This window comes from Chelon labrosus, assembly GCF_963514085.1.
Source record: "Chelon labrosus genome assembly, chromosome: 11".
Taxonomy (NCBI): Eukaryota; Metazoa; Chordata; class Actinopteri; order Mugiliformes; family Mugilidae; genus Chelon; species Chelon labrosus.
The window spans coordinates 15381780-15453363 of NC_140344.1; the positions used below are offsets into that span (position 1 = coordinate 15381780).

At 42.1% G+C, this 71584-nt stretch overlaps 4 protein-coding genes across 6 annotated transcripts; 2 read left to right on the plus strand and 2 right to left on the minus strand.

The window, feature by feature from the left end:
- Positions 1 to 13066: 13066 nt before the first annotated feature.
- Positions 13067 to 14653, plus strand: ankrd34c (ankyrin repeat domain 34C; the record flags this gene model as incomplete). Its single annotated transcript, XM_084554662.1, has 1 exon — positions 13067 to 14653. One exon carries the CDS (start codon positions 13067 to 13069, stop codon positions 14651 to 14653), a length of 1587 nt encoding a protein of 528 aa, XP_084410788.1.
- Positions 14654 to 15047: 394 nt separating this feature from the next.
- LOC311495820 (retinol dehydrogenase 13-like) lies at positions 15048 to 19645 on the minus strand. 2 transcript variants are annotated; one of them, XM_084555433.1, is made up of 7 exons: positions 19264 to 19645; positions 18240 to 18380; positions 17975 to 18166; positions 17700 to 17861; positions 17479 to 17595; positions 17188 to 17392; positions 15048 to 15944 (listed from the first exon to the last, which is right to left on the minus strand). In XM_084555433.1, exons 1-7 carry the CDS (start codon positions 19334 to 19336, stop codon positions 15848 to 15850), a joined length of 987 nt encoding a protein of 328 aa, XP_084411559.1. In that variant the 5' UTR covers positions 19337 to 19645; the 3' UTR covers positions 15048 to 15847. The 2 variants fall into 2 exon arrangements, with proteins under 2 accessions (XP_084411559.1, XP_084411560.1); XM_084555434.1 differs by lacking the exon at positions 17479 to 17595.
- A 794-nt stretch (positions 19646 to 20439) lies between these two features.
- Positions 20440 to 35197, plus strand: idh2 (isocitrate dehydrogenase (NADP(+)) 2). 2 transcript variants are annotated; one of them, XM_084555592.1, is made up of 11 exons: positions 20440 to 20780; positions 29265 to 29356; positions 29794 to 29959; positions 30847 to 31007; positions 31131 to 31274; positions 31962 to 32098; positions 32307 to 32458; positions 32583 to 32695; positions 32961 to 33058; positions 33139 to 33231; positions 34785 to 35197. In XM_084555592.1, exons 2-11 carry the CDS (start codon positions 29306 to 29308, stop codon positions 34870 to 34872), a joined length of 1203 nt encoding a protein of 400 aa, XP_084411718.1. In that variant the 5' UTR covers positions 20440 to 20780; positions 29265 to 29305; the 3' UTR covers positions 34873 to 35197. The 2 variants fall into 2 exon arrangements, with proteins under 2 accessions (XP_084411718.1, XP_084411717.1); XM_084555591.1 differs by lacking the exon at positions 20440 to 20780 and adding an exon at positions 24065 to 24292.
- A 99-nt stretch (positions 35198 to 35296) lies between these two features.
- Positions 35297 to 42316, minus strand: znf710a (zinc finger protein 710a). The gene is made up of 5 exons (XM_084555590.1): positions 42276 to 42316; positions 38714 to 40234; positions 37784 to 37975; positions 37513 to 37687; positions 35297 to 37074 (listed from the first exon to the last, which is right to left on the minus strand). The coding sequence occupies exons 2-5, from the start codon at positions 40193 to 40195 to the stop codon at positions 36905 to 36907; spliced, it is 2019 nt and encodes a 672-aa protein (XP_084411716.1). The 5' UTR covers positions 40196 to 40234; positions 42276 to 42316; the 3' UTR covers positions 35297 to 36904.
- Between the last annotated feature and the right edge of the window lie 29268 nt (positions 42317 to 71584).

A 71584-nucleotide genomic window follows, 5' to 3' on the forward strand; every position in this document is an offset into this window, starting at 1 on the left:
CCCTGTGCCTCACTGAGCTTCTCCACACACCTGGCTGTGCATGGCTGATCACATTGATCAACCAAACCTTTACTAACAACGAGCACTCAACAACAGCAGCAGCATGCCTTGAACGCTTCAAATCCAAGGTCTTATTTTCTTTTATATATATATATATATATATATATATATATATATATGTTCACACACCAGATGTCAATCATAGCTGTCAAAAATGTCACTGGCACATTTCTCTGATGTGGCACTAAAGCTGCAGTAGACATCGTTAAATCCTTTATTTTGCACGAGACATTATCACAAAAACATCAATACTTTTTTTTGCAAAGCGAACATTAACATGCACAGACACCAATTTAAAGCTATAGTATCCACATTTACATAATAAATAAACGTTTGTAGCTCACGTGGTGCTGACTAAGCTAATCGGCGCCAGGTAAATCTGTGTGTGCTTCACAGGAAATCTGGTGTCTGTGGTGACATTCCCATGCTGGAGCACGGATAGCGGTGCACTTTACGTCAGCCAGCAACGTTTGCCAGACCTGAAGAGAGAAGGAGCAACCATGGCAACAGAGATGAAGTAGCTTACAGCGACTGGGAACATGGCGGAGTCTCTACAATGCGTCCAAGAAAGGTGTCTGATGGTCCAGATTAGAATGTGTTCAGAGAAAATAACTAAAAAAAAAAAAAAAAAAGAGTCGCAGCAATTAGATTTTGATTATTGCCTTGCAACTGCAGAAGCTTCCACTGTTTTTATCTATGCATACAAGGCAGATACTTTCTGGAGTTTGTAGAGTAGCGTTACAGAGCTGGCTGGCCTGGTTCGTTTTCAGAAAATAGATATGTGTCGTGTCTCTCTGATTATTCAAATATCCTGATTAAGATGGTCATGTCAACAAAGTGGACGTACAGTAACACATGTTTTTTGCTCTCGCTGACTTAGGTCCAAGGTGGGTACGTTTAGCTCTCATCCCAGGACAGTCCACGAGGAAACGCGATCCTGGTGTCACACCGTGTTCCGTGACCCACTTAAAGCGAGTTCACCTGTAAACACAGGTAAGGCCCACACTAACATGTCAGTTTTGAGAAGCAGAATAGATGAAGATCTTTACTGGACATGATCTCCCCAGAGAACACGTCATTTTTCATCAACCTACAGAGACAGTGTGGTGACTTTTTCACCATTTATTATTTTGGACACAAAGTCAAGGGATGGGTCCATATATAAATAAGCTTCACTGTACAATGTGAAATTTGTAGTACATGGTTACTAAAATACGCAGAACTATAACCCAAATCTGAAGCTTCACAGGGATTTATGGGAAGTCTGAGCTTATCTGTTCGTCAAGCAATTTCATTTTAACTTAACGTTTGGCAGTTTTCTTTTTTGCCAAACAACTGCACACAACCTGCTCAGGACCAAAACGGATACAGAGAAAATGTTCTCAGGAGGTGGTGGAGGCCAAAAATAGAGCTAAAAGAAAGTTCATATCAACTTTTATACAAAATACTGATACATTCATTCATTTATTCATTTTCTGTAACCGCTTGTCCTCTGGAGGGTCCAGCAGCAGGGTGATATTGATACAGTGCGACCCAAAAAAAGACTTTAAACAAAAAGAAAGGATGCCATTGTGCCGCATTAATTACTCATACTCAATTTGTAATTAAATCCTCACCTTTAAATAACATGAAACACAGAAAAGGGATAAACATGCAATACAGGATGTACAGAAACCCTCTGGTGTGTCTGCATATTCACCACCGCCTTTTTTTTTTTTCTTTTAGATGACCCCATTCGGTTCCATCCACGTTCCCTTATGGATAGTGCTCTCTAGTCGGCTGTCCTGGATTGGGACTCCCATTAATCATCCCTAAAAATACACAGCGACATTACTCTAGTTACTCCTGCTGGTGTGAAAAGTTCATTTTGTGTTCAGCATAAATACACCCACCTTTGCGGACTTAAGTTTGACACTGCAAGATGGAATGCAAAATGATAACATTGGTTTTCTTCTCATACGCGTACCCTTGTGAATTTCATTCCCATTTTCTGTTCATTGCACGCTTTAGAAATTCTTATCTCCAGCCGTCAGAACAGTCGCTGCGTGCAGGAGGGACGGGTTGGGAATGCGAATCAGATCAGAGAGAGAACAGCTCACCGCTCGCATCAGGACCCTCTTTTGCTGACTAGTTTACACTGGGAATGTTTCAGTCGAGGCATTTGGGGGTTTGAATGAGCAATTAGATCAATAGCATCAGTGGAAGCAGCAGGAGGACCAGGAACTCAGCATGGCTACTTACATATTTATTTAGGGCACATCCCTTCCATCTGTGCCTGCATCAGCAGTGACACTGTAAAACCCAGAAGCAGCCTCATCTCCATGATTGTGGAGGTGCTTGCGTTAAGGACATTTAGCTGACACATGGAAAGACCCGCAACCAGTGACGCTTTAAATCTTTAATTGGTATTTTCCAATCTTGCCAAACGTCTGGTGTGCGGGTGTAATAGTCCAAATCACAGCAGGTGAAGATAGACGCAACTGGTTCTGTATTAACAGAAGCTCTGTAGAGCATGTAAGCGTCGGATAAATCGCAGGTTTGGATTGTTGTTGTTGCAGTGCAACTGCAGAGCGGGTAATTGATTTCACAGTGATGACCCCAAATTTTCCTCTCCGATATCTACTTACCAATTTGGGTGCAAAAACAACCGCAGCTGGCTGTGAGCTCAAGTCTTCATCCTTTTGAAAGATAATCGTTCAAATGCAACAAAACAAGATGCTAATACACCCATCAGGCATAACATTATGACCACCTTCCTAATATTGTGTAGGTCTCCCTTGTGTGGACCTATGGGTTGAGGGGAGGGGCCTCTGTGGATCATCCCGCAGGTACTTGATCAGTTTGGGATTTAGTGAATTTGGAGGCCAGGTCAACACCTTGTGCTGGCTGCTGCCATCAAGGAATGTCATTGCTATGGGGTGGGGGTCTCTGGTCTGGTCTAGGTGGGTGGTACATGTCTAAGTAACATCCACATGAATGCCAGGTCCAAACATTTCCCAGCAGAATGTTTAATTGTCACAAGATGATCAATGTTGTTAACTTTACCTGTCAGTGGTTTTAATGTTGTGGCACGTGTATGCTTTTGCAGACATTTCAAATCAATGGGAATAAAAGAATATCTAAGGTCTAAATAAATGACAGAGCTTATCTTCTGTGTTTAAATAATGTCTAAACTGCTGCATCATTTCTTATGAAACGCAACCCGCTGTCCTCTCACACGGATCAAATCTGTCGCCGCGATATCACAGCTGCTCTCAGATTATGCTTTGTGACCATTATGTCCATGCACACTCGGACAATGAAATGCACTGTGAACCCTTTGATCAGCGCTAATGAAATCAGGTTCCCACTCCATTCAGCATTCATCAAGTCCCACTGAATGGAGAACAAATTTTGCAGGCTGAGTCAGAGCACAGCACACAGCAAACAGTCAAAAGATTATGAGACTTTACATAAATTATGTAGATATTGGTATATTACATAAGACTTCACTGTATGGTCTATTTTGATCAAGATCCATATTTCGTTGAAGACGGTGTTTATCATAAACACAGACACCGATATTGACATACACAGACATAATTTTGGCGACATTCATCAAACCTCACATGAGGAGGAGGCACAACAGGAGAGGAGATGATAAACATGAGTCACCACATTGTGATACTGACACAGTCGTGCCATGGAAGACATCCCAGAAGCCTTCTGGGTGTCTCCAGCTCGACGGGACGTGTGCCATCAGAAATGTGGCTTAAAAGAAAAAGAGAGGATCAGGAGTCCTCGGAAATAGGAGCCGAACAATTATTCTAATGTTTAAAATTAGAATTTAATGAATCATCGGGAAGGTGGCGGGGAAATAAATAAAACCCGAAACTTATAATATCACGGAGGATTGCTGCTAGGAAAAATGTCCGTCCACTTTTTTTTGCCAGACGGGTCAAAGCAGAGATGAGGTTGATCCGACGCTTCTCCTGCGTGACCCCCGCAGAATGAAGCGGTGCCCTGGCTTAGCCCTATACCGAGCGCACTGTGAGTCTGTATGCAATCATCAAGATATTGTTCCTTAAAATGTGCCAACTGGAGGGCTTTCTGTGAGTTCAGTGCCAAGCCGTATTTGACAAACGCTGGGAGAACCCTGTGTAATAAAAAGAGCTTACACCGGTCCATCCTCCGTCTGCTCATAGGCTGAGTCATTAAAAAACACGTTTAGGAAAGTGAATAATTAATTTTTTTATGGTTGTAATTGACTTGCAGTTGTTCAGGGGGAGCTGTGTGCAAAAATTAATTGTGTTGTTTACACGGAAGAAGAAGAGATTTCAATAAGACACTCTTGGTTTGATAATGGACATACTGTATACTCACACACGTCAGCCAAACTAGCAATGTGCTGCCAGGATTACACCAAGCAGAATAGCATGAAAGAAAGAATATGACATCCATGGCTTAGCTGTATTGATTTTAAGATTTTATTTAACTGTCCCTAATGAGTCTGGGGACGTTAAAGCGGTGGCATGCTCTTTTGATGTCATTTATTATACGTAATTGAAGGTGCTTACACTGTGAATGAGAATCTAAATGAGCACAAGATACTGCAATAGGTTTTCTTTACATCAAGAAGGTTCTTTTGCTGCATGCTTCAGTGCCTCGTTTCTTTTGTGCACCGTCTGATCTGCTCAACAAAGGCTCCAAACCCCTGACTGATAAAAAGCTACATCTATTTTATAACTGTATATTACCTGCACGTCGTTTGGTCTTTATTCAAAAACTGTGATTACCAGCGGTTGCATATCATCCCATTTTATGATGCGTCTAAAGTGACTGTAGATGGAAGTTAGACAGACAGAGAGTAAATGGTACTATTCTGGTTTCACTGAATCCCAGGCTGCTGTGTCTACTTAGAGAGGTGATCTCCCTCTGGGATGTGAAGTGCTGTGAGGCAAAGATAACTGGTTCTTATCTCGATCTGCTCAGTCAGGTATGAGAGCTCCTGGCTCAGGGGAACAACGGGCCTCACGAGCACAGTGTGAACCAGAATGTAGATGAATTTTCCTTCCCTTTAACTAAGCTCCGTGTGTTTTAATTACGTCGATGATCTCCCCTTTCGAGGCATTTTGGCCGGCGGACTAGCGGCCAGATCGCAGTGGCGGTGCGTTATAGCCATGCCTGTCTTGAATTGAAATCAGACAGGAAAAAGGGATTACAAAGCGGCGGAGTTGTGATTCAAGCTGAGAGAGCCTCGCTCACTCTGCCTCCTGTTGGAAACTCTGATACAAGTCCTGCCTAGTCTGTGTGTGCAAACAGCAGGACACAAACACAGGCGGCTCAGCCAAGTGTGTCAGCTAAATCACTCCGATTTAGAGAGCGAGCGATACACAGGTGATACTACGCTTTCAGCACGGCGATGCTTATTTATTGCTTTTCGAGACTTCTCGTTTGCGGGTGCATGCCGTCCTTTGACATAAAAAAAAAATCCATCTTGACAAACATCAAGATGAAGCAGCCTTCCTGTAGGGTGATCAGTCCTGTGCCTGCTCACTGATGTGGCTATGATTGGCTCAGTGGTGATGTCAGAGCATCAGTGTGGACATTTGCGATTAGCGTATGGTTGAAATTTTGTGTGAACTCCCATTAGCTGCAGTTTTTCCTAAATATTAGTACTCACATGAACATCAGCTACTAAACATCGGCAAAGGCATGCAAGTATTTTAATAGCGTGCGAAAAAGGATTTAAATGTGAACATTTTTGCAAATGTTTGCAAAAGCATGTGACTTCCCAACACTGAGCTGCTAGCATGGCGGAGCACGCTTGAGTGTCTCATTTAAAGGCCTTTCTCAAACAGAAACTGTGCGTAAGAGCGTCTCTGAGGAGCTGGAAAGCATTCAGTCTGACAGTTTTCATTGTCTCACAGCCCCTTTCTCATAGCACCCAACCATAATTACTGACTTGTGTTTGTCCTCTGATACACGCCAGCTCTTCCCACCTCCTAGCACAGCCGATAGACCCAGCTGCAACGCACTCGTGGCGTCTTACACTCAACATTTAAGGCATCAATCACCGGCCGGGTGGTGTGATATATAGTACGGAGAGATGAAAGAATGCGCCCGCTATAGGTTAAGGCATTTGGTTCTGTTGCTCAGTGATTAATTATGGATGAACCCAGGGAAGATTCAGTCTTTGAACAAAAGGTGGAAGGTGTACCGTCTTACAGTCACGTTTATGATGCTTCAGATCTATTGTTAGCTCTGTCACCTAGAGAGGACATGTTTAGCAGAGGCCAGGCCGATCCAGTTTGGTCCTGTCACGTCTGATTCCACTCATCTGCAGACATGCACAAGGACGGACAGGGGATGATTTGACGTCACCGCCAACAACGTACACAGAAAAAGCTCTTTCCTCACCTTGTGCTGCAGAGGAGGTGTATTTTGGTCAGAGTGCCTCATGGTGTCAAAGACGTCACAGTCACAGGGGTGTGAACCGCAAGTCGAGTGAAGTTCTCTAGCTCACTGTCAGAACATCCACTCATCCACACCGATGTACCCACATGCTCTGACAGACCCGAACTTCTGACAAATACAGCTCTGAGACAGTCTGTGATGAATTCACAGTGCAAAACACTGTTCACGCTGAAATTTATTAAAAGCCTCATCAACAATTTATTTTATTTTTTTTTACCTTATTCTACAAGCAAATTACATTGTAACTGAGTTTTAAATCAGGAACTGCCTTCCCGGTAATGCGCCGAAAGGTGTAAGTGAACTTATATTGATGGCCGTGCATTTTCCCCGTAGTGTTTCATTAGATAACTTATTTGACAGCAGGGAGAGATTCTGCACCCCCGCTCGATGGGGCGCGGACACATTGGTAGGCTTTTGATTTGGTGGTGTGAAGAGAAGTGTGACAGATCCCACCAAAACATCAATTTTGCCGCTAATTACTTCTGTAGTTATTGAGGCGGCAGTATCTAAAACTCTGCCTGCAACTAAACCCGATAAATCGCGGAAACACTTGGCAATTTAGAGGGCAGGAGGAAACCCGAGCCGTGAAACGTGAACGAAAATGGGACTATGCGTGCGCTTAACTTGGATATTGATGGTGAAGTTCTTAACGATGCTAACAATACTGTCATCTGTGGATATATATCGTGAACGCTTGATTACTGACAGTTCCATTAAGGTGCCTCCTACTCCAGTATCCAATTAAAGGCTTCACAACAACTCCTAATAAGTGGGGTGTAGTTGATAAGCAACCAATTCTGAAGCTTCAAGCCCTCTGCTTCATTAGGAGGATGTTGAGCTAAAACAGAAAATTCACCACGGTGGACATCAAAGTGCCCACTCTACAAAATGAGTAACAAACTCCTTATTAGATATGCACCAATCTCCTAGGATACAGCCGACATACACAATGATCACCCCGCAAAACTGTTGCCTGTATAATGCTCTTGAATAATGCTCAGCTCAATTACTGCTCGCCAGAAGGACAGGTGTCGGTTTGCGGCGTGAGATGTGAAAGAACAGAAGGAGCGATGGGGGAGAAGGAGAACTTGAACCATTTCAGGATTCCTAGTATGAGAAAGAAGCACTTTTCAATATGAAAAGATCAAAGGGTCGCAAATTGTGTTATACTTCACGGAGCATAATCAGGAACGAAAAAAAAATCACTTGCAGCATATGTGAGGGGTGGCAGGTTTTTAAGCTGCACTGGAGGCATTTTCCTAAATCTGCCGAGGTAGGAGGGAGGCAGGGAGCAGTCCGGTGCAAAGCTGCAGCAGGGTTCGTGCCAGTTTATTGCTGTCGCAGCCCACACATTCGCTTGATACAATCGCAGAGACACCAAATGCCATGAGAATGTCAAACTCAGTCTTTAAAGAGACAACCACCACAGAGAGAGAGAAGCACAACAACAGCAAGCACAACAACAGCAAGCACAACAACAGGCGACGTGTGCATTGGGGGAAACCGTGCCCCAATGCAAATGGGGTTATCAAGGAGGAGAGGGTGGGCAGAATATGAAAAGAGCCCTCTTAATTAGATCAAGTTTAATAGAAAACGTCTTATTTGGAAACGTGTGTGTTCAGACAGTCAGACATCCTTCTAATCATCTTGCATCATGGAAAACTTTCACCTCTGTGTCGTTCACCTTCTCGCTGAGTGTTAACTCTCCTGTCTGTGGGCTAAACACAAAGCTACTGACAGCACCCGGCTAACCGAGCTTCACACACACACACAAAAAAATAACTGAAAGCAGGGTAAAACTGCTACAGAAAGTGTAAAAACAACATATCAACAATTTTTGGTGGTGGTGTAATGTGTCAGAATATTTCTTGGCTCGGAGCAGTTTCCCAGCAACCGGTTATTCCAGGAGGTTTTTGTTCCCAACCAAGTATCCCCCATTAAACAGAAAGTTGTCGTATTTACCTTTAGGTCTTTGTGTGCGTTAAAGAAATTGGACGATCAGGTTGGTGAATTTTATTAACTTTAGACTGAGCTAGGCAAGTTGTTCCCCTTGTTTTAAGTTTTTTATGGTCATTTAGGTGGCTGTTTATGGCGGTCCAAGCACCATATGAAGTACAGAAGGAGAACAATATGGGTTAAAGGGGAATTGCCATTTTTTACAACCTGGACCTTATTTCTGGCATAAAATACGATCGTTTACTCACCCATATAACTTTGGTGTCATTTGGAGTCGTTCGGAAGATATTTAGATCCAGCGGATCGCCGCGTATATCCATATAGTGGGAGTGACTGGGGCACCGAAACGCAGCCTCTAAATAACGCATTATCTGCCGCGAAACTCGTTCATTTCACCAATATTTTGTCATGATATGCTAGTGCTATTCCCCATTGAGTCTGGAGTTACCTGTTATCATCATCCGGGGTCTGTAGATTGACCTACTAACCTCTGACCTGGATGATGTCATCTCTGAGCTCCGCACACACCTCTCACGGCCTGTTTACCTGTAATTTGCTACTGCTAGTTTTTTGCAACATGGCTAAATATTTTTCCGATTCTGAGGTTGTGGACGACGACTTTGTTTATGATGGATGTCCTTACCGTTTTGAGCCAGAGTATAAGGATGAGGAGCTCGTTGAAAGGAGGATGCAGAGGCAGAGAGAGGAACAGCTGGCCAAAGAACAACAAACCGCTGCACGTCCACGAATAGACAACAGGTAACTCTGGACTCAAAGGGGAATAGCACTAGCGTATCATAACAAAATATTGGTGAATTGAACGAGTTTCGCGGTAGATAATGCGTTATTTAGAGGCTGCGTTTCGGTGCCCCAGTCACTCCCACTATATGGATATACACGGCGCTCCACTGGAGCTAAATATCTTCCGAACGACTCCAAATGACACCAAAGTTATATGGGTGAGTAAACGATCGTATTTTATGCCAGAAATAAATGAGTAAATGTAACTTTTACTGCACGTTTAATATTTGTTTGTTTCGTGAAGCTACTCTGACCCTTTAGCTTCTGGCTAATTCTGATTATTTAGATTACTATCATGCAAAGATCTGTCATACCGTCTCACTTTTGCACTTTCACAACTCTAAATTTCTTGTTTCAATGTTTCCTGTGTTTCATATCTTTACCGTTATGCTGAAAAAGAAAGTATTCGTGTATTTAAATAAGATTTGCGAGTCAAGTGCATGCAAATACCTTGAATCTGTGAGCTTTAAAATACGGAGTGTGACTTATCGACACGTTTTTTTTTTCCTTTTCATCTGTGCTGAGATCGTTGTCAAATTCCCACCATCCTCTGATTCAGTGAAGCTAGACATTTAATCGACGTTTTAAAAATAGACGCGGTAGTCTGGAGAGAGAATAATCAGTTCCCATTTGTATGTTCATTACAGGCTTATTTCCATTTTCATTTTATTCAAATCTCCTTTGATTTTTTGATTTTTTTTTGTTGTTCTTGTTGTAGATTAGGGCCAGACATTGTGTTTTCTGTTACTTCAAGAGAAACTGTGATCAGGCTCTTACATTTAAAAACAGTTGATAACTTTCCCATGTACGTACTTTGTCAGGATGTATAAATAGTCTCAGAGCTACTGTAGTCTGATGAGTAAAAATCACACAATGCAGACAGAAGAAAAGGTTATATTTAGAACGGAGGGGAGGAAGAGCAGCAGCTGCGATGTAAGATATCTGAAAATGGAAAGCGCTCCCAGGGGTGACAGCGCTTATTCTCTCCACTTTAATTATTTATTTCCCCCTTTAATATACCGCAGACGACAGCATCGTCGGGGCAGAGATCACTCTCTGTGAGGACCACTGACGTCCCTGTGGCTCCCAGTGCTAATGAACGTGTCTAAGCCAGTGAGCTTTGGCCTTGATCTGATCCCTCGTCCACCGTGTCTCTCTGGACTGCAGGTCTGTAATACAGGTTGTTTCCAATCAAGAGCACAAAAATGTGAAAGTTACCTTTGAAATAGGTGTGACACTCAGAGTTTTCAATGACGAAAAGCATTCTGGTCTCAGTTTGGCACTCTTCTAGATATAAAACAGCATCTTTTACAGGTCTTTATTCATTTATGGTGACCAAATTGTGACATCTGAACCGATTTTTGCATAGGTATTCCTATCATGATGCCTCTTTTATGGGAAATGGTTCGTTCTTTGGGCACTGGGCCACTTTATGAAACCACCCTCTCGATGTGACTGGTAAACAACATGTCCTCTGGGACTGAGAAGGCAATCACAGATGAGAAATCACTGCCAGCATTGACAACTTGAGTCCTGAGACGTCAAGTGTTTGGATGGGTAATAAAGTGATTAGTCCCAGTCTCCGAGGAAAAGAGCAAGGGTCAAAGGACTAATGATCGAACGTGGTGGTGGTGATGGCGGCTTAGTCGTGAGCGGGAAAGAAAATATACGCCACCATCAAAAAAATATTTGTGCAAATGCGATAAAAGCCTCCCCCGTCCATGGTGGAATGCTACGTGTCTGATTTACCTGTTCCTTGCAGGGCTGAGAACATCACTGTTCTCATTAGAAACTGCTTCTGTGCTGTCTCATAGCAACCTAAAAATAGAAATGTCCCTATTAGGCTGTATAGCTGTGATGGCTGCTACAAGTTTTGGCCCCTTTAATTGTACTGTAAATACATATAGGGTGCAACATATTCAGCCTCTTCAGTCAGACACAGAATTCAGCATAAATAGCCTGAACTCACATTGCTAATTGGTGTTGTGTGTGTGACAGTCACTGTTTATAAAATATGATTTATGGTTTTAATGAATAAGAATGGGTGTAGCATATTGCATAGTTTCTTGTTTAGCAGCAGTGTGATGGTGATCCAGAGCAGATTCCTTTGTCATATTTTACAGCTGAATTGTCTTCACGGTGCCCTTTAATACATGGCAGACAGCAGAGCGCCTGCCTTTATTCTAACACTGATGTTCCACTGCACAGAGATGAAATCTTATTTATAGCACAGACTTACTATGTGGGGCATGGATTCACATATTTAGAAATAATAAAAGGGGAAAAAAAGCAGCATTAACCAGTAGCCCATGCAGAACTGCTGCAACTCCCTCATTTCCACCATGTGCATGTAGGCTATGTAACCGCTTTCATTTACAAATTGTCCTTTTGAAATGACTGAAACGCACACGCAGAACATTTGCATGTCTTTAGGAGGCAGCGCTGGTTTTGTTTGCGTCCTGCAGATATAAAGATCAGGACAGAGGTTTTCATCAGACGCAATTTATTTTGGTCGATTCTGACGTCAAGAGACTACACGTTTCATTCAACAAGAGAGAAAGTAAGTTATTTATAACCCGCAGCATCTCCAGGTTGTGATCCATGAGTGCGCAGTGAAAGGAATACTCCCCATTGGACTGATGTAGTGCGCCTCCATAACAAAAGCCACACGGCTCATGTGCTATGGTGCCAGAGAGGTACGGCGCGCTGTAACGCAAACTAGGACGCGTCGATGGGAACGGCCACGGCTGGAAAAGAAACAGAGGCATCGCGAAGACCTGCAACAAAACTTTCTGTTTTGATATTATTTCCCACGATATCTTCCGTCTCAGATGACAAAGCACTGGATACTGAAAATGGCAAATCTCTTTTCTGAGCAGGTAAGCAGACACTAAGTTGTTCTGCGAAATGTATACTTACATACATCACAAAATCACTGAATGCGAAGGTTAATTAATTCAACTTTGTGTCGTTGTCTTGCGTCTCTGCTAGAGGAGGCTTGCAAACTGGATTAACCTCTCCATAACATCAGATGTATGTCCAGTGTTCGCCCATAAATGTTTATGGCACAAGTGAAAAAAAAAAGACATTTAACGCAGAACTGGACGATCACTGTAATGTTTTGTGACGACGCGCGTCTTCCTCGCCAAGTTATCCAAAATGAGAACCACGGACAGCGACTCTTGGCAGGTCACTGCGTGCCGTTATTTACCGTCACCAGCTTAAACAAACGCATGTGGCACGGTGTTTAAATATAGATACATAACATCGTGCAGTCTCTTAAATAAATGTTTTGCTCCCATAGAGAGAGAAATATGAACGAGGCAGGTGGTTTTTACGCACTTGTAGTTGATGGTGGATGGTGGCTTTTTTGTTGTTCCATAAATGATGGGAAAGCTGCTGTGTTTTGATGGAGATGTAGAAAAAAAATACATAGATTTTTATATTCAAATAAGAGCGTCTGAAAATCCATCAACAGTATAAATCTAACAGGTTACCATGCTGTTAGATCAGCTTAGGGAAAATACTTTTTATACGTACTGCTTCTGTTCAAAACATTGAATAAAGAATATATATCTTATATTTCAGATCTATATTTATATGTTATAGTTATAATATGTATGCTGTGAGAAGCTGCCACCTGCTGGTAGAGATAATATAAGCAAAACATTAAATAAACTAAATGAGTCTTAATTACAAGATTCTGAAATGTAAGCTGAACTAATTCCACAATTTGTTCAAAGGGCTGTGGGCTGTAAGTTCAATCCTGAGAAGATCTGTGACTGGCTGGGCAATGGCAAATATTCTGGAGCTGCGGACAGATGGAAACTCACTCCTGAAGGCGGTATGGCTCAAACGCTTGAGACTCACCAGGCTCCTGTTGGAAGGAGGCGCATACATCAACGAGAGCAACGAACGCGGAGAGACGCCACTCATGGTGGCCTGCATGTCCACACACACTGACCAGCAGAGCGTTAGCAAGTCGAAGCTCGTCAAGTATTTGCTGGACAACCAGGCGGACCCCAACATACAGGACAAAGGAGGCCGGACAGCGCTGATGCACGCCTGCATCCACAAGGCTGGACATGAAGTGGTGGATCACCTGCTGAGTAACGGTGCTGATCCTAGTCTGGAGGACAGGAGTGGGGCCTCAGCTCTGGTGTACGCCATCAATGCAGATGATAAGGAGACACTAAAACTGCTCTTGGATGCATGTAAAGCTAAAGGCAAGGAGGTGATCATAATCACCACAGACAAGTCACCATGTGGCACTAAAACTACCAAACAGTATCTAAATGTCCCCCCATCACCAGAGCTGGTTGAGAGGTCTTCCCCAGCATACTGCACCTCTCCCTCTGACATTGATGTTACTGCAACTCCCACCCCTGAGCAAGAGCAACAAAACACGGTCTTCAGTTTCCAAACGAAGCTAAAAACCTCGAGTGCTGCTGCAAAGCTTGTCAACGGGCCCACCTCCCCAACGCGTCGACCTGCGAACCCCAAACGTGCACGTTTGCCTCAGCTGAAGCGGCTGCAATCAGAACCCTGGGGGCTGATTGCGCCCTCTGTCCTGGCGGCAGCCGCTGCCCACGAGGAGAGCAAGAAAGCTAGCTCTGATGAAGACGTTGTTGCAGGCGTAAACGGACTATCTCTGAGTAAGAGGTCATCTTTATCGCGCCAGAACAGTGTGGATGGGAAGGACAGCTTGTTTCCGCTGGTAGATGAACAGCCCTACAAAATGACAACCTCGTTATCAGTTCCTCCAACATCTAAACCATCATATGAACGATGTCTAGGCCAGCACCAGCCGCTGGCACGGCGCAGCACTGTGCCCACAGAGCAGGAGAGCAGCAGTTGCAGCAGTGGCCTCGCCAGTCTGAGAGACACAGTGCATAGGAGACGTCTGGGGAATGATCACTATGACTCAGACTCACAGCTCTATTCAGACTCGGCCATGTTGGACTCTCCTAAGGTTCCAGTGGAGCGAAGGAAACTAAACACTTCTCCACTTGCATTGCTGACCAGCTCCAGGGAATCTCTAGACAGTAATGCATCCTCTCCCAGCACAGCACGCAGGCGTGCACCAGCAGCCCTCCTGGAGAGGAGGGGGTCAGGCACACTGCTGCTGGACCACATATCCCACACCAGGCCTGGCCACCTGCCCCCTCTCAATATCAACCCGAACCCTCCCATTCCTGATATTGGGGCGAGCAACAAGCCCTCCTCACCGCTAGCCACAGGTATTAGATCTATAGCTCCAGTAGCACCAAACACACCAAAGAGAGGTGGCCTCAAGTCGAAGAAGAAACTCGTGAGAAGGCACTCTATGCAAGTGGAGCAGATGAAACAGCTTTCTGATTTTGAAGAGCTTGCTCATTAGTTAGTGACGCCGTTTATGCAGTCAATATTGTGGTGGTAGAAGTGTTAACACCATAAATTGTCAGGAAGCGCATCGATAGGTTCAGTTGTGTAGACTCAGAGCCGTCTAGATGTTGAATAATGTATAATTTATTAAAAAAAATATGTATATGTATACATATATTGAAACTGAGCAATATAGATAGATTTCCTCCCTGTGTACACTCGACCTTAAGCATCTTTGAACGTCACAACATCCGCTGTATATGTATGTAACAGTTTTGAATGTAAATGCCGACACATGGTACTTTTCCTCTGAAGTGGCTCTCTTACATGATCACGTAACGTGTAGGAAACATACAGGGTTCATTTGTAGCCAGCAGGCCACTTGGGTGCACTTGTGCATATGTAATTAGCACCGTTAATGGACTTTCTCTGGAAAAGAAAATATGTGATGCACTTGTCTGAGATGTAGCTTTGAGTAAGATGAAAATTGACTGTTTGTAGCAAATTTGTACAAAGTGCCTTCGAGATAAAACATAAAAAAAAAGAATAAAAAAGAGCGAGCAGATACATTCATTGTATTAAGACCATTTTAATTCATGTCAATGTGACCAACGTTTGTTTTATTCAATACCGTTGGTCGCACATGGAACAAAATGAAGACTCATGATGAATACACATGACGCGAATGAACAATATGCCTTAAGAGACATGTAAAGAGATGGGCTAAGTATAACAGCACTTTATTGCCCAGGAGGAAATAAAATGACAGTGTTGAAAACACTCAAAGCACATGGAATACTTACATGATTAATTCAAGCAACGCTGAATGACGTTTGAGCCCTTAGTCAATACAGACATTGGTGAAACTTGTCAATTAAAATGTCATGTCACGCTAATGGCAATCAAAATTAAAGATCACACAGCTTCCATGTACCTTACCTGTGAAGCGCTGCTTCTGTTTAGAACAAAACCTAATTTAATCCATAGTATTTTTGCAAGTAGTTTGTTGTATATTCTAAATAAATGTCTATCACTTGTGACGGTCTGTGTGTTGCTTGTTTACGTGTTTGTCACATTAATCCGGAGCTCAGCTGCTAGTAGCCACACAGATGCTCATTAGACAGAGCACCAGTGCTTCCTCGGGCCACTTGGCTGCCCATTGGTGCTGCGATGATGACAATCGTCATCATCGTCATCAATGTCACTGTGATTATGTCAGACCAACCATAGACGCACTCAGGTCCCACAGCTTCTTTGCAGCTTCATCATCCAGGGCCTGAGGGGCTGCTGTTTTAGGGGCACAGTCGCTGTAATCAGTGCAGAGTTTGGTGTTAAACACACAACTTGATCTGTTCCTGCTGTGCTGAAGAGCAAGTTAATCATTCAGAAAACAAATCATGAACAACAATGGCAATCAGAGAATAAATCACAATACAGACTACAATACGCTTTGTCCACGATAATGGAGTGGATTCAGACCGTACTGTAATAAGCAGTGTGCCAATTTATATTTATCTATTTATTATATCACTGACAACAAGATATTTGTCCCACAGATCAGATGGATTTTATAGACAGCAGAGATTGACATGTGTACGTGTAGAGAAACCGAGCCCTTTCAAATTCATACAGAGCTAGAGGAACACGTGCGCAAACACCTAAATGTCGAACAGTCATTCACTTATAAATGGCTGAACTGCCATTTATGGAAGAGTTCAGAGCTGGGATTATGTCCAGTAATAAAAGGAAATTTGTTTTCTCAAATTCAGGATTTAAAACTTGGAAAAGTGGGCAGAAGCTCATTAACATATTAACCCTAATTTTGTTCGTATGTGCATAAAATCTGATAACAGTGATTTATGACCTGAACTCGAGTTCCTGTCAAAAAATAATTTTACAATTGTGCTAATGCCAAAATCTAATTATTACCATAATATTTTCATTATATAAAACTGTTGTTGCTTCTAGTTGCAAACCAGAATTACAAACTACCTCTACAAGACCTTAAAATCTATTTTACATCATCTCTTTTGTTTTTTCAGCCTGCAGCTCTGCTCTCATCTTCTCACTGTAGTTAGTAAAACAAAGACAGAAAATAAGCTCTGATGAACCCACGGTACACCAGCTGCCCAGCACAGAGCAGTTGACAGAAAAAGTTAGCGACTAGATGGTGATCATAGTGGAGGCTTCGGCAGCTGAAAAGACAGATGTGTCCCTCAGGAGTCGGCGAAGAGCAAAACAGAGTTGAAAGGAGAGTGAATATTGAACTAACGTTCATCAGACGAGCCGGCGCACCACTCCAAGTGAATGTTAATGCCGCTCTGTGTCAGCTAGATGTGTTTTAGATACACTGGCCTAATTGATCACAGCGACTACCAGTTTTAGCGCCTAACCTTGTGTTAGCGTAAATGAAAATGACTCCAGTGCATTGGAATATACAGGTTTGAAATCTGAAGAAAATAAATCTCAGGTGATGGATTGATGCCATCAGTATAGATGGGAGAGAATATTTAGTTTGCTAACCACTAATGCTGATTGACATTGACTTACCTGTAGTACAGTCCGCTGTCATTCTGCAGTTTTTCCTCCACAGCACAGTAGATGGTGGTCTGAGCCCCTTCTGTCGGAGACTTGATGAGGAAACTAAGTGGTGTGTATACAACTCTCTTCCACAGGGGAATTTTGGGCCAGAAGTGTCGGCCAAGCTCAGTCCGAATTACTCCAGGGTGGAGGCTGTAAGTTGTTACTCCGGTACCTGCAAAACATTCAAAAGATGTGCAAAATAAGCACTACTCTTAAAAATAAATAAATAAATATATATAATGTGGTGTGATGCAGCACCTTGTAGCCTGTTAGCCAGCTCCCTCGTAAAGAGGACGTTAGCCAGTTTACTTTGAGAATAGCTTTTCCAATTGTTGTACTGTTTCTCCTGATTTATGTCATCAAAATAGATTTGACCTGTGGATTGAAAGCAGTGCACTCTTATTCACTTATGTTGTGTTTAACATTGCATGAAAGGATTAAAAAAAGCATCTCTCTCAGAAAAAGAGGGAAAACTGCACCTCTTTCGTGGGCTAAACTGGAGACGTTGACGATGCGGCTCGGAGCTGACTTCTTCAGGAGATCCAGCAGGCAGTTTGTTAGAAGGAAGTGACCCAAGTGGTTCACACCGAACTGCATTTCAAAGCCATCTTCGGTCTTCCATTGTGGACAGCTCATGATACCTAAAAGTAAGAATATGTTTGTTCACCACCTCCCATTTGTTAACGGAAACACTAAGCACTGTCACAAAGCTGTGGGGACGCAACGTGTCACACCATCATATGTATACATCCACCTGCATTATTGATGAGAACATCCAGTCGTTCTTCATTTTCTAGGACGTCTTTGGCCAGCTGGCGTACTGACTGCAGAGATGCCAAGTCCAACTTTTTCACAATCACATTGTCATTTCCGCTCCTCTTTCTCACATCTTCTGCAGCTTTGTTAGCTCTGTCCATGTCTCTACAGGCCAGAATCACCTTTGCGCCTGTAACACAGAAGATGCTGTAGATCATAGTAACATTTTTAAATCTGTAAACCAAGGTTTGGCTATAACCAACCTCTTCTAGCCAGGTCAACAGCAGTTTCCTTCCCAATCCCAGTGTTGCCTCCAGTGATCAAGACGGTCTTTCCGTCTAACTTGGCTTTGCTGCGACACACGCCACCTGCCAGCCATTTCTTCACACCAAAAAGTCCCAATCCTGTTTAGATGTTGACACATTTATTATAAATACCAAAATCAGAAACCCCTTCACCTTGTAGGTAACTAAGATGCTCTAGCTCTGCCGGGTGCTCTAGCTCCAAAATTGGCGTGGTCGTGAGTCTCAATGTTTGTTTGTCTTTCTGTCTTAGTCCTGCAATAAACTGGCAATCTGTCCAGGGTGTACCCTGCCTCACGCCCAATGACAGCTGGGATAGGCTCCGGCCCCCTGCGACTATAGATGAGTGGTTACAGATAATGAATGAACGAGGTGTTCAGCTTCATTCATGAGTTGAACACTTGTGTTTTGGACTGTTTGTTGTGCAAAAATATGCATCCTATAATATACTACTTTTTGTTTAACTTTATTCTATTAGGGTATTAGTTTTATTGCATGTATTGCATCTTTTGTTTGCCTTGCGACGTATTTATGTTTGTTTATTTTTTTTTTGCTTGTGTGGACCTTAGGAAGAACACTTACTACCTTTCGAGTGGCAATACAGATAAATACCCTTCACCTTAATTACTAATTAGACCTTTCTAAATAGTTTTTATGAAGAGAATCAACAGTTTTGTAGGCCACATTCATAAAATGACCACAACTTTGAGGATCACTGTAGTCTACTGTGATCTAACACTCAACTTGCACATAGTAAACATGTTAAGGATTGTCCCTGCTACGGTGTAATAAGAATGAGCAGATACATTATTGTCATTTTAACAACCATGTAAGATAATTTATGCAAGTTAACTGCATAAATTATAGATATAGTTACAGTTGTAACTGTCTGTGTAACCGTTATCCATTAACTACATAAAAAGTCATTACATATCAGACTATAAGAGCGACATACACTATATACATACAATACAACATAGATTACCTGTTACTGTGACCGCAGCAATAGTTTTGGGGTACATGACAACAAAGGAGCTTGTAGCTGTGATGATCCGCATTTTCCTACAAACTCTAAAACTACATTTACTGATGATAAAGTTGTGTGAGTTAAAGTCCGACCACAGAGTCGCCGCTGGATCCTTATTGAACCACGACCTCTCTCGCCTGACCTGCAAAATTGCTACAGACTGAGAAATGCCCCCAGTTATATCAGCTCACGACTCTGTGCGGATACATAACAAACGCAGCTTCCTACCCGGAAGTACCGCCTACCGACACGCTGTAGAGGAATCTTATTGGTCCATGTCATCAGGTATGACTAAATGTTTTCAAGTAATAAATTAGAACTCACTTTGTAAAGTACATGTTTGTTTTGTTTTGTTCTTTTAAATAGACAAATTATATTAAATTTGTGTGTGTCATATTTGTAAGTAAGGACTACAACAATAATTAATGCATTAACACCGCAGCATAAATATGTTGCGGTTCACTTAATTACACTTTTAGTGTCGAGAACTAGAAAGCAGCCTGTTTAGTTTTTTGTGTTTTTCGTTTGTTTATTTGTTTGTGTGCCCGTGTATTTGGAACATATCTTTGACTATAATCTGCAAAATGTCTGAATTTATTGTGTTGTAGGCTAATACACACACAGTATTGCACATTGTCATCTTGCACTGGGGTTTATACTATTTATCGTAGTATATAGATTTCTTTTCAGCATAATATTTGTATTTTAATGGTTTCTTTTCTTTCCAAATGTTTTCTACCTGTGCTTCCATTTGAGAGAATTTTTATTCAGTTTTATTTATGTATTGTCAAATCATATATCTTTAACATATGTCATCCCAAGGGACCTTACATAGTAACTAATGAAATCCTCCTTTGCAGACACTTGTCTAAAAAAATTGTAGATCAGGGGGTCCAATCTGGCCCTCGGCATGAAAGTGCCAAGTGCCTAAATTAGACTACTAGTGTTCGTGAAAGTTCTATGTCCTATGTTAAACATGGGCCCTGAACGCACCACCGCCTTGTGTCGTATATGGTATGGACATGTGTCAATCTGTTTGATTAGCCAATTAGTGATGTTCAAGTTAACCTACCGGGTTTCCAGGTGGGTGGGACAGAGAGGAGAGAGGCGGAGTGAGGAAGAAAATCACGGTTAGAAGTTTTTTTTTTTTGTTGTTGTTGTTTGTTTTAAGTTATCGTAATTTAATTACGTGCCTGCTTTCACGGTCTAATGTATTTGTTTGCTGGAGAGACTGGACCCTCGGTGCAGCCTGCATCCGTCGGTAATTCTACTTATTGATGCTAAACCGTGACCACATAGCGGACTGCTGCTAGTTAGCTCCCTCGTGCTAGCATTATGAGAGACTGCGTGTGGGGAAACACTTGTTGCACCAAGCTGAGAAGCCACTGGATGCTTGTGAAGGTGGACCGATCCCGAGGACGTGTTTCTGCACCACATTGACGGGACACTGCTGAAGGAGGAGCATCTCAGGAACTGTGAGTACTATTAGGACCGTAGACTGTGTATAAATACTGTGAACTGGATTGAGATGAGCTCCAACATGCTCGCCACAGGTTTAGTGCCATAAACTTTTTTTTTTTAATGTTCTGATATTAATTTCAAAGTTGGAGGACCACTTGGCCACAAATAAATGTTATGTGTGCTTCTAGACGTACCTGTGATAATGTGTTTTCTTCAGTCTCTACTGTTGATGAGTAGGACACTATGGGGCTACAGTGGTTCTGCTAATGCATGGGAGGTTGAGCTCACATGGGTTAGGGTTAGGTCTCTCTTCCCCTAGAAAGAGTCATCTATTCTAACTGCTCGTATGTACACATCCCAAATTCAAAACTTCAGTAGAGTTTTAAAAGTTTCTGCAAAGAGCGATTTCTCAGAATAGTTTTGAGGCTTTTATCTACCTCAAATAAAAGAGCAGAGTGGGTGGTGGGCTAAACAAGTGGTCCAGCAGATGTCACTGCAGCTTCACCAACAAAGTCTCTGTGCTTTCTAAATGGGTCCAGTAGATGGAGCGCATACATCACGGTGTTTTGTGTATCCACATTTACCAATCGGGCATGACAACTCTTGTTCTGCTGCTATATAAAGAACTTTAGCATCAAATGATATCCTAAACTCCTACAGGCACGTGAACACGTGTCTGTGCTGTTGTATGAGAAGACAAAAGAAGAAACCCACCAGCAGCACTGAGATGACAGTAATAACAGCATCAGCCTACACCATGAAATCTAAATTAAGGCCCGATCAGAGCTGCAGCTGAGCAACTGGCTCTTGGAATAAAACATTTAGTTCCTTTTTTGTTTTTGTTAATGAATGTAAAATTGTAGGTGTCAGATCAGTAGGCCGTGCTTTTCTCTGAACTTTAAAGCACAATGAAGTAGTGTTATGAGTCTGAACAAGGAGTATATATTTGTGTTTATAGATTTGACCTTGTGGTTTACAGGGTGACATCTGAGAGTGACTGATCTCACTGTGTCTGAAGCTAGGCATGTAGACGTGTTAACACGTGGAGAGATTACAGGTTAAAGGCAGAGGTCCAGGTCACCGTTCTCTGTCTGACTGCAGTTAGTCTTCACTACACTTCCTTATTACATACGCAGTACTGACTTTTTAGGAACTGAAACAGCTGACCTTCATCGACCTTCTTCATATCTTGTTCAAAACAAGTTGAGGAAGGATATCTTACGTTCTTCTTAAGCAACAATGTTTAGATAACTGTAATCTTGTACGGTATTTTATGTTTTTTTGTATCAGCACAGCCCCCATATTCTCACATGCAAGAGTACTTCAGAGGTGACCTGTCTGTCTCTTTAGCTGGCTCAGTACCGAGCCCGTCATGTGACTGCACTGCACACTTCCCAGTCTTTCTCCCAGTATGGTAACCTCCTTCCCCTGCTAAAATTAGAGGGCCCTCTGCTGAGACTTTTTGGAATGTGACTATCTAGTGCTCATCCTGCAGATGATCTGACATCCCAATGAATTTCAAAATGTCTGTCCGGGTACTTAAACACTGCTCTCATCTGACTCGAGAGGAAACATTTGATCTGTTGTTTGTGATTAAACACCATATAGTTAGTCTTTTTATTTAATGCAGCTAGTTGGAAATTGACTGTGCATCTGTGTAGATTTCCTGCTTTATAGTGAGCATGTTGAATTACACTTTCGTTAAGCTTTATATTAATGCATGTTGAATACATTTGATACATTTAATAGTGAATCATTTTTTCAGCATGCTTTTGCAACCCGTTAAGTGTGACGTTGTGTCGACTTGATGATATGAAGTTGTGTATACGCAGCTTTATCTAATCATATTCTGAATAGTTTCATTTTACAGATTAGTCTTTAATTGCGATGATTAATACACCAGCCATGTTGTTCTATTATTAACATGTAGACTTGTACTGTTATTTATTCATTAGTACCATGATTAATCATAATTATTTGCTGGTTCATATCAGTGGATTCTCATTAATGTAATATTAATTACTAACAAGTTTTACACATTTATAGATGTAGCGATTTGTGGTATGTGACTTCATATCAGTAAAGCCTAAAAAAATAGTCAATTAAGAGGTGGATTTATTTCAGCAAACCTCTTGTGTTTACTGCATTCAGAAGACCACACAGTATATTCATGCTAATTAAATCTTTAGTTGTAATTATTATCAGCCATGATCTTGCAATTGTTCTAAATAATAAAATGATGATCTCATTGATCTTGAGTGTCTGTAAAGGCACGGTTGAGTATGCAGTGTATGGATAACGCAGGAAATTCTTATTTTTTAAAAAAGAAAAAAAGAATTGAAGTGTTTCTAACTAAACACTAAATTGAATGCTACAAACATACAGGAGTATGTCTGCAAAAATAGTCAGCTTCTTTGGCTCTAGAAAGAAAAAGAGATTTCCAAAAACTGAAAAAAGAAGTCCTGTGGATAAACCATGCATTAAACTCAAAGAGTTCAAACGATGGCTTCTTTTACCTGGTAGATAACAGATAACACAAGATGACCAGGTTACATTACAGGATCCAGTCTATTTTTATAAAGTACGACACTGAATCTCTGGAGTGGGCCTCTAAGTTGCCTAATATCAGTTTTTGTGAACAACCATAAAAATATTTTCAGGAGTACCGAGACACTGTATCAGATTTAATGTGTGTCACAGTGGAGTATTATACACTCACTTGCTGATTCATTAGGCACACTTGCGAAAATTAATGCAATCTGATATAACAGACCTGCGCTAAAGTTTTTGTTTCAGGAAGTTTATGACATTCAACTTAAAACAATCGAGAGAGCTGTTGATTTAACTGTGTTTTCATTTTGGAGGCTGTGGTTCGTAGTACTATGAACCAACACATGTTACTGTCATTTTGACATCCTCATTTTAGTGGTCTAGGCTAAATTACAAAAACATTTTTGTGTTTAATTCAATTCAGTTTAACAGCAACACAATGTGTTATGGGTTAGGGTTAGGGTTTTGTGTTTTTTTTTACCAAAATCACAACATAAGCTGAACATTATAACAGTCTTGAAGGGGGATTTAGTGCAGGACTAGACACTGGTGAGTGTGGATTTTATAGTTAAAAGCTGCTTGTGACAGTCAGACGAGTTGACCCCTCTGAGGACGGTGTTCTCCAGACTATAAAACGAGCCTGTGTGGAGGTTAACCTCTTTTTTTTTTTTAGTGTCGGTCCCTCCTCTGTGTCTGTGTGACTCTGACGTAGCGCTCAGCGTGTCCCGCCGGGGAGGGGAAGGAGGGCGGTGCTGCAGCTGGACTATATTGCATAGAGCCCGAGAGCATTTTGCCCCCTCTTTGCTCTTTGCCTTGTTTCCGTCGAGTGTTAACCGCAAAGTGATTCGGGCCAGGGGAGACATGGCTGGATATCTGAAAGTCCTGAGCTCTCTGTCGAGGTCTGCCGCTGCATTCTCCAGAAACCCTGCGGTGCTTGCGCCGGCTGCAAATTGCCAGACTTTGCAACAAAGAAACTGTGAGTGGAGAGGGTTAACCGGGGTCATCCTCAGCATCTCTTATGTTGACCGTTAACCGCGGCGTCGCCGAGCTCTGTTCGCCAAGATGGCGTTTTTGTTTATAATGTAGCGCGGGTTGAATTCGGCGAGCTAGCATAACATTAGCATAAACAGAAAGCAAAAGAATCAATCAACCATTCGAAGCCGGCGGCGTCGAGCTAGCACGGATATGCTAGCCGACTTGCTAACGGGGATGCTGCCAGTAGCTTTAATTTTTTTTTTTTAAAGGTTGAGTGCAACGATGCTCCAGCGACCTCCTTGCGTTTAAATGGCCGTTATGTGGCAGTTGGAGCGCGGGTTGTTTGGATAGGGATGTAAACGTCGACGTAGGCAGGGCCGAGACCACCGAGCCGGGGAGAGACGTCTTTGTCTCTCCCCCCCCATCCAAACTTTGAGTAACGGTAAAACGGCCAGGTGAAGATTGCGTGGTCACAGAAATGAATTCAAACATAGTAAAAAAATAACAACAAAACAAACGCGGCCAAAATAAATCAGTATCCCTCGAATGACTTGAACGAATCGAGGTGAAATTCGAAAAAACCTGGCAACGGATGAATCAAACGGTTCTTCCGTTTTCAGCTGCCTTTGCGGAAATCACACTGCCAGCGGAAAACAGTCTGCAAAAAGCGAGCTGTGCAAATCTAAACTTCTGCGCTTCATCCGTCGTGTCTTTAGTGCGACTGTGACTTGGGACAAACTTTCCCCAAGGTCAGGCTCCGCATACGAGACTCCGCAATAGAGAGCAATGGCTGCCGTGCTCGGGCTGTCCTACATGATAATTTCCATCTGGGTTTTGATCCAAACCGCTGCTCAGGACTGCACCTTTTTTTTTTTTTTTTTTTTTTTATACTGCTCCTGACCCTAGTATTTTAGGCTGTTAACATATCAGAAGCAGCCTAGTTAATTTATTGTTTTGTTGTGGTTTAGAGCAGGGTCCAGTTCTGCAGACAGACCTAACTTTATACAGCAGCAATTAGAAACTACACAAGCATTGCTGTTGTAATTGCATGGCTGCAACCAGGCTGTGTTTTAGAGAGCAAGGGGTCAATTGAAGGGCACTTAGCCTCTAAAGTGATTGAATCAACATGTCATTTGATCATTGTAATGAAGTTAACTGACTGTGACAGTTGACATTTTTTAAACTGTTAAAACAACTTTGAGCTGTACTAGCCTTTAAAGTTATTTGGAAAATACTTAGGATCACTGACACAACTGAAAACACGTTTCTGTGAATTATCTTTATGTAATACACTGCTGTAAAAGTAGAAGATTGACTATGTTGATTGCTTTCTTTTTATTGCCATCACAAGTTGCATTTCATAGCAGGTCTTTGCTACTCTTACAGCCTTTTTAAATTTCACAGTGCTTGTTAAATTTGCCGGCATGTAATTACGCTGATTTCACAACGATGACGTTAAGCGCGCTCGACAAGTCTGCAATCCTACCGTGCAAACATAAAAAGATTTGCGTTCACCGTGGTTTCCTTTTTGCGTCTGGGTCGACCTGTTCACTAGGTGACCCTTTAAGTAAGCGGTCTTGCCTGCAGCTTAGACTTTTGTTTACCTTGTGGATGCCTTTTCTTGGTGTAGGATTAGCACTGAGGCGTGTGTGTGTCTGTGAAAAATTAACCAGAGAGGACACAAAATCAATAGGTTTTCCATTCTTCTTCTTGTTGAGACGCATTCTTTTCGTTTGACTTTGACTGATTCACTCAGTGTCAAATGCACAAGTAATGTTGAGTACTTAGCACTGCACAGTTAGGTTTTAAAACTTGTTTCAAGTACCATGTACTAAAGAGAGTGTATTTAAACTACTAAATACTCGAAGTTGGCACTGCCAGATAGCCCAGATTATTAATCCAGTTTACTTGGATTTCCTTGTTTTAAGACACAAGTTAAAGAAGATTATTTTGATGTAACTGAGTTAAGACATAACCTCAGATTGTACAATGAGAACGGTATCAAAACATTTGAACACTCTTCTCATAATAATTAATTATTCAGGTTCTCATCTTTTGAACGTTATTCTGAATGGAGACAGCTCCAGTCGGAAAAAAAACTGTGTCCTTGTGCAACGTTTTGTATTTCTACGAATGACTGGCATTGTCTCAAGTTACAAGTGGGAGAACAAATCTCGACGACCGGTCCTCAGTGCATGTGCAAATGATGTGGCAGACGGACCACATGACTGCGTTTCAGCTCGCCCTTCAGCGTCCCGTTTGTTGATGCGCTCCATAGTTACATAACCGGCTCGGCTCATTCCTGCACTCCCCTCCCCTCCCCTCCCCCCCCCCCCTCTCTGCTTCGAGATGGCAGAATCCAGTTTTATCAGATTTAGGTTAGAGGAGTTAAAAACCATGCCAAGCAGTAGCTGTTAATAACATACCCATGATGCTTTGCAGCTCAGGCTTTACAGTCCCATGAGCGGGTAGCGAAGGACAAAGTCTATTATAAACGTTGTAAAAATCCAGTTCACCCTCTCATGAGATTAATAATTCTGACACTAATCAGTGTTACATGATGTAATATTGCCTGTATTGGTTACTGTTTTTTTTTAAAAGCTGGTAACAAGTACACTTTTTTAGATCGTGTTATTTTCTGTCGCTACGTAGTGATGGCCATACAAGGGTTACTGTCTCTATATTAATATTTTTCTCTATGAAAGTATTAGGTCCCCAGATTGCTTGTTTGTCCCACCAACATGTACCCACTGAATATTCAGGTTAACGTGTCAGATTGTACAAATGGCTCAGTCCTGGCTATTTCACTGCTTTGTGCTGTAAACTATTTTCACATTGACTTTGGTTGCATTTATTGCGTTATGAGCTAAAAGTCCCTCAGCAGTGCACAAGTGGTTACAGCTTAGTCGTTTAAGAAATATGTGATGGCAATTGCGATAGTTAGCATAAAATATTGAGAAACGCATACTGATTTTTCACAGAGCAGTCACAGATTTTTGTCTTTCCTGCATTATGTTATTGCATAACGCAATTGTAGCAGAAAGGTCACAACTGTCCCTTCCTGTGAGGTTATTTTCAGCACATGGTCACTATGTATCTGTAGTCAGCAGTCATGATTCAGGACAAGAGCATAGCAGGTGTTGACATGTCTTCACAATCCCTGCCAGGACAAATGTGTTCACATGCTCACGTGGAATTTTATTTTATTTTATTTTTTAAATTCACCTATATTGTATTGTTAGTTGAACGCGGTTGCATAACATCTCTACTGGACTCCTTATGTTTGCTTGCCTTGCTCTGGGAAGGCTTCGGTAGCAGTAGGGGAGCATTAACTTGGCTGGGAAATTGGAGAGTCACTTGATCCCCTGCACCTCCCCCAATACTTTCCTATTCACCGAAATGCTCCTGCTGGCAGCACTCTCACACCCTGAGCAGACTGGGAGCAGATATGATTAGAGATACTAATCCGAGCTGATCCTGGCGGAAATAAAGAAGTTAAGAGACCATCTTAAAGAGTCAATCTTTACCACCTGGTTTGTTGTTCAAGTTTGAAGCTCATACATAGAAAATTGGTTGTTTCTACAAAGCTTGTGATAATACACTGAGAAAGTTTATATCCTATAATTACGATTGTTGGAGTAAAACATGGGCTGTAAAGAAAAGCAAAGCCAAAATATATTCTTAGCAAAGATGTAATTGTAGACTTTTAAGTGGCATTTTCTGATTTGCACCTTGAGTTGCAACTACAGATTAAAGTCAACTTGTGGAGTTTTTGTGACTAGCGCCTCATTGATCAGTGAGATACAACAACAGATTTTGGCAAACAATCTTAGCTGGAGTCAACCAGCTAAGATTGTTTGCTATAGCTGATGAGGGGTTCAACTTTAGAGACTAAGGCCTCGTCCACACGTACGAAAACGATCTTTTCCCTCTCCGTTTTCGATGGCATCGTTTCAAAAAATATCCGCGTCCACACAGATCCGTTTCAGCACGACCGAAAACGCTACTTCATATTCCAGGCCTATAGGTTGCGCTGTTTCAGTTTCAGAAATTCACCAAAAACGGAGAGGAAGAGGCGGAGCATGCGCATAAAGCTTGAGCGCTGTTTACAAATCGGCTTTAGAAGAAACCAAACTCAAGGAGAAATGATATGTTGCCCTAGTAACCCTAATAGGCTCAATATCTTCTCCAGCAGGAAAACTAGCATGTAGTCCGCCATTGTTGTTGATGTTGTTATGAGACGTCTCGCGGGAGGTGGAAGGCTGCTCGGGGGTGTGGCGATGACGTCATCGTCTTCTCCGTTTCTGTCTGTCTACACAGAAACGCAAGAGGTGCGTTTGCGAATTTCTCCACCCTGGGACCCGTTTTCAGAAAAGTGCGTTTTAGGGCAATGCGTTTACAGGATACGTGTGGACGATCGGCCAAAACGATGAAAAACTTCTGCGTTTTTCGCGTTTCTGTGTGGACAGGCCCTAAGAATTACAAATGTGACTTTAGTTCCATGAAGTCGCCCTATCTGGCCGTCGGGGATAAAAAAAAATGGGAGGATCTGGATAAAAGATAAACTCTGCAGAGACTGTAGGTGAACTTAAAATGCACAGGTTGACTATGTTTGTGTAATCATTGTCATTACCAGCAGGGGGAGTCACATGTAATGCCCTGTACCTTTAACAAAACAAGGTTAAAATCCTCACAATTAAAAAATAACTGGAGTTATGTAATCATTTTGTTAGTAAAGTTGAAGTTATTGGTCAGTTGGCTGATCATTCTAGCTCAATGTAAGAAGGTTAAACAACTTAACAAAGGTCCTGAGTGGAGCTGAAATAAATAGTGTTTTGCTTTCAGGAAAAAAATTAGTGAACTGTGAAATGTGGTGGTGAACATGTTAACTTTTTATCCCAATCAGTGTTTCCCCTCTGTTTATTGTTGCTCAGCGGTCTCATCCGTTTTGCTTTTGTTTGTATGATCGACAGATGCCGACAAACGCATCAAAGTGTCCCAGCCCGTGGTGGAGATGGACGGAGATGAGATGACCAGGATCATCTGGGAGTTCATTAAAGAGAAGGTGATAAACTGGGAAAAAAATAGGGTTGAAGGGGTAAAAGCACTGGGTTGAGTCTCGGGGAAAGGAAAACCCATCCCGTCTGACTGGGCTATTTTTATACATGGACTGACACGTGGATGTGTGGGAAGGGTGATGTGGAGGATTATGTGCGTATGACGTCTGGGAGGGACTAATGTGATGTTTCATGTCGCCGGCTGATTGCTTCCGTAGAGAGCAGATGTTGTTGGCCTAGGAAGAAAACCGTGAGGTTCAGTCGCTCAGTGTTTTCTGACAACTGAAGATGACTTTTAATTTGTCAGTGATTCGAATGATCGCAGAACACACTTCATCAAAGGCTTTTTTTATGTACTCTCGGAGAAAAATGGGTTTCTAGACAGTAAGACAGTAGTTGGAGTAAGTTGTAGATGCTAATTCTTGTTTTGTTCCTGGTTCTTTAGCTCATCCTGTCTAATGTTGATGTCGAGCTGAAGTATTACGACCTGGGTCTGCCGTATCGCGACCAGACTGATGACCAAGTCACCATCGACTCTGCCCTGGCAACTAAGAAGTACCATGTGGCGGTGAAGTGTGCCACCATCACTCCTGACGAAGCCAGAGTGGAAGGTCTTCAACAATACTATTACTGTATTATAGCGTCTTTTCAGAATGGTTTTTAACATTCATCTTTAGACAAATGTTGTAGGTCACAATATAGTTGTAAGTAATTACAGTAGGATAAACTGGTTAAACTTAAGTTAAAGTTAACAGTTTACAGTAGCTTGAGGGTTAAGGTGAATATGCATATAACCACAATGTCTACAGTTCAGTTCCCAGCCATATGACGTTGTTGATGTTATATGCTTCCCTATCTGTCCTTTATTAAAATTAACCAAAAAAGTAAACAAGAATTTAAGGTTCACGGCAGGTAAAATATACGGTGTTTACCATTCAATGTACCCAATTTAAAAGGTCTTTGGAAAGTGGGAGTTATGGGACTGTTGGGAGAGGAAGGTTTTGCAGACATAAATTAAAAGCAATATCAAATGATGTCTAGTGAAAAGCGTTTGTTGGGTGCTGCTTGAGATTGCGAGACGGGAAGCAACATTAATTAAACGCAATTTGTTGCCCTACGATGTTTATTAAGGCATAAGAATTGATGAGTTTTAAAAGGTTTAGTTAATAAACCTTGCTTGAATAAGAAGCCTGCTGCTTTAGAAAGAGATGGCACAAAATCAAATGTCAAACCTCTCCCGTTTCACTTTGTGTGCCTGTTTGCATTTTAATTTACAGTATTTAAAATTCAAACACAAGGGGCGGCAGAACTTTAATTAAATGGTTTATTAATGCACCAGTGTTCAGGGAAAATACCTTTAATTTGCAATAGCTGTATTGCCATATGATGTGTTGGGTATTAAACACTTGACTGGCAGTGCAAATAAATATGATTATGCTGTTTGTGTGTCTGTGGTATTTTCCATCTCAGTGTGACGTCTTTGCTTTTTTACCTGTAGAGTTTAACCTGAAGAAGATGTGGAAGAGCCCCAACGGAACCATCAGGAACATCCTCGGCGGCACCGTCTTCCGTGAGCCAATCATCTGCAAGAACATTCCCAGGCTTGTTACAGGCTGGACACAGCCCATCACTATTGGCAGACATGCCTTTGGTGATCAGGTGAGTCTCGTAGAAAGAAAATGTAGCCGTTCAGATTGCTGTGATGTTTCTTTAACTTGTTGAGTTAATGAGATTGATGGTAAATTCTTGAAGCTAATAAAACTCCCCGTGTTTCTTCTACAGTACAGAGCAACAGACTTTGTCGTTGACCAGCCCGGCAAATTCAAGATCATCTTCTCACCTGCTGATGGCAGCGCAAAGAAAGAATGGGAGGTTTATGATTTTCCTGCTGGCGGCTGTGGAATGGGCATGTACAACACGGATGAGGTGAGTAAATCCGTCTTCTTTTAAAGGACAGGGCAGGCAGCGTTTTGTGCTCTTGCTTCTGTTAACAAATACCATAAAAGACAGAAGGGAAACAATTGTCTGTCTCTGAGTTCCAATTGAGGCCTTTGAGCCAGCTCATTCGTACTGAAGGAAGTTTAGGAATTGTGTTTACAGGGGGTTGTTTCCTCCACTTGTAAGTATTTATAGCAGTGGAAAAATACAGTTGCCATATTCATATTAAAGGACGATATCCCCAAGTGCAACAGTGTGGATGAGTAAAAAAATAAACTACATTTTACACTTTTGTCATATTTAAGTACACTTGTGTCCCATAAGTTGCCCTATCTCTCTCTCTACAAAATCTGCATCATATAGATCATTATCCCTCATATTACTGCAACATGACATTAACTAAAGTTTGGACTGCGTACCTTCCTGCTAATAGAAACCTGACAGTCCACTCTAAGGTGCTTTGTAGATAGCCAGTGTAGTAAACTAACCTCTTCTCAACCCGCTTTGCTACTGTTTGCCTTCATCAGCACGGGTCTGTTTGATTTAACAACATCAGAGGTCATAGTAGGTGACTTTCAATGTGTCAAGGGGAAGGTTGTTGACCTCTGTACTACTGATAAAACCTTTAGCAGTCATGAACTGTTTTTCTTTTTCTCCATTTTTTTTTTTCATCAGTCTATCACAGGCTTTGCCCACAGCTGCTTCCAGTACGCCATTGGCAAGAAGTGGCCTCTGTACATGAGCACAAAGAACACCATTCTTAAAGCCTATGACGGCAGATTTAAAGACATCTTCCAGGATATCTTTGAGAAGTGAGTGTCGTCTTTGTGTTTTTTCTATTTATTGCACATGTAAGAGTTATTTTTAAACTACCTGTTTGCTCAAATTGAACACAGTAATGGTATCAGCGTTTTGCACAACATTTATAGACATTTAATTAGCACTTCTTTTTCATGTTGTAGAATGACATAAGAACACAAAGAAGCTTTTGTTTATTTACGTTGTTTGTGCACCCTGCAGGCATTACAAGCCACAGTTTGACAAGCTGAAGATCTGGTATGAGCACAGGCTCATTGATGATATGGTCGCCCAAGTGCTGAAGTCTTCTGGAGCCTTTGTGTGGGCTTGCAAGAACTATGACGGAGATGTTCAGTCTGATATTCTTGCTCAGGGTGAGATATTTCCTCTTCTTTGGAAATGATGCTGCCTTGAGACACTGAAGTATGTAAGCGTGCCTTCCAGTTTCTGGGCTGATGTGACTTGCACTTAAGTAGGATTTTGTGTTTCTTGTTTCAGGCTTCGGTTCTCTGGGACTGATGACATCAGTTCTTGTGTGTCCCGATGGCAAGACCATTGAGGCTGAGGCAGCCCACGGCACTGTCACCAGGCACTATCGCGAGCACCAGAAGGTAAGGAACCATCCGTCTTTGTCAGTCCTGTGGCTCTGTATTGGAAAACATTTCAGCTGGGAGAAGAAAGTGTGTGGAGCCAGATTATCATCTCGCAAACACTTGTGTATTCAGCGGCGCTATACTGACATCGTGTGGTTGAAATTGAGTACAACCAGTGTGCACACACGCCCAAACTATTAAATAGCTGCCGCACATGTTTATTACAAATAAATGCTTGACTAATAATGAAACATGCCAACATTCTCCTCAACTCTGCTTTCAGGGAAGACCGACCAGCACCAACCCCATCGCCAGCATTTTTGCCTGGACCAGAGGCCTGGAGCATCGAGGCAAACTTGACGGCAACCCTGACCTCATCAAGTAAGAGAGGCACAGCGTTTTGGAAAACATACTGACCCTAATAGGAAACATGGCCTGTTTTTAATAAAAATGTTTTTCAGGTTCTCCCAGACTCTGGAGAGAGTGTGTGTCGAGACTGTTGAGAGCGGCACCATGACCAAGGACCTCGCAGGCTGCATCCATGGCTTATCCAAGTAAGTTTATTTTCGTGTTAATACCTACGTTTGCAATGCACTTGTCAACTTACTAACTGAAACTGATACATATACTCAATATACATTTTATCAGATACTAGTAGCAAGAGTTCAGAGCATCCAGAGTTCAGCCTGAGTTCTTTATTGATTCAGCTACAGACTTAATATTCTTCACAGTGTCTTTATCCACACAGCATTGTGCAGCGTGTCCATAAAAGTGTAGTCCTGATATGTTCAGTTTGAAGGGAGTCGCCCACCAGTGCATCAAATCACAAACTTAAATATCTTGGGGTACACTGTGTAATTACATAATCAACATGTTTTACTTGGGTTGGGTGCCAGAGTTTCAGAATAAAGGCTAGAAATCTATTATCTGTGGGACATTACAACTAAAATATGTAAAATAAAAAAGCATGAGCTCATGGGAGGGGATAAGAAAAATGTTGGAAGTCATTAGAAAACAAACATTTTAATACAAAAAATGACAGATGTCATCTTGAGTTGTGAAAGATGTGACATCCATTTTCTACTGTCTGCTCATATTTTATAAACCAAACAATTTGAGGAAACTATCTTCAGATGAATCAATCACACAAAACCCATTAGTTGCAGTTCTAATTTGATGTATCCATTTAGTCCACGGGGCATATTTATGTTTTGGGACATTAAGCCGTAAAATGGCTTTAACTCGGAAAATTAATAAGGTTCGGTGTCGGATTCGCTTACTTTAACTTTCAACAGAAATTTGTTTTGATCAAACAACCAACACTGACATGAGACATTGTACTATTTCCCCCCCGTTTCTGACCCGACAGCGCGTAATGCGAGTTTGGAACTTAAGACTTTGCTGTAAACATGCTCTCATCTTTGAGACGTCTGCCAGGGAAGCAGTGTTTATGTTCCTGTTTGTCTCTCAGCAGGTTATAGAGAAATATTAAATATTTCAATGAGGTTTGGCAGAAAGCATGAAGAATTTTTAAAACTAGTTTTTTGATGCAGCTCAAAATGTGGATCCAGGAGATTTTAAAGGATTTTTAAATGAGACGTTGAAAGTGCATTGTAATTAAGCCTGCCGATTTTCCTAATGAACACGAATGATGGAACAACAAACTGCACATATATTGCAGGATTGCCCATCTAGATAAGGTACAAATAAACTTTCTTAACATGATCATGTAGCCATGTTGGAGGTATGTGCCATCTTGTTTATGCCATGCTTTCTGCACATGTTTTAGTATAAGTACCACATCTGTTGGCTTGAAAACATCATACCTCATTTTAAGCTATATAATGTCAGGTGTTGTAATTTACACCAATGAATGGAAGTTGTTTTCTGAGTTTAAAATAATAAAACTTGTTTGAAATACTAACTCATAACTTGTTTAATGTTTATATCGTGCATGCGGCCCATTCTAATGCTAAACAATATGGTATTAATTAATGCTGAACTAATGAACATTACAAATGATTATTATTGTCGTTTGTGGTTTTATGTTTTCCAAAGTGTGCTCACGGTTTTTCCTGATCTCCTCTGTCCCGTCTTGCCTTTTCAGTGTCAAGCTGAACGAGCATTACGTCAACAACACCACAGACTTCCTCGACGCCATCAAGACAAACCTGGAAAAGGCCCTCGGCAAATGAAGGACTTGAAAGACTATAGTTAGCCTGGAGATGGCAACGTCACTCTTCTGTTTTGTACCTCATTTTTAACTTAAAAGGTCAATAAATCCACTTGCATTTCATCAGAAGGAAAATATAAGTATCGTCTATAGGATATTTTAGTGGTTAGGTTATTAAATGGTTGAGAGATGACCCTTCCACCTGATGCCCCCTTAGCTATCTGTCCTGTATTTGCAAGGTTTTATTTTTGTAATGTGAAGTACTGTATTCAATACTGTGTAATGCCTTGGGCAAAACTGAAGCCTGTGTCAAACATATTTGCCAATAAATCTCGTTTGACCCACTATATTTTTGTGTTATGTGTAGTTTTCGGATAATGAATGAAAACCGTTTTAAAGGTAAATAAATTTATTATTTTACAGTATTGTCTGGTACACAACATTGTACATACAATTCTATCCACATTATCTCCACACTAATGTCTAATACAGAAAGCCATTGAAGCTGAACATCTTCCCCCTTGTATCGTCACTGAAATAGTGACGGAGTGAAGGCAGAAGCTGAGAAACTCACAAAAATGAGCAGTTTTTATTTGAAATGCACTATATCAACATCGCAAACGGATACCTTGTTTGCAGGTTACGAGTTTGAAAAGCTAAGCACTGGGGAAACTGAATATATTGAGCATTTCCAAATCATTTTCCACAAGGTCCATGGCCCTGTCACATGTTGGGAGGTTGTCGTTCATCACTTGAGACCAGTGTACAGCATGATGGATGGCATGCTCTCGCAGACACACTGGGGCACTTAATATTTCTGTCCGAGTTTTTTAGGACAATTCTTGTTGAGATTCATCCATAAAAAATAAACGGGGAAAAAAAACAAAAACGGCACAAATACAAATGCAGAGTTTCCACTGCTGTCGCAAAAATGCTGCAGTCTCATCATGGGAAGGCTGGAATGAGGGGAAAATGGTGAGGTTTGTTGAAAAAGAGATGCTGCACCACAGTCTGTTCTCTGTGGTAATCTTTTGAAGAGATCTACAGATGGGCGGGAGGGGAACCTGAATGTAATTTCATGAGGTCTGCGATTGGACCCCGAGAAATCCAATGTCCCAGCTCGACACAACAGCCAGGAAAAGAGACCGACGGCTCCCGTAGGTGCGAGATTTGATCCAGTTCTTTGGTAAAAGGGGTCCGACCATTAATAAGGATGTTTTAGTTTTCTTTTCATTAGCGTCTTAAAACATTCCACAGAAACAGTTACATTCATGGACTAGAGATCAATACAGGGCGATGCTCGTTAATGCAGACATGTAAAAAGTAGACACAGTGGTCCTCAGTGCAACGCACTGATCACAGTACCAGCCAGCATACAAGAGGGCCGATACATTCTGTACAGTAATATACAATAAAACACAGACTGAAGTCGTTCTGCAGACCTCAAATTTATTTTTATCAAAATGAATCGTTAACCTTTGCAACTCGATTAGCTTTGGCAAGTGAAATGAACAGTAACACTTGTTCCCTTCTTGAACCCTTCACATTGGTTTACCCCAGCAGACTGAGAGAGACCGGGATTGTCTGAGTGTGTGTGTGTGTGTGTGTGTGTGTGTGTGTGTGTGTGTGCAGTTTAACATTTAATATATGTGTTTCTGCTTGTAGCTAAGGATGTGCTTTTCAAATTGGGCTCAGATGATGTTCTTGTTGTTAAGCAACTGACAACATATACAAATTTCTATATCTATATATATATATATATTCATATATTTATTCTTCTTTTAAACCTAAATGCTCTTATTTTAGACTGTCCCCCTTTTCTCAGATATATCTTGGAAATTTGCAATGTTTGAGAGATGAAAAATACTTAGATAAAACGTATAGGTTTTAACATTGGTTCCAGTGCATTTTGATGTGCAGTTTGCTGGGCTTCTCCGCGTCCTTGAAGAAGAGCGCTATGCCTTTAACAGCAAGAGAGAAAAACTAGATAAACAAATGAAAAAATTGTTTTCATTAGTTCACACTTCTATTCAATATGGGGTCATTTTAATAATTCATGCAGTGCTGAAGCGCCCTGCGCCCTTCCCATAGGTGCTGTAATACTCCAGTTGAGATAGTTTAGCAATGTCTGGTGTGTTGTTGTTATTAGCCCGGTTTTCCCGCTCACTAAACTCAAAGCTCTCCTCTTCATAGTCCTCCTGGCCTTCTGTTTCTGGGGGGGGTTCTGGAAAGGGAAAGCAAATGCACAAATATGATCCCACTTTGTCCTCAGTGACACACACACAGAGCTCTTCTTGAAGACGTATGGCTCCTCAGTGACACACACACGGAGCTCTTCTTGAAGACGTATGGCCACATTGAGGACGACTAGTAGTTTGCCCCTCCGCTGATAGAGACAGGCATGTGTAATCCAAGCCCTGCTATATTTACTAAACACACAAGGAGGGAGTGACAGAAACATCACAATGCTTGGCCACTAGATTACAGTACATGCAGAGTCAAAGGGATGCATTAGGGACAGACTGAGTCACAAAAATGCAACACGAAACCCTCAAATCCAAGTCCCACTCTAAATTTGCCACGCACAACCCATCCATAAATCCAAATTTCATCTGCCTGAAGGCAGAGTGTAATTACAGAGACAACAGATGAAGTAACTCACCATGTCCATCTATTGAGGCGTCCATGATGCCGTGTTTAACCTTCATGTGTCGGCTGAGGTTGCCCTTCAGGTTGAACTTGCTCGTGCAGTAAGGGCACTTGAAGGGCTTGCTGCCAGCGTGGAGATGCATGTGGCCCAGCAGGTTGTACATTCTGTTGAACGACTTTCCGCACACCTGAGAGACGAGAGCACAATAGTCAGCACTCCTGTCTGCGACGTCACAGTGGGATCCAGTTTTCTTTAAAGTGGACTCCACTCCACCTTTACCCACCTTGCATTTGAAAGGCTTGACCGGCAGGTGGACAATCATGTGCGTTTTCAGCGTCTGCTTCTGGACAAAGGTCTTGAAGCAGACATGGCACTGGAAGGGCCTCACACTGGCGTGGATCAACATGTGTCTCTTCAGGTTGGCAGACAGCGTGAACTCTCTGGAGCAGACGTCACACTTGAATTCTTTCATGCCCTGGGGAAACAAAAAAAAATAAAAAGTGTTTGGGCCTTTTAATTAATTTGGCAAAATATATGGTTTAGAGGAAAATAAATAATGAGTCATAGCGAGGAAACACACGAGGAGCTTGCATGTGCGCTTGTGTTTGAGCATTTCCAGTCAGGCTTTTGATCCTACCCGTTTAGATTGAATTACCACTCCCCTGCCCCGCACACCCAGGCACGGTCACGTGTTGAAAGACCAAGAGAAAAGTCCAAGAAAGATTGTTTTTTTTTCAAGTCTCGACATTCATTTTACCTTTATTTTAATATTCAACTAAGCATATGCTGTGGATAAAATAGACTGCTGTATAATGAAATGGAGAGAAAGACCAGTGATTCATCAGACACAAAGGGAAGTAGCTTTTGCGGATGACACAAAACACAAAGTGGGGGGTTGAGCCGCACAAAAAAAAATCTCAAGGCCTTTGAAGGCTGTGTTTACAAAGCAACTGGTTTTGGAGAAAAGGCTGTGATGCATGTGTGCCATATACCCCTATTTATCCATACAGCAGACTCTGAGTCAAAGAAGCCAAAATACTTCCCCTTTTACCCCTGAATCCCTTCAATATTTATATGTTAATCATAAGATTTCTCCTATTTTAAATAAAGGTTTTGCAATGTTGTGCAGCGTAGTCAGGAGGCCGGCCTATTTTGGCTTTTGCTTTTAACTAAATGAATTGGTAGACAAAGCCACATCACTGGGTTTCAGTACCTTAAGCGGGAGGTCGTGCGCTGCCAGTACCTTGTGAGTGAGGGCGTGTTGTCGGAGGTGGTGGATCTGGACAAACTCCATGCCGCACTCGGGGCAAACATAAGGCCGTACGTTCTGGTGTTTCATCAAGTGGTTCTGCAGCTGGCTCCGGTAAGCGAAGGACTTGTGGCACTCTGTGCACTGGTACGTCGTGGGGCCCTGATGACTGGTCAGGTGGCGCTTCAGGTGCGCATAGGTTGGAAACTCGAGGCCGCACTGGGTGCAGACATGGCACTGACCATTCTCGTGTTTGTTCTCATGGGTCCTCAGCTCGCTGGGGTAGGCAAAGCCGCGGCCGCAGAAGCGGCAGCTGTAGGGCTTGACGTCTGAATGCTGCAGCATGTGCCTTTTCAGGTGGCTGGTCTGCGTGAAGGCCTTCTCACAAACTGTACACTTGTGAGGTCGGGTTCCCTGGTGGGTGAGCAGGTGTGTCTGGAGGTGGCTCGGCTGCTTGAAAAGCTTCCCACAGTGTAGACATTCATGAGGCTTGATTCCATTATGGCCCAGGATATGAGTGACAAGGTTATATTTGGATGTGTAGGACTTCTCGCACATGCGGCATTTCCAGCGTTTCAGACCCTCTCCCACATCCACACAGTAAGACTCGTCAATCTGAACGTTGATGTCCAGTCGGTCAATCTGCATTCGTCTGGCGAGGCCCTCTGGGTCTGACCACAGCATGGCCTGGCCGTTCTCCTCATACTCTCCTGGCATTGCCATATCAGCAGACTCGTAGGCCACTTCATTTGAATCATAATAGCGGTTCTCCATGGGACTGCCAGTCTCTCCGCTGGTCTTGAGGTTTAGTGCTACCTCTTCTTCTTCCTCTACCACCAAGTCTTCTTCCTTCCTCTCTCTTTCTCTACCAGAGTTTTCTTCTTGTTCCTGTTCTGGCTGTCCATCTGTTTTTGGTTTGGATGTGTCGCTCACACATGAGGGACAGTTTCCACATGCCTGCTCCTCTTTCAGAGAGCCTACGTGGGTGACTGGATCCTCTGACTTGCCAGGACTACGCCTGCTGTTCATATGAATGCATGAAGGAGGAGTATCAGACTCAAGTCTTTCACCTTTAATCTGAGCCTGTGGACCGGGTAGTTTGTGTGGGTGACCCTCTAATTCTCCGTCACTCCTGGGCCTCTTGGTCCTCCCACGGGGGCCGGGCCGTCTTCTCTCACTGCAGTGGGGCTGGGGCTCCGGCTCCCCAGCAGGCTCTGCCAGGTAGTCCCCATTGGCCCCTATCAGCTGATCAGCATACTCATACTCCATTGACTCAGGTGGAGGCGGGGGACACTCTCTTGGCTCGCCTGTGTAAAAGCCATTAGGAGCAATGGTGGCCCCGAATATTTCATTCTGGGAGATGAGGCCAAGAACGGCAGCCTGAGCCAGAGATAGCACCACCACAGGCTCCGTCTGTGTGCCCACATCCACTTGACCCTCAGTCATCTTTGGGTAGGTCCGCACCAAGCGGCCAGTCTCCTCCTCCTGGAAGAAAACACAAACAAACATACAGCAAGAGTCAGAAATGAACTAAAAGCAAGTTCACATGCTTGTGCTTTATATTATTCCGTTGTTACAAAACCTGCCTTACACAATGCTTCCTCATATAACCTCATTTCCACATTGAAGCCTCACAATGTTGGTAGAAACAAACAAAAGGCTGTGTTTCTCTATAATAGTGAAATTGTCATAAAAGAAAAAAAAAAAGAGTCTTCTTTATCAGGACTCTAGGACAGCGCTAAGATAATGTTTTTCAGATTTACTCTGTGAAAGCCACGTTCAGACTACGCCTTGTGTCTTCGCTCTGAATCCACCGACCATTAGATTGAGGAGATAAGTCAGATCTGTGTTAGCACCCCGCTTCCTTCCTTCACAGGCTTTAGAATAATAAAGAACACAACAAGGGATGCAGGTCAGGCCAGGAAGTTGACTTCCGTGGACTGTCCTCAGCACTTCCTGTGGGGTCCTGGGACAGCCTGGCTGACTAAAGTCGGCTCATCACTGAAGCTATCTGTCCCATTCACAGGGACCAAAGCGCCTCAGCTCTATACTCTCTTACCGTGGCTAACTTTATAATGCCTGCCACACTGGGCTTCCTTAACGTGATGATATATGCTGGCAGGCGGTCTCATATCCATAACAGACATTCGATTGAGCTTCGAGCTCATTCTGTATTCCAGACCTATGCATACGAGTCGCTAACATAATTGTAGGGTTCGGAAGTGTTTCAGACCCACATGCACATGTTTACCCTGCTGCCTGTGAAAGCGGAACAGTGAAACTATGGGGAAGAAATTGTGGTGCGACCGAACAGTCCCTCTGTGGTAAAGGAGAAGTGAGCATAGTCACTGGTTTCAGGTTATTTCTCAGCATGGACCTGATCGGAAGGAAAATGTACAGAGAGAAGCTCTGACCCCTGGTTTCCTTTTAGACAGCGCTCTAGTCTTCACTCTGCCATATAAGAAAGAGCTGCTCCCTTTCCTGACACAATACTCAGAGAAAAGAAAGGAGGGGATGGAGAGAGAGAGAGAGGGGAAGAAAGGAAGAGCAGATAGAGAACGAGAATAAAGGTGTGTGTTAGTGTGTGTGGGGAGAGGGGAGTAGACCTGGATGCCCTGATAACCACGTCATTTATAATTACTGCTTTTAAAGTAGTCAGACAGAGACAGACTGTGTGTTTGTGAGAAAGAAAAGGAAAGAGACTGGGTGTGTATTTGAAAGCATGTGTGTGTGTGAGTGAGAGAAAAGAGAGGGAGGGAGGTATGGAGAGAAGGAGAAAGAGCTGTGGGCGGGGGAGGAGTGGAGGGAGGGAGACAGAGAGAGAAATGAGATGGAGGGGCTGAAAGATAAAGAAAGAGGGGAGGCGAGGGAGGGGAGGGAAGGGGAACGAGAGATTGAGTGAGCATGTGAGAGGAGGGAAGAGAGAAAGGAAAAGGAGAGGGAGGGGGTGTGCGAGGGGTTGGGGGGGGGCCGGAGAGAGACAGAAAGACAGAGTGAGTGAGTGAGTGAGAGAGAAAGAGGGGAAGGAGGGAGGGAGGGAGGGAGGGAGGGAGGTAAGGAGGGGGAGCTGTAGAGAGAAGAAAAAGCACAGCAAAATGAAAGGCTGACAAAATGAAAGAGAAAAAGACAAATGACAAGTAGACAGAGAAGGTAGGGTAATAATTGCAAGAGTCCGTACTTTCGCATTTAAAGTTTCAACTGAAAGACACCTAAGGACAAACAATCAGAGCAGAAGCGGAAAAAACGTGCAGCGGAGAGAGAGAGACAGGGAGAGACAGAAACACAACTGTCCTTTTTGAAAAGATGTTCCCACTGCAGTACTCGTGTGAACGTGAAAAAGTAATCTTGCTTCCCGTTCAAGCGCACACGCGGACAACAGTGCAAATAGCCCACTAACAAACTGCAAAACAAGTAACCGTCACCCCCCCCCCCCCCCCCCGCCCCCAACCCCACCACCACCACTCCCCCCCCCCCACAGCCCAACTCCCTCCAAACATCTTTCTCTCTCTGCCGGTCACAAACTCACCACATTGTTCCTGGAGTGATGTTTAAGGTGTTTCAGGGATCTCATCCTTCAGGAGAAATGAGTGGAGTAAAAAAATCCACCTCCTATTTATATCTGTGGGAGAGTGGGGCGGTCCCACGGCTCATCCTCCTCCTACTGTTGCTGTTATCAGAACTGACTGTGCCTGCCCCCCCCTCCTCCCTCCCTCCCTCCCTCCCTTCCTCCCTCCACCACCACCAGCCCTCCACCCCATCACACACACACAGCATCACCCCATTTCTTTCTCTTCCTCCCACCCTCTCCTTCCCATCTCACTTCTCTTTCTCTCCTCTTTTCTCTTACAAACACACACACACACACACACACACATCTTATCTCCCTTTCTCACTACATACAATTCAGCATGACCCTTCAACACACATTTCTCTTTAAGGCGCACACAGGCACGAGCTCTATCTTTTCTTGATCACACTTCATACTTTGCATTTCCTTTTTTTCTTTTACAAGCATGTGCTCAAACGCACCAACAATTATTAAAAATCTAATCAGTAGTTCCTCTCTACGCGCTTGGACGGATATATATACATGCACGCACACACACGTGTTTTTATGTATATGTTTTGCATGTACGTACGCACACATAGAGGCACGTACACACTTTCACAACACACATGTACGCTCCGAGGGCGGAGGTGCGTCTGTCAGTGGCAAAACAGTCAGACAGATAATGTCTGAGAAAACGGCAAAATTTTAACTTTCCGGCGAGCGTGTAGTTTGCTGCCATTATTTCCAGATTCAAACTAATTAACTATTGAGACAGCCTGAAGTATACTGTCTGAGAAATTCACAAGAAAAATAAAGAGTGACAAAAGAAAAGAGAAGGAGAAAGAAAGGAGAGAAAAGCAGTTAGGAGAGAGGGAGGGAGGGAGACAGACGTGGGGGAGAAAGAATAAGGAAGAAAGAAGCGGAGGGAGGGGGAGTGAAGCTGAGTGGAGGAAGAGAGGAGGGGGGGCGGTGGTGGGGGGGTGAAAGAGACAGAAAGAAAAAGGGAGAGAGGAAAGAGAGCTGGGGTGGGGGAGGGAAGAAGAGAATGCAGCAAAAAGGAGGAAGAAGGAAAAGGAGAACTGGAGGGGAGGAGGGGGGAGGGGGGCAGGGGCATAAGAAAGGATGTGGCAAAAGAAAGAGAAAGAATAAAAGAGAGAGAGAAAAGAAATGGGGGGTGGTGGTGGTGGTGGAGAGGGGGGGGGGTGGGGATGGGAAGAGAGATAGAGGGAGGGTTGAAAGAAAATGCAGTGAAAGAGAAGTGTGTGTGGGGGGGGGTGGTGGTGGTGGGCTGGAGGAAAGAAGGAGAGAGAAAAAGAGAGAAGAAAAAAAAGGGGGGATGGTGGAGTGTGAAAATAAAAAAGAAGAGTCCATCAGCAAGAGAAAAGAGAAAGGAGGTGGGGGGGGGTGCAGAATGAAGGAGTGGAGGAGGAGGAGGAGGTGGTGGTGGTGGTGGTGGTGGAGGGGGGTGAGAGCAAAGGGAATGGAGAGAGGAAAGGAGATAGAGAGACGGAGAGAGTGAGGAAAAGGAAAAACAGCAAGGGAAGACATTAACTATTGAACTTCCAGATTTCTTTCAGGCTGTGTTGAGAAACAGTGCGGCAGAGTACCTGCGGGCTAAGTACAGGTTGTGTGCTTAAGTAGTCGGCGCTAAAGATGATCCTGGTAATTAGACAGGTATTCTATTCTACCAGAGCCTACCTTACCTTAACTAGTAAACACAGCAGAAATAATAATACTGGAATATATATAAAAAAAAAGTGAGCCTGAGACGTGCATGCATATAGGTGCAGGCGACAAACACTGCGTGGACACATGCCAATTGTGACTGTAAGACTGAGGACTGTGCATAAACATTTCCTACTAAATAACAGGAAAGGGCAAACCTTGAAAACCTTGATCAATCATCAGCAGCTGGGAGTGCTGCGAGAATGAGAAAGATAGAGAGAAAGGGGGGGGGGGTGGAGGAGGGAGAGGAGGAGGAGGAGGAGGGAGAGATAGGGAATGAGAGTGAGCGCGAGGGAGGGAGGGGGAGAGAGAAAGAGAAAGAGATTGAGTGAGGGTGTGAGTGAGGGGGAGAGATAGCAGGAAGTCGAGGGAGAGAATGGGAGAGAAAATAGAAGGAGAGCAAGAGAAGAAACAAAGAGATAAGAGGCTGAAAGACAAAGAAACCACATGGAAGAAACAACAAGGGACACGTACATAAAACAACACAGAACTAGCCTATGGGGAAAATGAAAAAGACACAGACAACAAAAGTTTGGGGAAGAAATACACTGGCTCCTTTCCAGGCCTGCATCTTCGTAACGGCAAAACCTGCTCGCTCGTCCGCTTACTCACATTTGCATGTGTGGGAAACTAATAGTGGGAAAAGGGCTACAGTGGTAATAAGCGTAAAATTTCATTCAGTTCTTCGATTTCCACAGGTCCTTGTGTGCATATAGACAGTAGGGGAAGCAAGGCATTGGCCTGGTCTCAAGTGTGCTAAGCCACAACTGGGATTTCAGATGTGTGTGTGTTTGTGCGTGTGCGCATTTGTCTGATGTCTGAGATCAGGGACGAGCAAACGCACACAAACACACTCACACACAAACATGCTTTCAGTTCTCCGAAGCCCTGAAACAACACACTTCTGACGCCAGTGTCCGTTTGACTTACTTTTACCGACGACTTCTTGTCCATTTCCCAACCCGGCCCCGTTCAGCCTTGTTTATCTATAGGACGACAACCATGTGGTGCAGTGGCACATCCTCTCTGTGATATAGGTCAAAGTTAGAACTTTTTTTTTTCTTTTCTCCCAACGAGAAAAAGAGCACAAGTCAGAGTGATAGAGAGTGTGAGAGGGGAGAAAGAGAAAAGGTGGTGGTGGTGGTGGTGGGGTGCAGCAGATTCAGATATCAGCTGTCTGTTTTACCCCTGAGAAAATCTCAATGAATCACACGACCGCAGAGGCCTCATTGACGACAACTCCCTGTTCTCTTTCTTCTTCTTTTTGTTAAAACAAACGGGCGTGCACATTCTGACAAATGCAAATGGAAATATGCTGGAGACACTCGGCTGTATCACCCGTGGGTTAGTCTCTCTCTCTCTAGACACACACACACACATATATATATATATACATACACTCCTTACGCTAGTGAGCTCACGTTGTCACTGTTGTTTCTTCATCCAGCCCAGTGACAGGCTGCATGCAAGCCCGAGTTTGCTCCGACTGTGTGTGTGTGTGTGTGTGTGCGCGAGACCCTGTGCTGCCTGATGGCTATAATTCAACATCCTCTCACTGTCAGGCAAACCGGGAGCCGTGCCGGTTTGTGTACGGGGATGTTATAGCTACAGTGCGCAGGTGAGGATTTTCTTACGATCAGAAAGGCAAGAGAAAGAGAGGAGAGAAATCGGTTTGCTCTGGGTTTTGAACTTTGAGTTATTGGACTGATGTTGACGGTTTTTTTAAGCCGGCCGTTCCTCTCAGACCCGTGTCTGAGGCTCCTGCAAGCCCACACACCTTCTGCTTTTTTTATTTTTTTTTTATTTTTGTGTGTGTGTGTGTTTTTTTTTTTTCCAGAGCTGGATCAGTCTCACCTCTGCTCTGCATGCTGATATAATAGTAAGTCTCAAGCATGATTAGCTGCTGTAATTAAGCTTTCACAAAAAAAAAAAAAAAAGCACAGCAGGATTTTTTTTTTTCATAAGCAAAGAACAGACAATCACACAGCTTGAATCTAAGCGATGCAGATGGAATATAGCAAAACTGTATAAAAGCAGCCACACCCTAGTTGCACGCCTCCAGCTTCTTCCATTAAGGTCAGGAAGAACAGACTGGACACACTGACAGCAGAACGCGGAATGAAAAAAAAAAAAAAAGAGGAAGAAAAGAAAATCAGTCTTTATCAGTATTGCCTCGCTCACTGCTGCGAAGGAGAGCAACTTTAAATGTGAGGTATACATGATCAGACAAGGTAGACGATAGGTGAATCACTCGCAACTTCCAGCAATTGGGCAAAACAAGAATCCGCAGCGCATCGTGCATTTCTGATTCGAAATGGATGTTTTCCACATTTGCTTGTTTTCCCATTTTTGTGAAAAAAAAAAAAATTAAACAAATCAAGTCTTAAATTCACTCAACAAATCATTCTTACGCAAACTGCAATACAGGATGCAGAGATGGCCAGAGCAAGGAAAAAAGAGAAACCCTAAATAAAAGATTACTCTCCCCATTTTGTGGCGGGGGTACTAAATGGAAAGACAGAATATTAGCAATGAAATAGCTCTGCTTGGAGACAACATTGGAGAAAGGAGTGTGGGGAGAGCTTGAAAAAAAAAAAAAAAGACTGAATATAAAGGAGAAAAGACAGAGTTGAGGGAGGAGAGGAGAAGAGCATTCAGCAAGGAGGATATAAAAGGAACAGAGAGGGGGGCGAGGGAGTGAGACAGAGAGCTATGGAAGGAAAGAGAGAAAGAGAAGGGAGAGAGAGAGAGAGAGAGCATAAGAGAGCGAGAAAAAGAGGGGGGCATGAGAGAGCAAGAGAGAGACGAGGAGAGAGAGATCAAGAGAAAGAGGGAGGAGGGAGGGAGGGAGGGAGGGAGGGGGAGCGAGTGAGAGAAACAGAGACAGAGGACGAAAGAGAAAGACAGAGAGGAGAGAAAAACAGAGAGGGGGAAGGGAGAAGGAGGGATAGCCACAAGAGACTCAAAAACCACAGAATAAAAACCCTCTGTCTGTCTGTAACTCTATATAGATATACAAATATGAATCCTAATATATGGGCGCATTGCATTTATTCAATGGGAGAGGGTAGTCAACAGTACAGAATTCAACATGCACCTCAAGTTCATTCAATAAGTCAGCAAACACAATGTAGGACCATGGAGAACTCATATCTTCTTATCAGGAATGCAGTTTTTCATTGCAGCAAGGTGGGAGAGGAATTTTACCGAGGTACTTTATCCTATTTTAGTCGCTCTGAAGTCTCTTCCTGCTATGTGATTCATGGAAAAGTATGCTTATAAAATATACCATACAGTCTCCGGGTGTTTTCTCCGTCAGTGCGGCAATCTTCGTGCGGCGTGCGGATCCGCGCGCCGGGGGAGACGCCGGGGGAGACGCCGGGGTTTTTGACCATCCTGCAAGTGTCCTACATAGTGAAATGGCCCCAGATTTACTCAAGGTGAGGCCCACAATGAACCACAGAAGCCTATTAACACTAGAGGTCTCTGGAGTGCCTTATATGCCGCTCAGAGGCGACCACATTCAAACTGGCTGCAGCAGACAGTGGGGACACAGCCACTGTCCCTCTATGGCCGTCACTCCTTTGTATTATTCCTCCACCTCCCGGTAACAAATTTCAGTCGGAATTACTTTTCTTTCGTCCAAGTTTCATTCTTTTAAATCAAACCCTTTGTCTATCTCTTCTTTTGTACCTTCCTCCTGTTTCCATGGTTACCTCTCTCTCTGCTCTGTACACTATCTATCTCTTCCTCCGTTTCCCTCTCTGTCTCTCTCACTCTGTTCTTATCTTTCTCATTTTGCTTTCATCTCTGCCTCCCTTCCTCCTGCTTTATCCCACACCCTCCTCACTCCGGCTTTTATCTCTCTTCACTTTCATCTGTCTTTCACCTTTCTCTCCCCTTCAAGCCTGCCATTCCATCATGCTGGTTTTTGGTTCTTACTTATAGAGAGAAAGTTTTATCGGTTTCCCTGTCAATTCTGCATTTTTAATCATTTCCAATTTATCCAACCCACTTTCAATGCCATTGAGTCATGCATTAAATTGTCTCGGGCAGGATGTGTGTGTCTGTGTGTGTGTGTGTGAATGTGAGATGGAAACCATAGGTGCAGGAGGCTGTAGTCTCTGACTATCATAAAGAATAAGGAATGATTTCTGCCGTGATATCTGGAGATTAACTGCTTGCTGTGGTCCTTCGGGTTGCAGATTCTTCCCCACGTGTTGTTTTTACCCATTTCCTGCATAAAAAAGGCCACTCAACAAATTTGCAAACTGTCATTTTAATATTTCTGATTTACTAGTGGACTGCGTTCGTGCTTATCTGAGAGGAGTCCCACTGAGACCGAAGCCGCTGAGGAGGCAGTGCTCCTCGACATGGGGCTGCCTCCTGTAAGGTAGCCTGTCATTTCTCTGCAGTGATGAAGATGTTCTTGTGAAGCACAAATGCCTCCCTCTACGCACCTCTGTTGGGAGATAATCGTATTCACACACAGTTGTGGTTGGTTTTAAACGCGCCACCACATCATGTGTCACCGTGTGATGCTGCACGTTGAACTAACGCCGCTTGGCCACAAACAGAGACGGGGACACGCAGGCTTTTCACAACATGGCCCATTGATATTTGAGAGGACAATAGTCCGTATAGAACATGTGTATGTCTGTTGGCCTAATACCAATTCACTGTAAGGCTGTCATCCATGGTGGTATACATAGGAGGGGGAGTGTGTCTTCAAGTCAGTGACAAACTCATTCCAAGAGACACTGCATGTGGTGTGGGAGGAAGTTTTGTTCTGCAGCTTTGACTGAAACTAACCTCCCTCCCCTCTCCCTCGCCTTCCCCTTCCCCTTAAAGTACCACAACTATTCAGAAAAGAGAATAAAGAAAACCTGAATAGAGGAAGAGAAAAAAAAAATGGGGTCCCTAGGCGAGAAAGAAAAGAAAAACAATGAAAGAAAACAGAATGAAAAGCAGCCAAAGAAAAAAGGAAGGAGAGAAAGAAGGACAGAGGGAGGGAGGGAGGGGAGGGAGGGGAGGGGAGGGGAGAAGACAGAAAAAGATACTGAGAAAAAGACGCATAAAGCAGGGAGAGAAAAGCATAGCAGGAAAAAAAATAAAATAAAACGGAAAGAAAAAAACACTGAAAGCTCTGAAAGACGGCAACACTTCTGTGGAAATAAATTCTAAGGAGAGAACGAAGGATGCAATATATTGGAAAGGTTTATTTAGAATTGGTCAAAAATGGATTTAAAAAAAAAAAAAAGAAGCTAAACACGAAGTGGAGATTGTGCAAACGCTGAAGCCATTTTCGTCTGAGTTAAATGAACATTCACACTAATGTCTGAGTCTCGAGTCCTCGGTCATAATAAGAGAAGAGCAGACGAACCACGAACGCTAATGTTATGACTATTTGTTCTTTTCCTATCATGTCAAGGGAACAAATAGATTTGACCTTTTAAATTGAATACATAATTTGACCTCCCTGTGTTTTACTCCACGTTACTCATAATCAGCGCGTCTGTCAGAACACTGTTACTATTGTTGTCATTGTTAATGCAAGGTGTGTTGACACCAGAGAGAAGGGATGCATGCGTTTGTGTCTGTTTACGGAGCAGGAACCATTAAATCATTACATGTGTTGTATCTACATTTAAAAAAACGACATTATCTTTTCATTATCGTTAAACATTTCATCATCTCCGTGTTACTTGTGCCTGTATATGAGACATAGATTGTAGTTTTCATGAGGTAAGATTTATTCCTTCTAAGTGGGAAAAACTCAAACATTTTCACTCCAATAAATATATTGTAAAACACTGATTGATTGAATTTAGGAAGAATCACAAGCATCTTTCAGACCTTAGGTGGACAATGCCAAACAGATGACACTGACTATGTTTACCTGGATGCTATTCCGCTAATAATCAGAATAAGCAGAGCAACAATGCCTGTGGTAACCACCTCAGTCAGAACAGACTGGCCCCAGTCTGAAGGACAGTTTATTTTCAATTGGATTCAATTATAACCCGCTGTTAATCCATTTCATAGGAAAATATTTGCTCCTGATGATGATGTAAACACTCGATGTGTTCGTTTCTCTCTGGGATGAATAGGCCTGCGCACGTTTGCCCCCGCGTGGGTTAAACACCGGGTAACGTGGCGCGTTCCCCGGGAGGGACAGAAACATGGAAGTGGCATAAAAACAAGTTGTTCAAACAAGTGTTTGAAAACAGGATGAAGCCGGGATGGTTGGGGGCAGCGCGGTTAAAAACATGGGTTCATCTCAGTCTCTCTGGATCATCTTCTAATACTGAATGAATTCTGTGTTGTCAATAAAGATGAGGTTGGGGGGTTGGGGGTCATCTTTTATTCTTCTATTTCCAGCAAATTTGATCCTCCACACCAGACAGAAGCATTTTGTGCATGTCCAAAAGTTATATTGTGACTGTTGCATGTCGTAAGAAATAATTTTATTTTGCGATCATGTAAATAGTCATGTTACAATCTCTGAGTCCAGCCTGTGATTACCAATTACTGCCATAGGTGCCACTAAACAGAACAAAACCGAGACTGGCTGTTTAAGAGATTCGCACGAGCACACAACATGAAAGAAATGCACAACTGGAGTGTACCACGAGATTAGAACAAATAGTTGGACAATTTCAGAGCACAAACAAACAAAGTACAGTACGCCAACGAGCAACCTCCAGCAGTCACACATTAATACAATGTATCTTTAATATGTGAAGATGCTGTGGTTTTACTGGCCAAACGCTTGATTAGGACCACTAACTTCCACAAACTAAATTCAAATTTCAAAACCACCCCATTATAAACACACACAGTTAAGTGCATTCATTTTTCATGAGAATACCACTGTTAAAAGCAACAGGCATGTTATACTTAAAACCATCCCAGAGCTAAAACAAAAAGACTTGCTATATTCTTGTAGGTTATTCATAAAACATTAAAGGGGAACTACCGTTTTTTACAACCTGGACCTTATTTCTGGCATAAAATACGATCGTTTACTCACCCATATAACTTTGGTGTTATTTGGAGTTGTTTGTCAGATATTTAGATCCGCGTATATCCATATAGTGGGAGTGATCGGGGCACCGAAACGCAGCCTCTAAGTAACGCATTATCTGCTGCGAAACTTGTTCATTTCGCCAATATTTTGTTATGATACGCTAGTGCTATTCCCCGTTGAGTCTGGAGTTACCTGTTATCATCATCCGGGGTCTATAGATTGACCTACTAACATCTGACCTGGATGATGTCATCTCTGGGCGCTGCGCGCAGCCCACACAGCTTGTTTACCTGTAATTTGCTGCTGCTAGTTTTTTGCATCATGGCTGAATATTTTTCCGATTCTGAGATTGTGGACTACGACTTTGTTTATGATGGACGTCCTTATCATTTTGAGCCAGAGTATACGGATGATGAGGAGGCAGAGAGAGGAACAGCGAACAGATAACAGGTAGCTCCGGACTCAACGGAGAATAGCACTAGCATAACAAAATATTGGTGAAATGAACGAGTTTCGTGGCAGATAATGCGTTATTTGGAGGCTGCGTTTCGGTGCCCCAGTCACTCCCACTATATGGATATACGCAGATCTAAATATCTGACGAAAGACTCCAAATAACACCAAAGTTATATGAGTGAGTAAACGATCGTATTTTATGCCAGAAATAAGGTTCCCCTTTAAGCCAACGTAAAAAAATAAATAAAAACATAAATAAAAATGTAACGATTATGTGTATGATGTGATTTAAAGAAGCAGCTATACAAGCCACTTATTCACCAGTTAACTTTGTTTATGTGACTGAATTAGGAGCAGAGCTTAGTTCTTAGTTCATGTGGCCTGGAGGAGGTTAAATCTGTTCACTGGCACTACCGATGTCATGGTCAAGAATCTGATACCAGGTATCAGCAATACAATCTGTAATTGAAAACACTGACCTTCCAGCTCTACTCCAGCAAAGATGCATGTGACAAAACAATAATAATTGGGTTGGCTGCTGTGAAAGATCAAGTAATGAGTGGCCACTGCTATGTGCTCCAGCTATGCAGCGCAGGTGTAATTTGCATTTTAGCGCAGCCTAACCCTGCGTGCGTGAGTGGTGAGTGAAAGAGCTGAAGAGTTTATTTTGGGTTAGTTTAAGTGTTAGCTGGATGAATATCATCAGCGAGAGACTAAATTATGGCCCACCCATTAAAATGATTAATTAACAATTTGTTGTTATCTATCTACTGCGATTAGAATACGTGGGAAAGCATTTCAAGTCAAATTATTGCAAGTCTCAATAGATTTATGGACTCATATTAACACAGCATCAGTAACGGTAGTTAATTGATAAGTTAATAATGGAGCATGAAGACACTTTGCTAAAGACCAACTTGCTCTGCTGGACCTGACTGTATCTCCAGACTATATTTAGACATTTTAGGCTTAACTGTACCACAGCCATGAGAGCACAACCACAACGAACATGTGTTCCTGAAAAAAATTAAGCCAATAATGTCCCAAAAGATAGACTTTTTTGAATGGCCACTTGCAGCTGGCTTCAAATAAGAGTCAGTCTGCACATCCCTCCATCTCAAAATGCCCAGTTTTACAGTTGAAATAAAGATCTCTCCTTTACTTAATGCTAAAGGCTAATAAATAATTTCCACATTCATGGCAGTTATGAGGGTAAATCTTATACAACTCAACCCTTTAAATACTATCAAGGCATAACGTTAGACATTAAATTAGGCTGCTTTGAGTGATTCATCTCCGCTCACACCTTCTCTTTGACCGGATCAGCCATTTCCAAGATGGCGGCGGCCAGTGCCACCCACACTGAGCTTCACAAACACTCTTCAGGGATCCCATGGGTGATGTCAGAGAGGATTCATCCGTCTTGTATGTATATTAAGTATATAATATTCAATATTCATTTATATATATAAAGTATATATACTATTTGGTTGTGTTATAAGTATTGAGTAGAAAGATGACGTGAAAAAGAAGATGCTTTCTTAATTTGCTAATTTGTTTTGTCCATTTGAACTGGACACACTGTCCAGTTGTTCACTGTGTTCCATGATGATCTTATACTACAAGGCAGATAATGCAGTTTTTTAGTAATCTAAATGCAGTGTATGTTAACCTCACAGCTAAACCTCATGAAGTCAGACGATACAATATGTGTTCGTGTTTTGTACTCATTCATGCTGTGAGTACTTCTAATGCGAGCTGGCTGGCAGCGCTGGTTGTAACATGAAAGCTGTTTCTCAACGACAATGTGTTTCCTTACCACTGTTATCCATGCTGCCTTTGTTCAGCATACATTGCATCAATTTGATTCCGCTACCTTTGTGGTGTTGTGGTGCATGCACAGAATCAAAACACAGACGGAAACAAGATCAGTGTACTTATGTGCATGCCAAGCAAACACGCAATCAATCTCTGATCCCTCATCTCAAACAGGATATATATATAACTTAGATACATAAAATAAACGTATTAAATGTCCATGTACATTATTAAGGCTGTTCAGTTATCCTCTTCTCTTGTCTCGGTGATCTTGTGTGCATCATAGTCTCTGTCGTTGTTGACCTAATTGGAACACCCTCTGCAGCTATATCTCATGTTTTTCTGAGCTAATGAACTGTTTGCATTGTGGTGACTTATATGTTACATTAAATGTTTTAATTTCCCCATTTTCGGAGCATCCCCCCCCCCCCCCCCATGAAAAATTATGCAAAATATTTCTAGAGAACATACAGTATTTCAATACATTTCTCTGTAGCAACTAAAGTACAATCGTTTAAGCCCGCAAAACCGCACACTGGAAACAATCTCCCTTGTATCAAGGTCTTGAGCTTCTCCCTACACCACGGCCACAGTCCTGCTCGCAGAAGGACACTAAAAATATTGCTTATTTCTAAAGTGCATTTGGATTGCGTTTATGTCTTACCATGGCGCCCAGTTGCTTTTGCATAGTAAATGATAAAAATTTGCCCTTGCAAAATCTAGTAATTGTTGAAAATGAGAGTGCAAATTACCACCCTGCTGTTATGCAGTGTTTGAACCGGGTCAGAGCCGCTCTAAATACCAGCTGTGAACTCCAGTATACTGTAAATAACTGAAACATAAGTGCACAAGCCATCAAAATAGATGGCTAGAAGTAGTATGACATTTATTGAACAAATGTAGCCTATATCTATATCTTTCTATTTTCTCTGTTAATTGATTTAGACAGCTGGAATTAGCATAAATGAGTGAGAAATATTCACGCTAGATCAACTGGTAGCTATCACCTTGAATTGTCCACTGACTCGCATGACGTGGTAAACGTGGAAATCTTTTCCATCATTACCTTCTCTCCCACATGAAGTGTTGACATTAGATCAGTTTAGATGATTGGATCTGTTTGCTATGTTCTCTAAATAGACGACTATCAAATCCAGATCTAGTAACAAACCAACCAACACACACACACACACACACACACACATAAAACTTCAGACCACTTTGAGCAATGGAAGAAAAGTAACTCCATGTGTCCATGTTGTGAACAATGTTTGGGTTATTCCTGGTAACAGCGCAGTGCACAACGTTTTTTTCTTGGTACATTCAGTGATTGGTGGGCAGTAAATTACACTTTTCTATCCAGGGAATAACAAGTTTTATATTTTTTTTCTAAGATCTCCAGATTAAAAATACTTCAAAGCACATGGTTGTATTGGGTTTTTTTTCCCTTTCTGTTCCTCAGTGACTCTAATTTCTGGTTCATATTGCAATATACAAGGTGTGATAGTAGTTCTTAAGACCTGCCACTAGCTAGTACATACAGTCGATTGGGATGCAGAGGAGCTGACTTAAGTTTTCTGTTCAGTTTGCCTGCCATTTGAAATATACACCAGATCAGGCATAACATTATGACCAACTTTCTACTTTTGTGTAGGTCTCTCTTGTGCCTCCAAAACAGTTGTGACTCATCAGAGAATGGACATGGGCCTTCTGAGGGTGTCCTGTGGTGTCGGGCAACAGAATGTTGTTAGTGGGGGCCTTTGGGTCCTATGTGTTGAGGGGAGGGGCCTCTGTGGATCAGGCTTGTTCCAGTGCATCCCATAGATACTTGATCAGTTTGGGGTTTAGTGAATTTGGAGTCCAGGTCAACACCTAGAGCTGGTTTTCATGTTTTTTGAGTTATTCCTTGATGAAAGCCCAAAAGTTACCCAGCAGAACATTGTGTTGTCACAAGATGTTCACTGTTATTTGATTCTCCTGGTCATAATGTTATGCCTGATCATATAGTTGTGAAGACTGAATGGTTCCTCCAGTACAGTGTGCTACAGAACGCACACCCAAGTAAAGGCTTGAAAATAGAGCCTGTTTTCTGTTAATTCAATCAATCAAAATGTTTTTATCACAACAACAGGAATACAGCTTGAACCTCAGATACCCAAAGACTCCTATCTTAATGCAATTATAGGTCTTTCTTCTCGGTATCTTTAACTAACAAGAACTTATCTGTTCACTAAAACTAACAGTTTTATCTGTGTGTTTACTGAACAGCTACACAGCAATGACTCCAGTGTGGCCTCTGGAAATGCATGTCCCAACAAAGACTGCTTGTTTGGTGTTTTTACAGTAAAGCTAGCGACTTCAGATGTGCAAATGGAGTCGGCGGCATCACAAGAATAGTTTATACTCAGTTGTCATGTTAAAACCACCTTAAAGGTTTTGTTTAAGTCTCCGCATCAAAGTCACTCAAACGCATTTAGTCAGTACTATTTGAGCAACAACAAAAAAAACACAAAGCTTCAGGTACCTCTTGTATCTAAGTCTTGTATCTCTTCATGTTCACATGCAGATATCTATTAATGGTTTGCCACACCGGTACCCTACTGTACCATGCCTGCACTCAACCGTACTCCAGTAATGAACCGCTTTGTTTTGCTCATTCTGGCTGTTATTTTACACAGAAACAATCTTGACCTTGTGCAGATGGAGTGCAAATTTATTGTGAGGGTGGAAATGACATTAACAGCTTGGCAGGAGGTCCAGTCGACTCCTGCGCTTCCAGATCTCAGTGCGACAGCATTAGTTGAATTCTCTAGCCATGCAGATTGTAGTGCACAGCCTTATCAACAACTGTTATTTAAGAAAGTATCTTTCTCAGCAGAATCTCATTCACTTGGTGGATACGTAGCCAACTAACAGCCTTCAGGGGTTCCATATGTTTTAAGCGTGTTGTCTGAGCATATCCGCTGTTTCTATACCACTTGAATCCCGGGCGAAAAAGATCTCAGACTCCTCCTGGTTTCTCCTGATGTCACCCCCACTTTCTCAGTCTTCACGTGTCCCCATAAATGTTCAAAAGGGTTGAGGCCAGATGACTGTGGAGGAACGTCCATGATAGACAGCACTCCTTGATCTTCTTTGGTCCGTAAGTAGTTCTTCAAAGCTTTATGGGCTCATTATCCTGCTACAGTATGAATCCTTCTGCGTAAAGATGCAAAGCAGATGGTGTAGCTTGTCTCTGAAGAATGGAGCTCTACTTCAGTGCAGGTGTTCAACTCAAGAGTAACACAACCTCAAGACCACCATGTTTCACTGCAGCCTTTATACACTGTGGTGTCTGTCTCCTGTTCAGCTCCTTCCATACAACCTTCTGTCACTGCCATCTATCTCAAAGGTGGATCAATCAGTCTTTTCCATAAGTCAAAGTGAAATCCAAGTATATCTTAGGTCACTCCAAGTGTTGTTTCCCCTTCTGAAAAGAGGTTTAGAGAAGAAACTCGTTCTCTGAGATCACTATCAGACGGCTTTCTTTTGACAGGACCTTTCCTGGATACTGAAGTGATGCATTTGTTGTTTAGCAAATTCTGAATCTGAGTAATGTTCTTCTGTCTCTCCGCGAACGTTGCTTGATGTATCGATACCTCGATGACGTGGTCGCTTTTAGTCCGCTCAAAGCTGAGTCAGTTTCTGCAATGCATTTTTTATACGTCCGTTTCTCAGTTAAAGCGCTTTCAGACAAATCCGTTCTGGGGACTCCCTGAAGGTAACTACCCATAATTGGGAGCTGAAACTATTCCCAGGTTTACATGAAGTGTCAATGTAGTTTCAGACTCTTGGACTTCCACTGTATGTCCAAGATGGCTTTGAACACATTGAGAAAATTGATCATGTAGGGAGTAATTTGGGATCAACAAGGAGTCAGCAAAGTAATTCTGATTTTTTTTTCCAGGGACAATTTGTTGCACAGCCAGGTATAAATACAAGCAATCACCAACAATCAAAACAATTTGGGAAAAAAAGATCAGTACCAGCTGGGAAAGATTATGTTCTAAGTCTACTGGTCCTGCGTCTTGGCAAATTCTATTTGTGATATGAGTTGTGATATTTGTAAGGTCAGCAAGCATTAACTATGTCTTCTTTGTGGCTCAGACATTTTGCCAAGTTCTCCAAAGACTGGAGCAACAGTGCTTTTATCAAATTGTGTCACATAACAATCAGGCGTAACATTATGACCACTGACCACTGAAGTAAATAACATTGAACATCTTGTGACAATACAATGTTCTGCTGGGAAATATTTGGACCTGGGATTCGTGTGGATGTTACTTAGACATGTACCACCCACCTAGACCAGACCAGGCACCCCCACCCCATAGTAATGACACCCCTTGATGGCATGAAGAACAGCACAAGGTGTTGACCTGGCCTCCAAATTCACTAGATACCAAGCTGATCAAGTATCTGTGGTATGGTCCACAGAGGCCCCTCCCCTCAACCCATGGGACCCAAAGGCCCCCACTAACAACAATCTGACGCCAGACACCACAGGACACCCTCAGGAGGCCCATGTCCATTTTCTGATTCTCTGAGACACAACTGTTTTTGAGGTACAAGGGAGACCTTTCACTATATTAGGAACGTGGTCATAATGTTATGCCTGATCGGTGTATATTTCAAATGGCAGGCAAACTGGACAGATAACTTAAGTCAGCTCCTCTGCACCCCAGTCAGTCCACTGTATCTACTAGCTAGTGGCAGGTCTTTAGAAGTGCTCACACATCTAGTGGACTTGAAGAGTTCAAGGACTGGCGCTGACTTTCGTCTTACAGTAATGTGCTAAGTGCCTTGATGTCCTTCTGCATTTTTATCTCTTTCAGACCCAATCTATTCTGAAGGATTTGAACAGATTCATTTTAGTATTTGAAATTCCCAAAGTTAATTATTTTAGTGGGCAAAGTTGATTGTAAGCACTCCAATTTGAGCACTTTGTGGTATGCATAAAGTTGTGTCGGGGGGGAGGGGGTCCTTGAACAGTTCCACCAGACAATAACAATCTTCCATTATTAAAAGGAAAGCATGACATGTTTCATTCTAGAGAGTTCTTTCAGCACACACCTTGTGGTTCCTTGGTTTTCCTGCTACAAGAGAAGTGTACTATAGGTTGAGGATGGAAAGTGCAGGATGCACATTACCTGGTTAGCTACAGCACAAAAGTTAATTCCTGGCGATCAAATCTAAATGTGTCTACGGAGCCGTGCCAACATCTGTGTGCACCCACATACATATGTACTCGTTGACTGCACGTCTACTGCACGTGGCCATCTATGCAGACACCACATGAGGAATAAATATACTTGTTAAGTGACAAGCTTCTACAAGTCATTATCAATCAATAGGAACAATGTAAGGCCAGTAGAATACATTGGTAGCAATGATATGTTTCTTCACACACTGTAGGACACAATGTCAGCTGGCTGCACCAGAGTGGATGGACAGGAACTGGGATCAAATGCTCATTAAGGACTTGGGATACCCTGTTGGCCACTGGCAACTGTTTTTAAGGAACAGAATGAGACATACTTGCATTGAGGGGACCAAGATACTGTATTCTCTTCAGGGAGTGTCAGAAACCACAAAAGTCTGTCAAAGAAGTTCCCTGACCTATTGGAATAAGCCTTGACCTTGCCTGTGTCTATCTGCACTCTGCCTGCAAACACAATAGAGTCCAAATATGAAACCGCAGAGACCTTGGGGCAGCAAGTACATAGGTTCCTGAGGACAGGATGTGCCCACGAGGTGTTCACTCTTCTTTTAGTTCCATATACTCAGGGACAGATTGAGATGACAGCCCTGATTAGAGTGAGTCTTAGAAGCTGGACGCAGAACAGATATCAGGATATGTCTGCAAACAGACTAAGATCTGAATTGTCACAAGTGAGCTACAAAAGGCTTTTATTTAACCTTTTCACATGCAGCATTACCTGAGAAATGAAAACAGACTTTGAGTTTTAGAATCTGTGACAACGGATGGCAGCATCCACAGCTGACATCTAGTCGAGGACCTTTGTTGCATTGTGTCATGCTCGTTCCCTCTGTCTCATCATTTCCTACCATCTGTCCACTTCTAACTCTAAAAAGGAATGGGCAATTTGCACATGGACCACCAGATCACTTCAGACAGTGATAAATGAATAGGACATATATGGTGCCAGCGATGCCCAAAAAAAACCTCAAGTGTCAGGTGATGCTTTGACTCTTAGGTGAACTCTAAAAATTGCACATTGCAGATTGAGCCCTCTTGGTTTCTTACCATGGGAGAGTTTAGTATGCACTAAAAAGAAATTAATCTGATCAACTACCTAAAGAAGAGGAAAGAGGAAAAAGACTGGGATGCTTTTGGTGTGACAGCCCCTTGCTGGCAGAGGATTGAATCCTATTAGAACTGTCTTCTGCAGTGTGTCCTCTACTCTCTCTCCCTGCGTGCTTCCTACTGAACTGTCTGAATAAATAAGACTATAGTGCTCAACATGCTTAACTAATAAATTTAGCTCATATTACGTAATCTAATGAAATTGTGACGAAAAGCACCACGCTCAGTGTTCGATGTCTTAAATAGTTGAGCGTTTTCTTTGGGGTTATTGACAACTGTGAGTTATGAAGCTCGTTTTCGGTGCATGTGCAGTGATCATGCAGAAACTTTGAAATGACTGTTTTGGGTAGTTAAAAATGCAAGTCAGCATTGTCTGAAAACAAAAATGGAGAACAACTCCTGGTAACGAGGACATGGCACCAACACGAGGGGATGGTTCCTCTTTTTGCGGCAGAGTGAAGAAGTGATATTCTGATCCAATCCTGGTAGAGATAGCCTTTAAGATGACCATGTCCTGGAAGGCCTGTCATTGTCACCACACACTGAGACCATTGATGAGCCTTCAGAGACAGGTGTCAATGTAGGAAGGCCACTTGGATTATGCACAAACCACCGCTAAACTCTGACTTGACTTTTAAGAAATGTTACTGTATCTCTGGAAAAAGAATGTGTTTTTGACTCGAACTCACAGTGTCATAATCATTAAATTATTATCACATCAATCAAATCTTTGGTGCAGACTTTTTTTTTTTGTTTAAATCAGGTCTAATTTTATTCCAGATAGCATCGTAGGCGTCTTTAAAGGAATGAAACTCTCCTTTTTTGCAATGTTAGGATGCAGGTCTGCACCCTGTAGACCAGTCCCGGGTTTTACAGACTGCACCGCTTTGACATTAACCATTGTAAGTATAATTGTGCATAAGTGGCACAAGAGTATTCATTTTAGATTAATTTTTAAATGATTTGTAATTCAACAGCCTCTTCCAAACCTTTTATTCATTACCGTCCATAGCGTGCCCCATTGTTCGGGCTCTCATTGATAACACTTCCCAACACAAGATGGTGGCTTCACACACATTCAGGCAGTTAATGGTTGTGATCTGCTGTAAGGTAGCAGAGAGATATACGAACGGAGAAGATTGATGGCATGTCACTATGGTTACACTAACGGACAGTAACAGGCAACGTATGACATAAAGCAGATAAAATGTGGACTGAAAGTCATTGAATTGATGCTTAAAATGTATTCAAATTCACAACCAAAGAAAAAAATATAACAGTTGGAAACCTTTGGTAAATTCACAAAGATATATATATTGACTGTTATATTTTTACAAATAAAAAACATATTAATTGTATTGTTTTGCCTACTTAATAAATCCTTATAGTGGAAATTAAGTGTTTAGTAATTAAAGAAACTAATTCTGATGATTTGCTAGTTCATTTGTTCATCTGCGCCAATAAAGATAGAAGTCCACTGCATCCAAAAACACAAGGTCAGGCTCTGGGTCCACCTTGAAAAGCTATAAATAATCTTTCTCTATTATTTCGCAGGGAACTTATGCTCTGACAACCACTACAGACTCTTCCAGATTTGGTCCCAGCTTTGGAAAACAACACAAAACAAAATAAATGTTGTGTTGCATCAACTATCAAATTGATCAATAATTCATGGCAGAAAAACCGTTCCTTGTTCTGTGAGTTTCAGCGGTTTTATAACGTACAAATGCACATTTTTCATCGTTTGTAATATGCACAGAGATGTGCACTCGCTTGCCAAAACATTTGGGCACAAATGCTGAATACCATGACCTTCATGCAGTTAAAGGGGAACTACTGTTTGTTACAGTCGTTCCTCAGATATTTAGATCCGCATATATCTATATAGTGGGAGTGACTGGGGCACCGAAACACAGCCTCTAAATAACGCATTATCTTCCGCGAAACTCGTTAATTTCACCAATATTTTGTTATGATACGGTAGTGCTATTCCCCGTTAAGTCCGGAGTTACCTGTTGTCTATTCGCTGACGCGCAGCGGTTTGTTGTTCTTTGGCCAGCTGTTCCTGTCTCTGCCTCCGCATCCTCCCTTCAACGAGCCCCTCATCCGTATACTCTGGCTCAAAACGGTAAGGACGTCCATCATAAACAAAGTCGTCGTCCACAACCTCAGAATCGGAAAAATATTGAGCCATGTTGCAAAAAAATACAAATTACAGGTAAACAAGCTCAGAGATGACATCATCCAGGTCAGAGGTTAGTAGGTCAATCTACAGACCCCGGATGATGATAACAGGTAACTCCGGAACTCAACGGGGAATAGCACTAGCGTACCATAACAAAATATTTGTGAAATTGACGAGTTTCGCGGCAGATAATGCGTTATTTAGAGGCTGCGTTGCGGTGCCCCAGTCACTCCCACCATATGGATATATGCAGATGTAAATATCGTCTGAAAGACAAAAAATGACACCAAAGTTATATGAGTGAGTAAACGATCGTATTTTATGCCAGAAATAAGGTCCAGGTTGTAAAAAACTGTAGTTCCCCTTTAAGATTTAGTGCAGGACTGTTATTACATTAGAACACTTCCGTTTTCACTAGTGTACCCAACGAAGTGGCAAGTGAGTGTCACACTTACATGCCTAAAAATGTTGAGGCACATTAAATGCGCCTCACACCATATATATATCGGTTAAAACATCCAGTCTACAGTACGTTTATTTATTATTTATTACTCCCAGAAATCTCTCTTCTCATCGATTTACTTTTCAGTGGTCATTCAGCACTGACCGTGCATTGTATGTTGTGGATGACCTCCTGTACTAGTGCTTACTCAAAGAAGTGCTGTTCCCTTAGGATCCACACAAAGAGGCAGAGAAAGAGAGAGAAAACAAGACAGGGAAACTTTCCTACTATTGGTTGAACGTGACAGGGCCGACGATCACCCACCGAGTGTGAGCTACACCAAAATGGCTTAGATCCTACACTCCTGTGCTTTGCCTATGTTCATGCAGAGAAACACAAAATATGGGAGGCTGCAGTAGTTTATTTGGAATATATCTATGAAAAAAACAACAACATAAGTTCCCCTGGCTAAAACTTGCCCAATGATGGTGTAATTTAAATAAACAGATAAATTAAAAACTCACCGTCTTGTCTAATCATTATTTCTGAGGTGATTTTTAGCCATATTCCTCATATTCCTTGTAGGTGTTGCGAATATCTGAAAAGTAAGGGTGAAGGGAGGCGGCAGACTCGTTCTTTGAAGGGCTGCAGACATGCCCCCCCCCCCCCCCCCCCCAAGATAAAACACACACAGGCTCCAAATGTTGCACGGGACTCTGTGGTCATGTCAGGTCTGAAAGACATTTAAAGAGCTGTTAAATGAGATGGAATCACTATATGACTTAACCTCACACGGAAACGACGGCTTATCCTGTAGATCTTGAATCCTGCATATCTTGTCTGATTCGGCTGTAGAGCAGCTTCTTGAAATTCAACACACCTCTCAGTTCATTCTGCGTGCTTTTTTTTTTTTTTTCTTTTTAAATTAGTAATTCTACCTTCCCTGGACTTGTGCTCAGGCTCTGCATCAAAGCTGTCTGAGTATAAAGATGAAAAAATATCCATATCCTTCAACGATAAGAATGATTTTTGCCTGTAAGAAATAATTATAATCGTGTGGCTGTACTGGTTTCATTTCTGCCAAAACACATATTTATTAAAATGTCCTTGCTTTTGTTTTCAGGCCTTCTTGATTTTCAGCTTTGTCTATGAAGTGAAATATTAACCCTAACACACACACTGCTTTACAGCGACCTTGATTGTGTTTAATTTAGACAAAAATCTAAATAAAATACAAAAAGCAGGTTTGTTGGGACGGATTTTCCATTTATCTTACAGTAAGCTCACATCAGGACCATGATGCACACAGACATACAGTTTAATCTGCATTGCTCTGTCCAGATATCACCGAGCTGTAGCACTGACAAAAATGGTGGAACAAAAAAAAATAAAAAATGCTCTCAGATGCATCTGACTGAACTGTGAGACAGTTCTTTGTGAACACGTGTTTTCTAAAATATGCCAGTAGATGGCACTGGTGCTCTGTTTAAAAGGAAACTACACACGGATGAGTGGGTGTTTGCTGTGCTGTGAGGCAAATGACTGATCTTGCTGCTGCATCGGCAAAAGCATTTGAAACCCAAGATGAGGTGAAGATGAAGCATATTTAACATCACTCATGTATTGTAACTGTCTCTACATAGACAGACACACAGAGAGACAGATAGATAGATAGATAGATAGATAGATAGATAGATAGATAGCCAAAAACAAAGGTAATCAAAGGCAACTGAGCTTATTTGAGTTTTATTGAAGGTGTTTCACACTCCTCTTCAGTTCTAAATGACTGGTTCGGTGTTTAGGTTTTATTTTGAACATCTGTGGGTGGTGCCCACCTGAAAACTGGGTCTGTTAACAACCCAATACTGTATTAGATAGCCTAATACCATGGCCTGGATAACTGAAATATGAGGTTTATATTAAAGAGAAAACAAACAAAAGATAAAAACAAAGCAATTTACAGCAAGTTTGTGCAAATATGACCAGGCTACTGTAAGCTCCCTTTACCTTATTGTTTACAACTAGAATACCTTTATTGATACATGGTATAATCAGTGAATCAGGATAATGATATTTAAAAAAAGCACTGGCATAAAAAAAGACACAATGTAAAACCAAAAAATAAATAAATAAATAAATAAAAATGAAAATTTGTAACCTAGGCTGCTTAATTTCTTTTTTCTTTAAATTAAATCATAAAAAACAATATTCTTTAAACAAACCTGAGCGACTGAAGAATGTCACTTCCGGGTCGCGTATTTGTTTGGTCGAAGAAACTCTCAAAATTGTCTCAACTCGAAACATTTCTCTTTGCAGTTGGACAGAGGCGTCCCAAAACGTCTGCGAGCCTGCGGTGAGTGTCAAACACTGACATTTTTATAATTTTGTCTTGTATTCCTCCGTAATGTTAGCTTGAATTGCTATTGCACTATGCAAATATGTAACGTTGCAGACAGTGAACGCACCAAACTGGTGATAATATTATCTTAAAAATTACAATGAAAAAATAATATAAATATAATAAATGAATTCTTAATAAATACACCAAGCAATAATACCATTAATCACGAGTGGACAGAAGAAAAAAAAAAAACAGTCCCTGTTTATTCTAATTTACAAGAATATCAAATTCTCAAATGAAATTGATTACTTATAGTGATGTAAACCAAAATATTAGAGTTGAAAAATATGATATGTAGCATAACAGTCAGGCAATAATTTCTAAATGACTGCAAACTTCATGTTTTCGTGTCCGAAGCAGGTCCTTTGAACTCACCTCCGTTGATATATCCAACTTCTACGAGGTGCCTTGAACGTTGCACGTAGTTAGCGGTTGGTTGGTTGGTTGATTGACAGTTAGTTCTCACCTTATTTCTCTTTCATTTTACTTTACTCTCTATTTTACCTATTCCTGTTTGAATAAACGCCTGTCATATAGTAAATAATAATTAATAAAACGAACTGTATGGATCTGACATCACATCATGCTGAGAAAATAAGTTTATGATACAAAACCAATGAACCACTGTTGATCCAGTAGTGAGCTTTCCCTTTTACCTTCACTGTGAATCATACAGCCAGATTAGTTTTCGTGTTAAATAATCAATTTAATTTATAGTTGAGTATGGTAAAGATGAACAAACATATCATACCACACATATGAGTTAAATACGTCACTATCTAAAATAACAGACATCATGGAGTTGGTGAGTCTGTGTCTGCATCTTGTGTCCATATAGCTACCACAACAGAAAATTAACTCCTGCCCTCTTTGTTTCTGATGTTGTTCGTCCAACTCTGTGCAGCGTCATGTGTTCACAGTTATCTGTTTCATCCTCTCACGACATCTATTTTGTCTTTTTTTTCCTCTGGGTTTTGATTTGATGTTGTCCTCAGTGTGTGTTTTCCTAGGTAGTAGCCTAAGCAGGAGAGGGATTGCACACATCGAGCACTTGTGGCTTTTCTGCGTGTTTACATTAACTTAACATTTGCTTCATATCAAAGGTTTATTTGCATTGGAAACCATTGAAGTGCTTGGACAGTGTAGCCATAAATGAATATGGCTCTTTAAGTTTAAGACTTGAGTTAACCACACATTTAACTTGTGGTCATTGTGGTTTGCTGGATTGATTCGACTTGTTAGATGTGATTCCTGTATGCTTTTTTCTTTTACCACATTTAAAATGAGACAGAATTGTGTTTCTATCAGTGATACATCATCAGTCCTACAACAATAAGTCAGATGAGTAATGGAAATAGAGAAAATGGTCATAAATAGTTATTGCTCTCTTCATGTTAACAGTCACTTCAAGTGCAAGGTAGGAAATGTGAACATTTCTTGTACTTTTACTCAAACATCACTTTGTCCTTGGACATTCATCTTCTCTTATCTCTTGCTGCATCTGTGATTAAATACCATATTATTAGACGAGCTGCTCTTTGTTTGAATCTGACCTAGTGCTGCTGCCCTCTTTCCTGGACTGGTATTAACTAAAATAAAACTCAGCAGGTGATTCTTCTCAGGTGAATTTTAGCTATATTCTTAAAACGTTGACTCGGTAATTTGCAACCTTCAAGAGCTTGAATATGCATGCAAAAAAAAGGTCAGCAATTATTTGATATTGTACCTTTTCTCAGACAACAACAAAACGTTTATTCATCATTCATCGCTGTTGTGTTGTCTTTGCTCTTTCTGTTCCCTCAGTGCAGCTTCTTTGCCATTCAGCACTGAACTAACGTGCTAGCAGGCTGCTGTTTCATGAGGCGATTCTTGTGCTCAATCAACCCTTTCAGTTCTGGGGGATGTTTTCATTTCAGTGACACTCTTTGTATGCGATTGCGTTGCCTCTGAAATTAGGCAACCTGCTGCATGCCTCGTCCTTTACACGTAACAGATGCTTTCCTTTCACCTTCCAGAGGGGAAGTCAGCAGGGGGCGTGTAACTCACACATGCATGCAGAGCTGAGATATCCTCTTCCAGTGCCCTGTATTTAGGCATTTTAAATAACTAGCACACTGTCAAGGACATGGTCCCTGGGTGGAGTCTCTGGTCTCTGTAGTGACGGACAAGTGCTCTTCTTACACCTGTTGTACTAAAGCTAACAAAGACAGTGTGAAGTACTTTATTAAACTATCATCTCTTAAATTTTAACATCTGATCTTCTGAGGATTAGTTTCCCGATTAGAAAACTCAGAAAATGACCAAACCTCAAAGATGTTCAGTTTACAATAATCTAAATATGTTGACTCGAGTTGACGTTTTACATCTTTCCTTGTGCTGCAACAGATGAATCAATTTAAAACATAGATAACAGTTAACTTTCTGTCAATTAACCCTTGCATTCATCCGCTAATAGTTTCCGCTGCACTGTTATAAAGGCTGTGGAGTAATTAGTAAAATGGCAGTAATGCTCTTATCTGAAAGACAGCGTGGATGGGTTTCAGGATTTCACACACGTTTCATACACACTCTCAGTGTGTGTGTGTGTGTGTGTGTGTGTGTGTGTGTGTGTGTGTGACCGTGAGTTCAGCTGCTTGCCCTCCTCCTTACTTTTATCTTAATAGGCTAATTAAATGATGGCAAGCGGTGCGGTCGGTTGGTCTTATTACTACAAACTAACACATCAGATCTGGTGTGTAATTAACTTTAACAGCTTCATAGTCCTCAACAGATGGGAATGTATTTAATGTTAGGAAACTTATAAAGTGGCGTATATATTGTTACCGGTTATTTCTTTTTAAAGGCTCAGTTGCGTCGTGCAAACCTGGACATGAACAAAGCCTTTTCATTAATTCAGCTTTTGCCAAGACACTGGTTTCAAACGGAGGTGAGAACCAACATGGACGTACAGCGTTCATCTATAAAAGAATCAGCCAGGTAAATACACTAGCCTGGGCCTAGTGCATGCTCACCTATGCAGTGCAGTGGAGACAAGAATAATGGATTAGTTTAGGCACTCACTTTCCAGTCCATTAGGTACACTAGTGAAGAGACAAATTAATTCTAATACAACCGTCCTAAACTATATCACAATAAGAGAGAGCTGCTGATTCGACCGTGTTTTCATTTTGGAGGCTGTGGTTTGTAGCACTATTGAATTATATTGTGTTGCTCTGAAACATGATTCTTTTATTTTGACAGACGTTTTGTATTTAATTCCATACAGATTAACACCACCACAGGCTACATCCTATAAAACGACCGCACAGCTGAATAACCACCTTTTGACTGGTATATTATAATGCATTTGTTGTCACTAGTGTACCTAATAAACTGGCGAGTGAGTGAAGATTTTAGTAACAAATAAGAGATTTCTTTTTCTGACCAATGATCCAAAAAACACTAAAATCCTCCGTGCCTAAGGAAAGAGTCTTATTGTTAAAGTTGTGATCCCGTGTTCAGAAACTGTAGAGATGCAAGTTCACGCCTTTTCTAATTTTGAAACTGTGTACTGTAGTAAATGGCAAGAGACAAGCAAGTTGTTTTTTATTCATTGCGTTTGAATTATACCATTAATTACACATACGACGTTTGTCACTTAAGATAATATTACAAGAAAGGCATAGAAGTGGTGTGACTTTTCCTTTTTTAATGCTCAACACAGGGCAGTTTCTCCTGTTATAGCGTGAACACTGCGTACTTAAACAGAGTTGTATGAACAAAACACAAGATTTTAGGGACACTTGATTACATGGGGTCATGCAGAGGCAAGGACATGGTCTGACTCTTTACACGCTGCAGGCTGGGTCCTTATAGGTTAAGAGGGCGTAACTAATATAACGTTTCAATTAATTTTTTTAAAATTCACATTAACAATGGAAAATCAAAAGGTTTCTCTGTGGGGGTGAAACACTGCATCTCTCTTCATATGGTTAAATCAGTGGCCTCCTAGATTGTTATAACATTCTTCTCCTGTTTAAAGTATTTTTCATTTTGATGCTGCAGCGGAGATCGCAGTAGGATTCATTCCTCTTCAGAATAAAACAGAAACAGGATGTTGTCAGAGGTGTGTAGAGGAGGCCACTAGAGGGAACCCAATCCATCATCATATGACATAATTCACTGCAGTCTGCTCTGAGATGTGGGTGCAGCATAAGATGGTGAGACCTTATCTTGCAGGGGTGGACACAAAAGAAGCAATGCACAATGCAAAAATAATCAATTGTGCGAGTTTAACAATAAATAACCACCTGTGGGGTGCATGATTTTTCAGATGTTGTTGACCTTGTCTTAGACGGGCTGTGATTCACGTCTGTGATCATTTTACACAAGGTCACGCCCCTCCTGAAAACAGGCACAAGTCGAACATCTTGATCCTTTTTTCCAGAAATAGTGAAGTATTCAGAATCTTTCTAGCTGCTTCAACAAATCCAGAGAGTCCGGAGATAAACTCTGTGTGCTTTCATGATTGATGTGTTAAGGGAGGCTTTGGTATACATGAGATGCTGCAGAGACTGACACAGAACAGATGAGGCAGGATAGACGGAGAGAATTCATTGGTCTGGCTTCGCTCAAGATGCAGCTCTGCATGAAAGTGTGACAATAACCTTGACAGGAGGCTACTGGACACGAGGAAACGGCCAACGCTTCCTGCTGCTGCTCCAAAATATACTTTGAAGGAGAAAAAAAAAAGATGACAAACTTAAAAGCTACAGAGCCAAAATGGACAGTTTCATTTGCTGTTGCAGGTTTGAGTGATTCCCCTTCGGGCCCATATTGCTCAGGACGGCTCTGTCTGGGGATCGTGTTACTCTGCATGACGTCATGGGCTCCAGCGCACAGCTGTACAGGTGCAAACCTGCTCTGCCCATGACTTTGTTGTTGATTTACTCTTTTTGTTCTCAGGAGGAGTCAGTGCCTTAAAGCTTAATACAGTATTTATGATCACAAAGTCAGGTGTGCATGGCGAGATGAAAAGGCTCAGGAGCCCACCTGAAACCTGAACAAGTTTCTGAGTGGAGGCCAAACTAAGTTGTCTTAGAAGTAGAGCTGAAACTACTGATTAACTAACATGGCTCACATGCTTACTTTTATTTTCATATGCTCTGGTCCATGGTAGACAAGCTGGGATGCCAAACAAATTTTAACATGGACTTAAACATTGAACGTTCACATTGCTCCTGACGTTAGAACACTTTTCCTCCTAATACTCATTTGCAGAAATATCAGTGACAGTCCGTGCATTTTCCACCTGGGCCTTCAGTGACCTCCAACCTTATCCAAAACGCCCCTTAATACAATCGTTATGACGCCACTGCTATAGAAACCATCAACAGCATACGGATACGCAATAAAACAGCCAAGGGTATGTGACGGCCACCTGCCACTAGGGCCTGTTGTGTGTTTTCCCTTGTCTTGTCTTCTCTGTTTCTGCAGGTACCTCAGTGGGCGGGGTTAATCATGAGCAACTGGGAGCACCTGGCCAGTCTCCCAGAGCTTACAAAACCTGGCAGTCATGATCCTCTCTCTCTCTCTCTCTCTCATCTACCACCTGGACTCCAACATGGGTTTTGGTTGTGTTGGCTTTGGCTTGGTTGTTTTGTTTTAACACTTTTCAACACTACACCTACACTATCATGCACCCATCAACAGACACACTGATCTTCACACACAAATCTCATTCATTCTTATGGGTTTTTCTTTTGGTTTGCTTTAATAAATCAGTTGACCTTTGTATTTTACCGCGTTTCTTTGTCGTTTGTCATGGCTTATGAGCCAGGTCGTGACAAAGTGGGGGCTCGTCTGCTTGTTCATTTGTAATTTGTTCGCGACTTTTATGAATGAAGTGACGTAAGTACATTGTTTTTGAGTGTAAAAGTGAAAGCTTTGAGTAGCTGGTTTTACACTTTGTGTCATTGTGGAGATGCGGAAATTTGTAAGGGTTTAGAACATTAAGTGGAGTTCAATGTTTGGTTGAAATTATGTGAGTGTGGTTCAGTGTTCACTGTGTTTTGGAGACATTTTCCCCTGTTAGGTATTAGCAGCGTTGCTCTTTTGAGTTTCGCTGGTTTGTTTTTTTTGTAGTGTTGGGGTGAAAGCGGTTAGAGCTTTGTCTCGGGAGCATGGCCGTGGTGATGGGTTTGTTGCCATCTAATGGTCGCCTTCCCACACCAGCGGTCTTCAGTGCATAAGTACCCATTGCAAGTAACTTCATGAAGACTAGGGTTGAGTTTAGTTAGTTTTGGTTAGGTAGTTAGAGGGGATTGTGTGCTCCGTTCGTGGTCTTGACTGGCCTTGTGTTCATCTGGCACTCACTTCGTTTTGTTTTGAGAGAAGCAATTTTGTTTTGTTTGTTTTTTCCTCTTGTGTGCACAATGGCTGAATTTGTTGATGATTTTGTTAGTGCTCCAACTGAAGTTTTGGAAAAGTGCACAAAAGAACAATTGTTAAAGATTGCGGACCACTATGAGATTGAGATATCGGATAAGAGGTTAAAGGACACGGTAAAAAGCATTTTGAAAGCAAATTTAAGTGAAATGGGTGTGTTAACTGCTGGTGAAGAGCAACCTCCTTCTGCCACTAACATGTGGGTGGTTTGTCCTTCAGCAGGAAGATGACTTCGGTGTTGCGAAGCCTGTTAGCTTCTTTTCGAGGAAGTTTAATTCTTACCAGCTAAACTACTCGACTATTGAGAAAGAAGCGCTAGCCTTGGTGTGGGCTTTGACACATTTTGATGTGTATGTGGGGTCTGGTGTTGTGCCTGTGGTGGTCTACACTGACCACAACCCTTTAATTTTTCTCAATTCTCTGAAGTGTCCGAAT

Bases quoted from the DNA above. Each gene is read 5' to 3' on its own strand.
- LOC311495820 (XM_084555433.1), bottom strand. From the start codon at position 19,336: ATGCGGATCATCACAGCTACAAGCTCCTTTGTTGTCATGTACCCCAAA. The intron at 18,167-18,239 runs GTTGGTTATAGC...TCTGTGTTACAG, and splicing joins TGTTGACCTGGCTAGAAGAG to GCGCAAAGGTGATTCTGGCC. The intron at 17,393-17,478 runs GTGCTGCATCAC...AATGTTTTGCAG, and splicing joins GCTGGCTAACAGGCTACAAG to GTACCGGAGTAACAACTTAC.
- idh2 (XM_084555591.1), top strand. From the start codon at position 24,178: ATGGCTGGATATCTGAAAGTCCTGAGCTCTCTGTCGAGGTCTGCCGCT. The intron at 24,293-29,264 runs GTGAGTGGAGAG...TATGATCGACAG, and splicing joins GACTTTGCAACAAAGAAACT to ATGCCGACAAACGCATCAAA. The intron at 33,232-34,784 runs GTAAGTTTATTT...TTGCCTTTTCAG, and splicing joins TGCATCCATGGCTTATCCAA to TGTCAAGCTGAACGAGCATT.
- znf710a (XM_084555590.1), bottom strand. From the start codon at position 40,195: ATGACTGAGGGTCAAGTGGATGTGGGCACACAGACGGAGCCTGTGGTG. The intron at 37,976-38,713 runs GTACTGAAACCC...TTGTTTCCCCAG, and splicing joins CGCACGACCTCCCGCTTAAG to GGCATGAAAGAATTCAAGTG. The intron at 37,688-37,783 runs GTGGGTAAAGGT...CTCGTCTCTCAG, and splicing joins TCAAGCCTTTCAAATGCAAG to GTGTGCGGAAAGTCGTTCAA.